Source organism: Humulus lupulus, chromosome 9 (genome assembly GCF_963169125.1).
Source record: "Humulus lupulus chromosome 9, drHumLupu1.1, whole genome shotgun sequence".
Taxonomy (NCBI): domain Eukaryota; kingdom Viridiplantae; phylum Streptophyta; class Magnoliopsida; order Rosales; family Cannabaceae; genus Humulus; species Humulus lupulus.
The window spans coordinates 55500623-55572711 of NC_084801.1; the positions used below are offsets into that span (position 1 = coordinate 55500623).

At 39.3% G+C, this 72089-nt stretch overlaps 2 protein-coding genes and 1 non-coding gene across 3 annotated transcripts; 1 reads left to right on the top strand and 2 right to left on the bottom strand.

The window, feature by feature from the left end:
* Positions 1–26554: 26554 nt before the first annotated feature.
* Positions 26555–28916, bottom strand: LOC133799733 (uncharacterized). The gene is made up of 6 exons (XM_062237734.1): positions 28782–28916; positions 28467–28692; positions 27950–28382; positions 27397–27627; positions 27276–27345; positions 26555–27124 (listed from the first exon to the last, which is right to left on the bottom strand). The coding sequence occupies exons 1-6, from the start codon at positions 28914–28916 to the stop codon at positions 26555–26557; spliced, it is 1665 nt and encodes a 554-aa protein (XP_062093718.1).
* A 15833-nt stretch (positions 28917–44749) lies between these two features.
* LOC133802909 (small nucleolar RNA R71) lies at positions 44750–44856 on the bottom strand. The gene has a single exon (XR_009877654.1). It is a non-coding gene; the product is annotated as a small nucleolar RNA R71 (small nucleolar RNA).
* Positions 44857–58104: 13248 nt separating this feature from the next.
* On the top strand, positions 58105–58712 carry LOC133799734 (cell division cycle protein 48 homolog). The gene is made up of 2 exons (XM_062237735.1): positions 58105–58266; positions 58506–58712. The coding sequence occupies exons 1-2, from the start codon at positions 58105–58107 to the stop codon at positions 58710–58712; spliced, it is 369 nt and encodes a 122-aa protein (XP_062093719.1).
* The last annotated feature ends 13377 nt before the right edge of the window (positions 58713–72089 follow it).

Genomic DNA, 72089 nt, shown 5'->3' on the forward strand with positions numbered 1-72089 from the left:
TATTATCAGTAATACCCTTGTAAGGCTTACTCAGAAAGGCCATTTTTTGTTTATTAAGCAATGAGAATTAAATCTTTTTTCATTATTGTGTATATTTGCGAATGTAATCTCAAGTAACCACAAAAGACCCTTTCCTAATTACTTGGGGGCATATGGTACCTTGACACAACCAGGTCGCCCTAAAGACTTAGAAGTTGATTCAAATCGATTGATCGATGTTTTTCTTAAAAAGCACGAGATATTGATAAAGGATTAACGTGAACTAAGTCGTATCCTGGATATAACCAGGTCGTCCTAAAACTTAGAAGTTAATTCAAATTGATTGATCGGTGTTTTTCTTAAAAAGCACAAGATATTAATCAAGAATTAACGCGAACTAAGTTTTCAAATTAACGTTCTGGATGTAACCAGGTCCTAAAACTTAGAAGTTTATTCAAATTGATTGATCGTTGTTTTTCTTAAAAAGCACGAGATATTGATAAAAATTAACGCCAACTAAGTTTTCAAATTAACGTCCTGGATGTAACCAAGTCCTAAAACTTAGAAGTTAATTCAAATTGATTGATTGGTGTTTTTCTTAAAAAGTACAAGATATTAATCAAGAATTAACGCAAACTAAGTTTTCAAATTAACGTCCTGGATGTAACCAGGTCCTAAAACTTAGAAGTTAATTCAAATTGATTGATCGTTGTTTTTCTTAAAAAGCACGAGATATTAATAAAAAATTAACGCAAACTAAGTTTTTAAAGTAATTTCCAGGATGCAACCAGGACTTATCTTAGAAGTTGGCTCAAGATTGATTATGTTTTTTCCTAGAAAAGCATAAAATGTCAATCGCAGCACCAATAAAGACTAAGACTATTACCAAAATGCATAAAGGCAAAATGATGCAAATCAATTAAAAGCAAAAAGTTGGCAAAGCCAATTGTCTCGAGGTTAGAAAACCTCATACAAAGTTACAAAAAATATATATATGTTGTTCAAAGGGTAGAAAGAAAAGAAGTCCTAGGCACCGCCAGGCTGCTCTGATGAGGTCACCTCCTCGCCCTCCTACTTGGTGGCTGCGGAGGTCTCCCCGATCTCGGAGGGCGCCTCTTGCTGAAGGCGAGCTTTGAACTTCTCCAGGAAGCTGTCCCATGCATCCGCCCCCATAAAGGAGAAGTCACCATCTGGGTTATAGACCCAACAATGGTACAGCATAGCCTCCATGGAGGAGCTAGCGGATGCCCTCTCCGTTGCCAGGGCGGCCTTGGCCTCCTCGGCCTCGGCCTTCACGGCGTCCAGTGCGGCCCTGGCCTCCTCGAGCTCAGTCCTCGTAGAGGCTAGAGCAGCCTTGGTAGCCTCAGCCTCCTGCAACTTAGGTTGAGATGCGTCCAGCTCGACCTGCGCAGTCGCCAGGGCATCCTTGGCATCCTGTTCTTGCTTTTGGGCAGTCTTAATGGCAGCCAAAGTTTTCTGGTGCTCGCCCCTCATATCCTCGAGCTGACCCCTAGATCGGGATATGCTCTGGTGGAGAGCCAAGGCACCCTACAAGAAGAGAAGATGATAAGGCAACTGCCTTAGAGAAAAAAAAACAAACATGTGATGCATAATGAGCATGGGATACAAATTGCAAGGCCAACTTACCGTGAGAGCCATCCCCAGTGAGGACTCCATCACGTTCTCCGGGCTCCTTGTCTCGATCGCCTGCAGGTCCCTCTCGGCGGCATTGTAGTAATGGTCCACGGTGTAGCTTGCCGTCTCGTAGACCGTTCCCCGAAAGATGTCGGGGATCTTCTACAGAGCCCGGGGTTCACCGGGACGCACACCTCGGGGGTTGTGGTTGACAAGGTCCCGGTGGGCACCTCTGTTTCCTGAGAAGGGTTGAGAACTCATGGGGGAGGAGGAGGCATCTTCATTGCAGGAGGGGGCGAAGGCACTTTCTCCTGAGCTAAAGTGTAACAAAATGAACTACATATTTATACCGCAAATTTCTCAAAAGTGAATTATATTGCCAATCGGGTGCTGTCATGTGTACCGCTTGACACGCTTAATGATTGAGCAACCAACATCCGCATATGTACAACGGCAGAGATTTTTGTGGCTAAAAAATTTACATAAGAGTTTAAGTGCAACAAAATGAACTACATAAAGACTAATGCTACAAATTTCTAAAAAAAAATTGAATTTATAACTCAACAAAAAGCAAAATTGGATATTTATACTGCCAATTACCTTTTATAATTTTAAGGGGCGTTCTTTAGTTTATGTGGGCCTTATTGTTCGTGGTATTCTTACTTTGGAGAATACAGAGGGCGGGTGGTGGTTCGTGTCCTCTTATTTCACTATCCGCAAATGGGGTGTCCCACACACCTTCTTTGACTGTTACTTCTTATGGAAATTACATTTGGGCTGAATCTTGGCTGCATTCTTTATGCTCTCGTGTAACAGTTTATTTGAACTAATGAAGTTTCATTTCCTTGGGGAAAAAAATGACTAGAAAACATCTAGATCGTGATGTGCGTCAATGTTGGCACTTATAATTAAAAGAACTAAAAGTTATGTGTTTTCCAAGAATATATCACAACTTTAAACACAGTGAAATTTTTATGAATAAATAAAACAAGAATTCGGCTGACAAATGTCACTGTGAAGGATAGAATATCATCTCTAACAATGGGTATTCCTTCCTTTTCTACCCAATTTATACTTTATACTGTAGCGTTATAATCATTATTTTGTATACATAAATAATAAATAAATATATATAAGGGACTGGTTCTATAGACACCAATTTTTAGACTAATTTACAACCATTAGATTAATTAAGATTCTATGGTCTAGATTGTTTGATTGATTTAATAACCTTTAGTAATTAATGAAAAATTATAATTCTATTTGTTTCCAAAAATAAAAATGGTAATTTGTATATTTAATAGCTTATCATATACATAAAAATATTTATAATTTATTTAGTAGCCTCCTATAAAAATCTAATATTTATTAAAAAGTCTATTTGTTATTTTGAATTTTAATAAAAAAATATCAATATATTATTAATAATAGTTTTTTCTATAATAAAAAATTAAATAATAAAATGTATATAACTTAAATGTTCATTTGAAATAAACTATCACTTTTTTTGAAAAAAAAATTATTACATATTTCTATTTATAGAACCTATTCTTAATTTTTACCATCCAATGAAATTATTTTTACGGTAACTAATAAAAAAACACAATTTATTTACAAGATCATTGAAAAAATATTAGTGTTCTCATATTTTATTTTTAAGAAAATTATGAAAGACTAGTAAAAAATAATATAATACTTTTAAATGTATCTCATAATTCATAAATCTCTCACAATAACAATAACGTATACCTAAAAAAATTCATTTTGTTCATTAATAATATAAAAAGATTTTATATTTTATAATAATAAAAAAAATATTATAATCCCTATATATTTTGTATTTTTTCTATTTTAAAATATTAATTAATTTTATATTATTGAATTTATTTTATAATCTTTTATCCCTCTATTTAAAATATATATTTATATATAAATATATATATTGCACTTTTAATTTTTTTTAGAAGCATCTTGAATTATATTTTTATGGTAAATTAAAATTAAATAATTTAAAATATATTTATTGATTCACTTGTTATTTTTTGTAATAAATACTATTAGATAGAGTATTAAATAATCAAGTAATGTAGACCATCAAATCTAAACTAATCTAATGAATGTAAATTAGTGAAAAAATTGATGTAGAAATTGGTGTCTATAGAACTTTTCCCTATATATAATAATGACTTTATATTTTCCAACAAAAAGAATAATGACTTTATATTTACATTACAAAATCTATTTAGATTTCAGCAAACAATATTAAAATATTAATCTCTAAATCTATTTCCTCATTTCTTTTATTAAACGGAATTAAATCCTTGTAATACCATGCCTATTATTATTAATTTTTTTAAAAAAATCCAGTACCATATGGAAAAGCACATAAAACTTCCAATTGTGATATAATAGATTGTCGCATCAATTTGCTATGTATACTACTTTCATTGCATATAAATTTGGAGCAAGGGACTAATAATTTAATATCACTGCAACTACCGAATGTGTCAGCATGAAGCGGAAAATTAATACAACAAAGAAACGAAAAAAGTTATATAAAAAAAAAATTGTGACAGTATATATATATATAGTGACTCGACCCAATTATGACGTAACATAAAACAATTATCATGACTTAGGTAGTTTATAGATTAAGATGGTTGTTATTTGGCATCTTAAGATGTCCAATAAAAAATAAGGTGACATTTTATGATTGGTTAGTGATATTCAATAATATTTATTAAATTTAAATGTGTGAGACTCGATATTAGATTGCACCAATAACGATATGTCACCTTCTTGTGGTGTTGGGTAGTGCCCCTTAGCAATTCTCATAGATTAAGGATGGTGCGAAAAAAAATGACTTAGCTAGTTTATAGATTAAGAGTGTTGTTATTTGGCGCCTTAAGATGCTCAATAACACATGATGTGACACATTATGGTTGGTTAGCGATATTTCACAATATTTATTAAATTCAAATGTGTGAGACTCGATATTGGATTGCACCAATAGCAGTACACTACCTTTTTGTGGTGTTGGGTGGTGCCCTTTAGCAATTCTCATAAATTAAGGGTGGTGCGAAGAAAATGTTCTTGTAATAAAAAAAATAATATGGCATAAAAGTGATCACACAATTAAAAGTGATGTGGTTTCCACTAAAAATTATCTATATAGTATGCATAAAGTGTGTGATTTAAGTGTGTGTCTAACATTACTCTAAAAAAATTGAGGAAAGGGTAGCATCTGGTCACAAACAAGTGGAGAAGAGAGTAAGAATTCAAAAATCCTGACAGAAACAATGTTTAATGGGAACAAGGCTAGTACAGAGGAAGCATACAAATTCATTCATAAATTGGATGAAATCACAAAAGATGCAGATGTCGCTATTAGGAAAATATATTGAGAGGGAAAACGAATATGATTCTCATTAATTAAGAAAGTATACAATATTGATATATATAAAAGCTCAGTAGCCAAAACTAATAAAACAGCAAAGCTAACAAAACCGTAACTAACCAAAGCTAACAACTCTAACTAACTCTTAACACCCCCTACAAATTGAGAATGTAGAGATTCTCTACTCTAAGTTTGTCTCTAAGGAACAAAAATCTTGTATTGGAGAGTGATTTAGTAAGAATGTCAGCTATTTGGTCTTGAGCAAGAATATGCTTGACAAAAGTTTCCTTGCGAGTGACCTTTTCACGCACAAAGTAAAGATTGAGCTCTATGTTCTTTGTACGAGCATGTTGCACTGGATTGGCTGACAGCAAAACAGTGATCAAGTTGTCACACTACAAAAGAGGAGTAGCAAGAGGCACTTGAAGTTCAGAAAGTAATGCACGAACCCAAGTTATCTTAGCTGTCAGCTAAACTCCTATATTCAGCCTCAGTGGTGGATCTGGAAATGGTAGGTTGCTTTTTTGATGACCATGAAATGAGATAATTGCGAAGAAAGACACATAATCAAGAGGTAGAACACCGATCATCGGGGTCTGATGCCCAATCTACATCACAAAATCCAACCAGAGAAGGAGAAGGACAATTGCGTAAATGAAGACCATGAGTTAAAGTACCTTTGAGATACCTTATAATCCATTTAACAGTACACCAATGAGCCTCTAAACGGTTGTGCATGAACTAAGAAACTCTATTGACAGCATATGAAATCTCTGATCATGTTATTGTTGCATATTGTAATGCTCCCACCAAGCTTCTATAATGCTTTGGATCTTTTACTAGGTCACTTCCATTGGCAGAAAGCTTTACTCCACCAACCATATGTGTGGGAATACTATTGGCAAACAACATTTTAGACTTGCAAATCAAATCAGTAATGTATTTAGTTTGAGAGAGATGAAGACCTTCTGATGTGTGAGCAACCTATATACCAAGGAAATAGTGGACATCACCAAGATCTTTTTAAGCAAACACTAAGCTTAAGTGAGAAATAAGCTGCTGAATCTCAGTGGTAGAGTTGTTTGTTATTAATATGTTGTTGACGGTGAAATCTCGTCAATGATATAAGGTTAGAAAACTGAGACTGTATTACAAGAGATATCTTAGAAGAAGATGGAGAAAACTTGAAAGAGTTAATATGCAGAACCCCAATGGAGTAAGATCGTATATTGCTTAATAGGCTCAGCATACAAGGAATTTTCCCACCCTTTTTCTGGAGGGATGATGATCTATTTATACTGGAACTCTAATGGCTCCTCATACATTGTGGTCCCGGGGGACAAGATTGTACATAGGCACACTGTCAGGGTAGTGGCACAGATCGTGGTGGAGCAGAAGGTTAGGGTGTTGGCCTGGTACATAATCAGAGGTATGCATGTAGTGCTTCCACTCTCTGTACAAATCCATACCTCCACTACTTGTAGGACACAGATGTCAGAATCATGCGTCAGAATCATGCCTTTGCCCTCTTTCAGGGTTGTACATCCCGTGCTTGTACATTTATCTCATGCCTAGTGGTCCCCCTTACCTAAATATCTTCTCTAGGTTTCTTTATATTTTAGTAAGTGTCGATCCATACTTCTTTTATCCCCGCCTTACCTCCAGGTACGAGGCCTGGAAATAGGCATGTACGAGGCTTGGGGATGGGTCTCACACGGCGAGACCCTTGGTGTCTAAGTGAGTATCCAGGCGTGACTTGGGCATTCATGAGACTCAGGGATGGGTCTCACAAGGCGAGACCCTTGGTGCCTAAGTGAGTACCCATGCGTGACCCGGGCATTCACGAGTCTCGGGGATGGGTTTCACAAGGCATGATGGGGTTGCATGAGGGCCACGAGATAGTGGTGGAACGAGGCTCCTTAGCATGGTCGTACCTTGCGAGACGCACACGGGCGTGGTGAGGTGTGTCTCGCTGTGCAAGGCATTGGCGCCAGCTAGGTCACGAGGCGCGCGGGCGAGGGCAGCCTCGCATAGCGAGGCCCTTGTGGCCTTGGCAGGCGCGCGGGGTGAAGAGCAGTCTCGCATAGTGAGGCCCTTGTGGCTTTGGCAGGCGCGCGCAGGTGAAGGGCAGCCTCGCATAGTGAGGCCCTTGTGGCCTTGGCAGGCGTGCGCAGGGGAAAGGCAGCCTCGCATAGTGAGACCCTTGTGGCCTTGGCAGGCGCGCACGGGTGAAGGACAGCCTCGCACAGCGAGGCCCTTGGGTAATTCTGGGCATTTTCGCTAAGGCCTCCTATGAGACATGGGTCTCACGTGGGGCAAGATATTGGGTTGCTTGGTTTTCCCGAGGCTAATGAGGGTAACCCTCAATTTTTCTCTTGAGTCTTGACTAGTCAATTTTTGGCATTCACATATGTCATACACATATACAAGAACAAACAATGTATGAGTTGATGAAATATGTATTAACAATGATTTATCAGCTCTAGACTCACAAAATGAAGTGAAACAAATGTTGCTTGAAGTCTCTAAAACTAGGCCCGAGGGACTTGCTTCAAGCCATAGAGGGCCTTAATCATGCAATTTGCAAACAAATTTGGGTGCTGTAACATCTTCTTAGCCAGGTGGTTGAGCCATATATACCTCTTCTTGTAGTTTTCCATTCAAAAAAACATTTTTCACATCTAATTGTTTAATAGACCAGGCATTAGAAAGAGCAATAGTAAAGGTAACTCTAATAGTAGTTGGTTGAACTACTAGACTAAAAGTCTCACTAAAATCAAACTCATAATATTGATTGAAACCCTTTCCAATTGTTGACCAACGTTTTGGTCAAAGACACTAAGTCAATTAATACAACATGAATAAATGAAATGAACTGAAATGAAGTAAACAACACACATAATTTTATAGTGGTTCGACCCCAAGAGTTGGTAATGACCTATGTTGACGGTGAGAACTCATCAACGAAGTTAAGTTAGAAAAAATCAAAGTATATAGCTTAAAAATGAAAAACTTCACGGATCTAATAAGAAACTTAGAAAATAGTTGCAGAAAGAAATGGAGAAAGAACTTGTATTTCTCTTGGTGTAAAGCTACAATGTTTTTTCAACCCCCTCCTATGATGAAGTGAGGTTCCTTTTATAGTGGGCTCTAATGGCCCCTGATACATTATGGTCACAGGGGACCAGATCGTATACAAGTACATTGTCAGGGGAGTGGTATCAGGCGTAGTGGTGTAGGCTCCTAGTACATGGTCAGAGTCCGTGGGAGCACCTCCACTTTAGTACTCGATTGTGCCTCCACTACTCGCCTAGTATGAGTGTCAGAGATTGGCTGGTAAGGACCACAACAGGTACCTCACTTGTACGACCACTACTTGTCTGGCGTGTGCCTTGTGTTCGTACTCTAATTCCTCTTGGTTTGTAAGTGTGCTCCGTACTGTTGGGGTTTTATGCCCTAATTAAAACCCAAATTCTTTGTAATCCCATTTTATTATCAATAAAAGAATAGAAATCATTTTTTGACATGGTTAATCACTTTGCTCACATGTTTTATTTTCATGACTATTTGTTTAATATAAACTTCTATTAAATCCCGAGCATATAGCTAATCTTATTTATAGTGACGTAATCACAGTGGAATATAAATATTATTATATGTTCAAAATAAGTTAGTCCTAAGATTAGTCAGTGCACCGGATTTACACTGACTTGCTAGTCTATGATATGATCTACTTACACATCACAGTATTATGTTCTTTCCAGAACATTAGCAAAGTAGATAAGGTCGGATGTATTTGTTACATCGGACAGGACCGATATTGACAGTTGATAAGATAAGTAAACATACCGTTATAATCTATTCTAGTCATATCATATAGTTGACCATAGGTCAATTCAATCTCAATTCTGAGTGGTTAGTATTCTAACTGATTGTATTATTTGAGTTCTTTGACTTGTTCGTTACCAGCTTACCCTGCGGACTAGCCCATACTAACATCTTGGGAACTAGATAGTATAATTGAGTGGGAGTGTTAATCATAGATATGAACATCTATAACTTCTGATGAAGAAGTGAAACGATGGTTTCCTTTTAGTTTGGTTCAAGGTGTTAAATGATAGAGATTTCATTTCAGTAATTAAATTAGTTTACTAAAATATCATTTGCAAGGAACTAAGTGTTTTAAGGATAAAATACAATGAGGGGTAAAACAATATTTTAGTCTGTTGACCACGTTTTTGGCCAACGATGTGTAGACATCAAAAACGATAAAAACCTTCAAGAGAAATGAACGACATAGACGATTTTTATAGTGGTTCAACTCCAATGTGTTGGTAATAGCCTAATCCACTTAGAGTTGTGATTATAGATCTGCACTCACGATCAAATGAACCTGAGTCAACTGAGTTTCTTCAGTGCAGATTACAAGAATACAAGAATTCTCTCAAATACAAGTACTCTCTCTCTCTAGAAAATAAGAATTCGAATCAAAAGTTCCCCCCTCCCGCCCCAAGTCCTCTTTATGATGCCATAAGCCTTGTATTTATAGGCTCAGGATCGTACAAATGATATCTCCCATAATCGAGATAAATTTATTATTCTCATTATTTTAAAATTACTATAATATTCAAAATATAACAATACATTAAATTTGTGGGATAAATTGAGAGATTCCCGCGTATGCCAAGACCGATTCTTGTTGAAGCCGTTTCTGGGAATCTTGACGTAGTCCTGCTCTATCTAGTCAATCCATATCACATTCAGTCTGGTCGGCCAAACCTTCACTGGGCAGACACACACTTAACTGGGCAGACATGCACTTGACAGGTCATGACTGGTCGGACATGGTCATGACTGGTCGGACATGGTCATGACTAGGCAGACAAGGTCATGCCTGGGTAGACAAGGTCATGCCTGGGCAGACAAGGTCATGCCTGGGCAAACAATCATATGACTGGTCGGAAAAGGTCATGCCTGGTCGGTCATGACACTTGACTGGCCAGTCAAAATTCTTCATTGGTCTACCGGGTCACTCCTAAGCTAGATCACTCTATCACAACTTTGAGGAGCCAATATATTTATTGACTATTAATGTGTCGTTTACGAACCATGCACTGCCACTTGTCACCTCTATTGCCACGTCATCGATCTCCAAATTTTTGGGATAACATTTGCCCCCCCAAGTTTATTATACGATTTTCTTGTATGATAAACTTTTCTTCTAGCAAAATGTTCTTGAGGTCATTCAATAGCTCCTACCCAGTCGATAGCTTTCACATGAACCCACGACTGAACTTGTCTTTAGATTTCTTCAAATTCTATTTTTTGATCTTGTAGCAGTATGTGTTTCAGATGAGAAATGGTGTTTGTGCTAGATGGAATTTAGGGCCTTGATTTTTTCGGCTTAGGGTTTATGGTGAGATTCGGGTATGAGACATGGAATATGGCTGTTTGGCCATTGTTTTTTTTTCTTTGTAAAAAGTATGGTCCGATCGGACCATACATTAGCCCCTTGGCCTCAAGATGCATCTGACCGGATGCTAGCTTTGGCTTGGACTAGGCCCCTCGGACAGCCTTGGACACACACCTCGGCACCATGGCTCCTCGGATGTGTGCTGCTTGGACGGACGAATGCTGCTTGGACATAGCCACTCGGACACAGCCTAAGGCTTAGCACCTCAGCCGTATGTACGAATGCCACTTTCTGCTCGGACACGGGCCTGGTTGCTCGGACACAACCCCACTCGATCGGGCGCAGCCCAATCCGCCTGGACACAGCCCCAATCCGCTCGGACACAGCCTTCTCCTCCTCGGATGTACACATGCCTTGGACACGTACGCTGGCTGGTCGGACACGCGTGCCTCCGCTCGGACACCAAAGGGCAGCTACTCAGACGCCTTGGCCAATCCGGTCGGACATCAAGGGGCAACTGCTCGGATGCCGCGCCTTAGGCACCAAAATTTTGGGCCTAGTTCCTCGGACACCCCGGCCAATCCGGCCGGACACCACTCACACTAGGCACCAAATTTTTGCCTTTTAATTTTTCCTTCATACATGTTTTTTCTAAGGGATAAAAAATATTTTTACTACCCAATAAAATAATTTCTGAGTAGTAACAAATATTTTTCCTTTACATTTATCGATTTATGTTTGTTTGATTCACTCCAGGGACTCATCAATGTTATTTATTCTAAACAACAGAGTTTCCTACTCGATCGGTGATACATGCTTAGCCGACCAGGGAAGTTGTATCTGCTCTTCCTAGCAGGAAAACTTTGCACCTGATCAGCTAAACTTGTACCTGGCTAGTAGTTTACTCTTTATTCTTGTATAGCTGGGCTGTTAGCATTTATACTTTACTTTTCTTTTCTAACTTAAAACATTCTAAGTCTCTTTTAGACTTAAAAAGTTTATAAGTTTTTTGTGAATAGTAAAGTCACTCTAGTGTATGCCTTATATTTTCGCATGAGTACTTAGCTTTCTAACTTAGAAATTATAGACATTTCATAAGTCCATACTAAGTATACTTTCTCACACTCTTATTGCTCTAATATTTTATGAGCATTATGTTTATTGTCACATGAATATCTGCTTCTAACTTGAAATTTTTAAAAAAAAAATTCCAAGTTACTTAAGCTTTGTCAAACAAGTTAGCTTAATGGCCTTTTTGGACTTCGAAAATTTACAAGTCAGCCTAAAAACAGATATATTAACTCGTGCTCTTATTTCCTGTGTTAAATTATATACCAGTATACCTCATGTGCCCCCCAGGTGATCGAGGGTTGGAAGATCCTTAGTCACTTGCTACTTGACCGAATCTGTTCGAGCAGTTAATTACTCGTGAAACACATAGAATATATGGAAAATATTCAAGCAGTTGAACACTGCTTGAACGTATCGACCAGTTGAACGCTGTCCGATTTTACCGACCAGTTGAACACTGCTCGGATAACTAACACACATGCATATTTGTAGCAAGAATCAACCACGATGCGCGTAGTCTCTTTTATTACTCGTAAATTAAAAAGGACAAAACATGTCTAATAACGAGTCTTAAACAACCAAAATTGTTCAAAAATAAAATGACTGGTTAGCAAATAACCACCTCATAAACCAAACTTAAATAACAAGTCAAATAACTCGAAATCAAGCTACTACTCTGAAAGCGGTATTTAGAAATAATATATCCTTCGATGCTCGCCACTCCAGTGGTTTATGATCCTAGCACTCCCGCTCAGCATACTTCTCCTTTGCTTCGCTGCCTTCCTCAGCCAAGTGTGGACCTCCACATATAGAGTCTAAGGTAAAGTCCACAGGTCCAGGCTGCAAGGGTAGAGATCTTTGTCGCTTGAAACCAGAATTGCTGCTACCTCCTTCTCCTTGGGGTGCCTCTCCCCGGTACTTCCTCAACTTGCCCAATCAGAGAAGAAATTCTATCTCGTCCTTGAGGTGATTGCATTCATTTGTGTCATGACCATAATCTTCATGGAAATGACAAAACTTATTCATATCTCTCTTCCTCATCTCTTTCTTGATGGGGGGAGGCTTCTTGTAGGGAAGCTCTTCATGACTAGCAAGATATATCTCTGCTCGGCTGGTTGAGAGAGTAGTGTAGTTAGTGAACTGAGGCTCATACTTGGTTGGCTTTTCATTTGAACTCAACTTTACTTTCTTTTCCTCATGGTGGTCAGACCCATTATTTCCACGTTTCCTTCCACCAGAGTCAATTGATCCGCCCGGATTGTTTATGCCATTCTCCTATTTCTCTATTGCATCATCCAATTTCATATACTTGTCCGTCCGGTCAAGAATTTTTGAAGTGTTGAAATTGGATTTCTATGTATACTGTCCCACAAAGGGCTCCGATAAGTTATCCCAGCAGATATGGCAACCATCTTCCCCTCGTCTCCTACAGCAGTTGCTCTATTGGTTTCTCTCATGAATCTCTGTATATAGTTCTTTAAAGACTCATCTTTTCCTTGTTTGATATCTGCCAAGTGGTTGGCATAAACTGGTGGAATCCGGGCAGTGCTGAATTGTCTACAAAACTCCTTCCTGAATGCTTCCCAAGAGGTAATGGAGTTTGGCTTAAACTTCCAATACCATTCCTGGGCAGTATCCGTCAATGTAGTCGGGAAAACTCTACACTGATAATCTTCACTTACACTGAGCAATTCCATCTGGTCCTCGAACTTCCCAATATGTCTGATGGGATCTGCCTTTTCTGTATATACTGGCAGAACCGGTGCTTTATATTTTGTCGGTGGCTGGGCTGCTCTAATCTGGGCACAAAATGGGCTGCCACTCCGGTGGTCTATCGCATCTATCTCGGAAGGTCGTTTTGACAAACTTTGCACTACAGCTGTTAGCATGTCAAGCTGGGCTTGGATGGCTGGCGCAATTGATAAGGTTCCAGGGTCTTGACCACCTGGTCGGGCATTACCATCTGGTGCGCCATCGTCAAGTATTTCTACTTGACTGGCAGGGAGGTCCAGATTTTGCCCTTCGACCGGGATGATCCTCCTCTTGTTGGTGATAACGTCCCTCAGATCCTTCCGGGAAGCATGCTCTCCTGCCCGATCAAACACCGTACTTTTCGATTTTTCAGAGGGCTTACTATGCGGGACTTGCTCTCTCCCACTACGTTGCTGGCCGGGGTGCAGTGGAGGCCTTTCGGTACGCCCCGGGCAGTCTTTTTCTCCTTGTTGGTCATTGCCCTCCTTTTCCTTTGATTGATCGATGTGATGACTATCAGCCTCATCACGACCGTGCCCATCTTTGAATTGTGAAGTCCTCTTCTCTCGAGGAGTCTTGGTCTGATCCTGCCTGGGTGGAGTCTTTTTACTGCCCGACCGGTGACTCCCTGATCTAGAAGTCTCTGATCGGTGGCTCCTGGAGGGGGTTATAGAGTGCTCCCTTTGCATCGAGGCAGTTCTGGATCGGTCTCCACCATCGTCCTGACCAGGGGGGTTCCTCCTGCTTCTGCCCGATCCTCGAGAATCGGCTCTGTCAGTGGTCCTTCGACCAGCGCTATTATTTCTTGCTCCCTGGGTGGCTGCTTGTGCTGCGGCTTGAGCATTGGCTTGGGCCAATTGGGTAGCCGCTTCTAGAGCAAGTGCTGCTTCACGATGTCTCCAGTTGACCTCCTCTTGTTGCTGTCTGAGCTCTTCGCTTCTGGCCTCCATATCGCGCCTTTGCTGCTCTAACGCGACTTTTTGCCTGGCCATCTCTTCAACGAACGCCTCCTGTCTGGTGTGGAATTGTGCCATCTTCTCCTGGAAGGCCCCCATGGCTTCCTGGAGTTCTTCAACTTCTGGAGTTACGTCCTCGAGCACGACTCTAGGCTCAGTTTCACGGTCTTGAAGGCTAGGACCTTCTGATCTGGCAGGCTCTTTAGAGGAGCCTGTCTTCTTGGAGGCTGCATAGTGTTCTTAGGCGCCATAATACTTCAGGGATCGTCTGTCTCTCTCTTTAGGCTCTCAATGAAAGCACCAAAATGTTGACTGCGTTTTTGGCCAACGACGTGTAGACGTCAAAAACGATAAAAACCTTCAAGAGAAATGAACGACATAGCCGATTTTTATAGTGGTTCAGCCCCAATGTGTTGGTAATAGCCTAATCTACTTAGAGTTGTGATTATAGATTTGCACTCAAGATAGAATGAACCTGAGTGAACTGAGTTTCTTCAGTGAAGATTACAAGAATACAAGAATTCTCTCAAATACAAACTCTCTCTCTCTAGAAAATAAGAATTCGAATCAAAAGTCCCCCCCCCAAGTCCTCTTTATGATGCCATAAGCCTTGTATTTATAGGCTTAGGATCGTACATATGATATCTCCCATAATCAGGATAAATTTATTATTCTCATTATTTTAAAATTACTATAATATTCAAAATATAACAATACACTAAATTTTTGGGATAAATTGAGAGATTCCCGCGTATGCCAAGACCGATTCTTGTTGAAGCCGTTTCTGGGAATCTTGACGTAGTCCTGCTCTATCTAGTCGATCCATATCACATTCAGTCTGGTCGGCCAAACCTTCACTGGGCATACACGCACTTAACTGGGCAGACATGCACTTGGCTGGGCAGACATGCACTTGACTGGGCAGACAAGTCATGACTGGTCGGACATGGTCATGACTGGTCGGACATGGTCATGACTGGGCAGACAAGGTCATGCCTGGGTAGACAAGGTTATGCCTGGGCAGACAATCATATGATTGGTCGGAAAAGGTCATGCCTGGTCGGTCATGACACTTGACTGGCCAGTCAAAATTCTTCATTGGTCTACCGGGTCACTCCTAAGCTAGATCACTCTATCACAACTCTGAGGAGCCAATATATTTATTGACTATTAATGTGTCGTTTACGGACCATGCACTGACACTTGTCACCTCTATTGCCACGTCATCGATCTCCAATTTTTGGGGATAACACAGTCGTATCTCATTGTAGACCGTCTATAGAGGATTGAGTGATAATTATGGATGTAACAATGGATAATTAATAGCGTATCTATATTTGTTATAGAGCGTTCTATGAATTCAAGAGTGCAATTCTAATTCTAGTAGAGTCACGAGGAATTAATAAGTTAGTAAATTTATTTGTTAGATTTATGATAACTTATTGGAGCTTGATTTCATAGGCCCATGGTCCCCATTGTACCTTGGATAAAATCATCTAGATAGTCTCAATTAATTTATTTAATTATCAATTAGAATGATCAAAGTTGACCAGGTCAATTTTGGATAGTTTCATAGAGTTGTGTAATTTTGAGAAGAAAAGAGAAATTATGGCAGATTTATTAATTAAGATAAATTGGTATCTAAATTAATAAATAAGTTTAAATCAATGTTCAAATTATAAATAATTAATTTGATAAAGAATTTAAATAATTATTTAATTAATTAAATCAATAGAAAATAATACAAGCCTTGATTTTAAGTCCAATGAGCTTATAATCAAATGGGAAATTTCACAGGCCTAAAGCCCATGATAATTTCAACCTAGGGCTTTGAAATGGCTAATATTTTATTGATTTTTTAATTAAATTAAATGGCCTAATTGAGTTTATAAAAGGAGTCCATAGAGAGAAGTCATAAGTGAAGATTTCTAAGACGACAAAGAAGTTTAATCTTTGGTTTTCTGATAGTTTTAGATTCTCTCTATATACAAGTCATTTTCTAAGTCTCTTCTTCTCTCTATATCTATCTCATGTGTTGAGAATTTCCCACACTAGTCTAGGTGATTCTAAGGATACATTGGAAGACTATGAAGAAAATAGAAGATCGGTTCAGTTTCTTGATAATACTCTGCGACAGAGAGGATACAAGAGTTAGAGAAACTGAAGGAATGACTCTTTCATTCCGATGCGTATACTGTAAGTATTCTTGTCTTGGTTTCTATTTGAATTCAATTTTAGAAACATGTTCTAGGTTATCTCATATTAATTTGTTTAATATTAGATCTACATGAAAATAAATAAAGATCATGTATAAGTTAATCCAAAAACTGGCCTCAGAGCCTTTGGTAATCTTTATTTTTATGAATGAACATATTTAAAATTGGATTATTTGATATGTTTGAATAATTGGATGGTTTTCATGTTTTTATGAAGCATATTGATTTTATGTGAATTTTAGCAATTTTTAGGTTATTTTGTTATGTTTTCTATGCTATTAATTTTTATATATGCTTTATTTTGTGTAAAACATGTTAAAAATTAATTATAAACTGGTTTTAGTTTGAAAAATTGCTCAAAAAATTTTTTGGAAACAATTTGGCCTGGCTCCCCATGCATGCGCGCACCAGCCACGGTGAACAGTACCCATGGGTACTATTCATCCAATTTTAAATTTTTTTTAAATTAAAGAAAATTAAAATTATGGATATTTATTATCTATAATCAAAGCCAAAAATATCATATTTTTTATGTATTTAATTTTTTTTTTTAAATAAGATATTTTTGTTAGTTGAGATTTAAATAATTAGATATTTTCTACAAATATTCAAATTCAAATTTAAAAATAGACTAACAACTTAATTTTAAATCTTTTAATATATTAAAATATTAGAATTATGATATCAGATATTTAAGATATTTTCATTTAAATTCTTGATTTTTTTTATTAAATCTTTATTTGAAAATATAAATATCTTTTTTATTCTATAGTTTTTAATATTTAAATTATTTGAAATTTGAATATTGTTAGTTAGATATTTTTATGGATATTTGAATTTGTTTAACTATTTTGAGATATTTTAGGGTTGTTATAACTATTTATATTTTATTTTTTTTAAATGGTTAAAATATTAGCTAATAGTTGTAACAACACAAGATATTTTTGAAAAATAGTTAAATATTGATTTTAAAATTTAAAATTGGTTACATTTTAAAAAATATCAATTTTTTTCAGCCAATTAATAATATTTTTTTTAATAAATGTGATTTAAATTTACTTTGGTTAATTGTTGATAAATCCTATTTAAATTAAATTAATATTTTTTTTATCAAATTAACATAAAACCAAGTTGATTGTTGATAAATGAAATTTATCAACAATTAACAATAGTTAATTTAAATTTCATTTAAATTGACTTCTTTTTGTAAAAAAAATAATTAATTTGAATTTTTTTTGATAAATTCTAGATAATTAATTGTGGTATTTTTGCAAATGAAATAAATTGTAGTGTTTTTGCATAAATTCATAGAATTACTCATATAGTAACATGATTAGGCCCATCCAATTATAACATGTCTGTTTGCACTATATGTGGTATTTTTGCAATTGGGATTAGATGCATATAGTGGTTCATATGTTTGTTAGATATATGGTTTTTGCCAAATAAAATATTCATAAAATGATAGGTTTTATTTGGGCCCATTAGAAAATGTAAAGTTTAAATTCCTCTCTTGTGGGTGATTCCACTTGTGAAGGCCCATTTGCTTTGCATGACTATAGTGGGCCTAATTAATTAATAACAATTAATAAAACGAATGTTTAAATTCATGCCTTTTGGACCTTGTATGGAAGATAGGGGGCCTTCGTAGTAGGAACGTCATACTGGACCTATCCCTCTTCCATACAAGCCCAATTGTTAATGCCTATTTACCTGAGTTGGACTTAATTGTATAGGTTCATTATATTAGTTGAACCTAAATATTGATTAGCAACAAATTAATTCTAAATTAATTGAATTTGTTTCAATGTGACACTTTGGAATTAGTAGGAAATTATAGGACTTTGGTTTTAAAAATTTTAATCTGTTTAATTTTTTTTTTGGAAAACCATAGTCATTAATTTTCTAAAATTAAATAATAAAAATACTATTTTTTATTTAATAATGAGCTTATTTTAAGATTTTTATCTCCACCGTTGGTTTAACATAGTCAATAGCTTAATGGGGCCTCGAGGTGCTTTGATTCGTCCCCCTACGGAAGGTGGTCATTAGCTATTTTGACAAGGTTAGATTTCGAAAGATAGATAGTTATAGGTCAAATTCTACTAAACTCACCCCTATGGTGACTATTAGGGCTAAATCTATGATTATTGAAACCGTGGGTCTAGCTCATAAAATAAGAGATTTTTTTTTTCTTATTTTGATCGAATAGTATATTGTTAATAGTGGTGTCCATTATTAAATGAGTTTACAACTCTATTTAACTAGTGGTATTTTTTACTCTCGCCAACCGGGACAAGGATATCATAGATTAGTTAAAAACCTAAAGAAATAGAGATATAATTGTTTTTGATATTTTTTCTCATATCTTACATATTTTGGTATATGTTGTGCTATTTCTTGAAATATGTGTGAATAGAAGTTTTATTGAGAAAATGTTATTGATTTCTATTTTATTGGTAATTTGTAGTTTTAAGTTAAGTAGTGTCTGTGTCTACTCCCATCCTTTCTCAACTTTCGATGGAGAAACTCACTGGAGAAAACTTCCTTAATTGGAAACAGAATATCAACATAGAGTTGATTGGTGACAACTCCGAGTTCATCATGATTGAGGAATCCCCAGAACAAGCATTGTGTCCGCACGTTCGTGATGGCACAGTAAATGCTCGTGATGGCACCGTAAATGATTTGATAGCACCGTGTCTGCACGTTCGTGATGGCACCGTAAATTCTCAGATGGCATCGTGTCTGCACGTTTATGCTCAACTCAACTATTGCCTGACGCAACTCATGAACGAGCTTCGGATTATTGAACCTGTCATGGGTGGACCTAGTAAAGGAGGTGAAAATAAGACTACTGATGTTGCTGCTGATCTAGCTAAGGTTGAAGCTCATCTAGCTTCGTCTTCGAAAACTGGAAACAAGAGGAAAGGTGGACAAATAAGCAACCCCAAGCCTGCAAAGGCTACAAAGACAAGTGCACAGATGCCTAAGGGGAAGAACAAGAAAAACAAGAAAGATAAAGATAAGTGCTTTCACTGCAAAGAGAATGGGCATTGGAAACGAGATTGCCCTAAGTTTCTAGCAGCCAAAAACAAAGCTTCTTGAATCGTGGGAGGAAGTGAACGAAGGAGGCTTAAAGCTTAGAGTTGGGAACGGAGCGTTCGTTGCGGTCCAAGCTAGAGGAAGAGCTCATCAGAAGTTCGGAAATAAATACTTAATTTTAAAAGATGTATTTTTTTATTCCGAAATTTAGTAGAAATTTAATTTTAGGTTTCATGTTGCAATTAGAACGATTTGTTATGACTTTCACAAGTTTTAATATATCTATTTCATTCAATGGATCACAATTGTGTATTGCATGTTTGGAAAATGGTCTTTATACTCTACGACCTAACGAACCCCTCGCTCTTAATAATGATTTATTCAAAGTAGCTAAACCTAGGACCAATAAACGACAAAAGACCGATAACGATAATATGACGTATTTATGCCACTTGAGACTAGGTCACATTGGCTATGATAGGATTTAAAGACTTACGAAGGACGAACCTTTGAGGGAACTCACATTAGGTGAATTACCTGCTTGTGAATCTTGTCTAGAAGGAAAACTGACCAAGCATCCATTCTCTGCAAAGGGTAATAGGGCCAAAGAATCACTTGGTCTTGTTCATTCAGATGTTTGTGGACCTTTGAATGTACAAGCCAGGGGTGGTTTTGAGTATTTCGTCACTTTCATTGGCGATTACTCTAGATACTCATGTCTTTACCTTGAAATCAGAAACATTTTCAAAGTTTCAGGAATTCCTAGCAATGGCTCAGAACCAATTAGGTAAAAGATTAAAGATCTTGCGATCTGATAGGGGTGGAGAATATTTGGATATGTAGTTCCAAGATCATTTAAATGAACTTGGGATTTTATCACAACTTACTACCTCAGGTACTCCGCAAAAAAATGGTGTAGCGGAACGCCGGAATAGAACTTTATTGGAAATGGTTAGATGCATGCTTAGTTACTCAACTCTACCAACTTCGTTCTGGGGACATGCAATTGAAACCGCGAACGAAATTCTCAATGTCGTGCCGTCTAAATCAATCCCCAAAACACCTTTAGAACGCTGGAATGGTCGTGAACCTAGTTTACGCCATTATAGAATATGGGGGTGTCCTGCTCACGTCCTGAGGAAGAATGAGGGAAAGCTAGAACTGCGAACTGAAGTTTGCATGTGTATTGGCTATCCTAAAGGTAGTCGGGGTGGACTTTTCTATAGTCATTCAGAAAAGAAAGTGTTTACTTCTAGAAATGCTACTTTTATGGAAAATGACTATGTCCAGAACTTTAAACCTCGCAGCAAAGTAGTTTTAGAGGAGATGGTTAAAGAATTGACTCCAACCAATGTTCCATCGTCATCAACACGAGTTGATGATGAAATTCCCACTCTTCACGTCCAACCGACGCAAGTCGATTTAAATGAAGAAAGTACCATTGTTCCTGAGCAAATAGTCACGGAGCCTCGTCGTAGTGGGAGGGTTTCTAGGAACCCAGTTCGCTATGGTTTGGATGGTGAAACCAATATGGTTGTTGGTGACACTAGTGATGATGATCCGTTGTCTTTCAAACAGGCAATGGCTAGCCCTGAAAAGGAACTATGGCTCGAAGCCATGAAACAGGAAATGGAGTCCATGTACTCAAATTTCGTCTGGGATCTTGTGGAAGCACCTAGTGACTTTAGGGCCATTGGGTGCAAGTGGATCTACAAGAAGAAACGAGGTTGTAACGACCCAAATTTGCTAATAAGGCTCAAGGGCCTTGATTAGCATGCCTGGAGGGCATAATGGGAAGTATGCGTGAATTTAATGATTAAGACGCATGATTATGATTTTAAGCATGTTACATGACTATTTGAGTATTTGAGATGCATGATTATGTGTACTATGGTATGTGATAATTCTAGCCCGTTGAGGGCATACGTGTGATAATTATGTGATGTGATTTGTACCACGTGGGTGTGGTGATATTAATGCGATGCACGTGCCGAGACGGTCCTAGAGAGCTAGTTAACTCAAAAGTCACAACGGGGTTTCATACCCGTCTCGGGAGGAGCCTAGGGGTATTTTGGGGATTTTGTAATTTAGTTCTTGTGAGATATTGGTAACCGGTGGTTTGGTAACTTGTGTAGCTGTTAGTAACCATAGAGAGTAACAAGATTGGTTAAAGGAAGTGGTAGAATTGTAAGGAAGTAGGAATGACAAAAAGGGCCTTGAGGTTTAGTTGGAATGGGAAATAGATGGAAGGGTAAAGTGGTCATTAGGCAAGGAATTGGATTACTTCAGCTGAAGGAAAGGGGGGTCACGTATAACACTTGGTGGGGAATTGATTTATGCTGAAATGTGAGGAAAAGATAGAAGAAAAGAGAAGAAGAGGAAAGCTGAAGTTGGGAGACCTAGGAGGGGAGCTTTGATGGTTCTGGGCAACTAAATTGAGCATAAATCAAGGTTACTCAGAGGTAAGGGTTTGTCTATAATTTGTGTAAGTTTCAAGTCTGATTTTTGGTTGATAAGTGTGAATTGAAACAAATTGGTGGCTGGTTTTGTATGAACTCAGAATTGGGTAATCAAAGGGGAAGGAGGTTTAAAGCTAGAGGTTGGACTCACCACTCAAGGTAAGGTTTCTGTGTGATTATTAGGCTTGTTTCTGTTAAGGTTTAGGGAGCTTGGAGTGTGGTTTGTGTTTGAGTTCAAGTTGTTCTTAATTTTTCTGGTTTGAGTTGTTAAGTATGAAATTCAAGAGTGAATTTTAGGATTGAAGGTGTGAGTGAGCTTGGGCATGATGTTTTTGAGTTGTTGTGAGGTTTATTAAGGGTTTAGAGTTGGTTTTGGAACTTAGGATGGAGTTTGGGGTGATTTGGAGAGGTTGGAGCTCGGGAAAATGCGAAGGAAAAACCCAGAATTCTGGGTTGCGAAGGCGTGCCGCGGCACGGGTTTTGTGTGCCGCGGCTTGGAGTCTCTGACTGTTGGGTGCCGCGGCACAAGGCCAATTTCAGGATGTCACTTTTGGAAATTTTTGGGCCTTCGCTCCGGGGGTTCGGGGGATGTATCCGGGGTATTGTTTTAAGGTCTTGGGGATTCCGAGAGTGTGGGATTGGTTCCGGGAAGTAGTTTTGGATTGGTTAGTGATAAAGGATGTTTCGTTTGTGTTGTGACTAGGTCTTTGGTGAGGCTCGGGAAAGAGGATCGTGCTCGCGGCTTTGGGGCATCGGAAGCTCGGGTTACAGGTAAGAAAGCTGCACCTGAGTATGTGGTTAGGTTGGGACTAAGTGTTCCCTATGTTTGTATGCATTATTATGTGAATGTGATTAACCATGTGGTCACGATGGGACTAAGAGTTCCCAATATTTGTATATCATGTCATGAGATGGTGTTATTACGCCATGGGACATGCGATTACCGGCCTAAGGGTGTCAGAATCATTATTTGCGCACTGGGGCGCGGCTCAGCCACTGGGAGCTGAGGCAGCTTATTTATCACTGAGCTCGGTTAAGCTGGCCGGAGTCAGTGAGTATTACACTGGGGGCGGCCCTATGGAGCCGAAGACAGTGTGTTAAATAGAGGGTGCGACTAAGGGCGCCAACCCTGAATGTTATTTGATGGATATGACAATCTATTAGTTATGAACGTGAATATTGTGCTATGAATATAGTTGATTGACTGTCTGGATGACAATTGTTATCACTACGTGGATAGGTGTTATGAACTGATGAATTTCTGATTATGCACTGTGGAATATTTGATTATAGATGTTAATCTTGCTATGTTATTATGCTTTCTTGCTGGGCCCTGGCTCACGGGTGCTACGTGGTGCAGGTAAAGGCAAGGGTAGGCTGAATCAACCATGAGTTGGAGAGCTCTGGGGGCGAGGTGTACATTGTCAGCTGCTCGGCCGCCACGGTCGACAAATTGTACAGGACGGAAACCTAAAATGTATATTTTTCCATTAGAGTGGCTTGAACTATTTGTAACTTCTAGAATTTGTTGTAACTAAGACATCTAAACCCTGTTTCGAGTCTCCATGTACTAAATCGTCATTTTTAATGAAAATAGCCTGTTTGTAACCAAAATCTTTTTATTCCTACTCTGATAATGGTATAGAGCTTACACTTTGTCTGAATGACTTGATTAGCAAGTCTTGCACTATTTTAAACACACAGTGTAACGGTCTTGGTTATCCAGGGCGTTACAGAGGTGTTGATGGAAATATCGAGACTTATAAAGCTCGATTAGTGGCAAAGGGTTACACCCAAAGAGAAGGCGTGGACTGTGAGGAAACTTTTAGTCCTATAGACATGCTCAAATCCATTCGCATCCTCCTATCCATAGCAGCCGCTCTCGACTATGAGATTTGGAAAATGGACGTCATGACAACTTTTCTTAATGGAAAGCTTGACGAAGTCATTTATATAGATCGGCCAGAAGGATTTAAAGTATCTGGACAAGAAGGAAAAGTTTGCAAGTTGAATAGGTCTATCTATGGACTTAAGCAAGCTTCTCGTTTCTAGAATCTTAGGTTTGATGAAATAATCAAAACCTATGGCTTTGAACAAAATATTGATGAGCTCTATGTTTACCAACTGAAGGCAAATCAAATAGTGGTATTCCTGGTTCTTTATGTAGATGATATCTTACTCATTGGAAATAATGTTAAGAAATTATCAGATGTGAAGAATTGGCTGAGCACTCAATTCCAGATGAAGGATTTGGGTGAAGCAAGTTATGTTCTAGGTATCCAGATCTTTAGGGATAGAAAGAACAGACTCTTAGCTCTATCTCAAGCAACTTACATAGATAAAGTGCTTGAACATTTCTCAATGACAAATTCCAAGAAAGGGCGTCTATCCGTCCCGCCATGGAATTCATCTTTCAAAGAAGCAGTCTCCCCAGACTTCTGAATAGGAAGATGCAATGAGAAAAGCTCCTTACGCATCTACAGTTGGAAGTCTGATGTATGTCATGTTGTGTACTAGACTAGATATCTGCTATGCAGTGGGAGTAGTGAGCAAGTATCAGTCAAACCCAGGACCTGAACATTGGATAACAATTAAGCATATCCTGAAGTATTTGAGACGGACTAGGGATTATATGTTAGTCTACAAGGGTGGTGTTCTGAACCCTGTAGGCTACACCGATTCAGATTTTCAGACTGATGTTGATGACAAGAATTCTACTTCTGGAATGGTGTTTGCTCTTGGGGGTGGAGCTGTGATATGGAGAAGCATAAAGCAGTTTGCAATCTCAGATTCCACCATGGAGGCTGAGTACATAGCCGCGTCATAAGCAGCTAAGGAAATAGTGTGGCTAAAGAAGTTCTATTCGGATCTTGGTGTTATTCCAGAAATGGATAAACCGCTTGTGTTGTTTTGTGACAATACAAGAGCGATAGCCAACTCGAAAGAACCTCAAAGTCACAAGAGGAGTAAGCATATAGAAAGAAAGTATCACATTATTCGAGAATATGTGGCTAGGGGAGATGTGAAGGTTATGAAGATTGCAACTGAAGACAATCTTGCAGATCCGTTTACAAAGCATATCAAGGAAATGGGATTAGTAGAATTAAGGCATTAGTTTCAATTAGTGCAAGTGGGAGTTTGTTGGGGTTTTAAGCCCTAATTAAAACCCAAATTCTTTGTAATCTCATTTTATTATCAATAAAAGAATAGAAATCATTTTTTGACATGGTTAATCACTTTGCTCACATATTTTATTTTCATGATTATTTGTTTAATATAAACTTCTATTAAATCCCGAGCATATAGCTAATCTTATTTATAGTGACGTAATCACAGTGGAATATAAATATGATTATATGCTCAAAATAAGTTAGTCCTAAGATTAGTCAATGCACCAGATTTACATTGACTTGCTAGTCTACGATATGATCTACTTACACATCACAGTGTTATGTTATTTCCAGAACATTAGCAAAGTAGATAAGATCAGATGTATTTGTTACATCAGACAGGACCGATATTGACAGTTGATAAGATAAGTAAACATACCGTTATTATCTATTCTAGTCATATCATATAGTTGACCATAGGTCAATTCAATCTCAGTTCTAAGTGGTTAGTATTCTAACTGATTGCATTATTTGAGTTCTTTGACTTGTTCGTTACCAGCTTACCCTACGGACTAGCCCATACTTACATCTTGGGAACTCGGTAGTATAATTGAGTGGGAGTGTTAATCATAGATATGAACATCTATAGCTTCTGATGAAGAAGTGAAACGATGGTTTCCTTTTAGTTTGATTCAAGGTGTTAAATGATAGAGATCTCATTTCAGTAATTAAATTAGTTTACTGAAATATAATTTACAAGGAACTAAGGTGGCGTTTGGTTGGAGGTAATGAAAACAATGGAATAGGAATAGAATGGAATAAGAAAGGTAATGCGATTATGTTGTTTGGTTAGAATAATGGAATCAATGATTGAATACCTATTCTTATGTTTGGTTGACTATGGAATGGAATTGAATAAATTTATTTTGGACAAAAATACCCAAAGTGCTTAAAATATGATTAATAAATTAAAATAAACATACTATATATATATATATATAGATTTACCAACAATGATGTTACTTTTTTTTTCATATTCTTTTTTGACAAAATAAAATTTAATAATCCTACTTTTTTTAAGCATAATAATTCCACTTTTGAACACTACAAAATATTAAAATTATCAATAAGAATTTATTTTTGTGAAGTATTTTTTTAATGTCAAATGCAATTTACTTTAATTATCACTAAACACTATTTTATATTTTTTAAAAATAAAACAATATAATAACATAAAAATGTTAAACTAAACATTATAACAGATTTATATTCTAATAATCAAAAGAGTTTTTGATTACTGAGATCAAACTTTGTCCATGCACATGAAATATCACTAGAAATAGTATAAGTATTCATGTCCAATTACTCAGACCTATGCTCAAAGACAATCTAGTTTGCAAAATTATGAGCATAAAACATTACATCATATCCAAAAGATTATAATTTGTATACTACTAAATGTCAAAGGCAATATAAATTGTCCTGCAAATTGTAGTGGAGCAAAGTGGACTAAACATGATCTTAGAGAGAGCCATCAAGAAGAAGTGTCACCCATTCATCCTTCTCATTATCTGGGACACTGAAAAAGTAAGAAACCAGAGCATTATCTTGCATAATCATGCGAGCTACCTTATGACGTTGAGCTGTGGTAAGTGTAGTGGTCCTTTCTAACTCTTTCCCAAGTTGCATATGCTTTTCATTCATGTCTTCACCAATAGCTTTACTCAAATGAATAGAAGCTTTTTGAATTTCTCTTGCGATAATACAAGCTGATTGTGTGAGTGCATCTGAAAGTTCTTCATGATTTACAGTTTTCCTTTTCTTCTTTGAAGACCCATCTGATTGAGTGTGAGATTGAGCACCTCTTGTTGCATCTGAAACAGACATAGATGGCACTTCATCCACATTGTTAGCATAGTTGAAATTATCTTCTCCAAGAGTAGTGTTTTCTTCTTCAGTTTGAAGTTCTTCAACAACATCTGCTGCAGTCTCTGCATTTTTTCCAGTTGCACGATCCTTGCCAAAAACCATACATAAGTCATCATACCAAGGGAATGACTTGATCTTGAAGGGGGTTGCTTCTTTGTGACTCTGCATTTATACAAAATAAAAAAATCAGATACAAATAAATAAGCAAACCATCCTTGTTATGGATCCATCAACATCATAAGCAAACAATCATTCTTATGGATCCATTAACATCATAAGCAAAATGGCAGACCAAATACTATTATTTGAGTACCTGCAAATATGCTTCCCACACTGACTTTTCTACAGTAACAGTTTTTCTGTCGTTGTCCCACCCAAATCCGCTACAAAATGGTCCAGTCAACATTTCATGAACCACTTGAAAATGAGTCTACAAAGTCCTCATTCTAGACTCAATGTGTGGCTTAGCTTGTATATCACATGCAGGCATCCGCTCCTTTAATTTCATCTCAAGAGCTCTAAGATGACCTGGCCTGAAATTTCCTTCAGCTTTAAACTTCCCTTCATTATTCAGTTCCATAAGTGCTTCAACCAAGTGTTTGTCTTCATCTTCGCTCCAAAATCTTTTATTTTGTCCTGGACCTCTTCCTTTTGAAGTCTCCATGCTGAAATAAGGTATCAAAATACTGTAAAACTAAAAACTAAAGCTGAAATATTGTAGTTGAATGAAAAAGAAACAAACAGCCAGCAATAAAGAAATAAAAGTGAATGGATATACACACCAATAACAAAACATAAATTTAAAGATAAATTTTCCATTTCAAAGCAAGTGATATAAGTTTTTGGGGTGGTCAATTACACAAACAGTCAAATGAATTGGCATAGCCAAGTGAAACCAAATTTAGAAACCTAGACAATCATTGTGCATTTAATCTAAGAAATAAAAAAAACTAGCTTGCTCTCCTATGTTCTCTCCATTCGTTATACATCTCAAGTGCTAAATGATTTCTAAATGTTGTCCACCCTTTAGAAGCTTCAATACTTCTTATGGATCCATCAGCATCCATGCTATCTTCTTCGTCTCCACTATCACTCTCATTCTCTGGATGCATATCACTATTATCAGTAGGCATTTCTCTCCTAATAAAATTGTGAAGCAAACAACATGCTAAAATGATTCGGTTTTGAGTCTTTATTGGATAGAATGATGGACTCCTAAGAATTGCCCATCGATTCTTAATTGCACCAAAACATCTCTCAATGACATTCCTAGCAGATGAGTGCTTCATATTAAAAAACTCTTGTGGATTTTTGGGAGAATTCCCATCTTCCCATTGGTTTAGGTGATAGCGTTGGCCTCGATATGGAGCAAGAAATCCCTTACACTTAGTATATCCACCATCTACAAGGTAATAATGACCTAAAATAAAATAAAGATAAGGATTAAGTTGTCTCCTAAATGACTTATCCAAAAAAAATGTATAATCTAAAACACAAAGCATACCATTTGGAACACATAAACCATTTGTTCTACGTATGGCATCACGTAAAACTCTACCATCTGCTGCAGAGCCTTCCCATCCAGGTAACACATATATGAATTGCATGTCTTGGGAGCATACACCTAAGACATTTGTAGCTATTTCACCTTTTCGAGTACGATATTTTGGTTTATCAGCCATAGGTACTCTCACTCTAATATGAGTTCCATCTAGTGCCCCTAAGAAATTCTACCACATAATAAACAAATTTTTTTTATTAGTATTTCAAACAAATAAAAATTTGTAGTGATTTTTAATTCATGTAATATATAATATACCTTGAACCATTTCCACCTTTCATCTGTTGAGTTTTCAACAACTGGTTCAGGTCTTTTCAATAACGCTCCATGTAGTTGAATGATTGAATGTAACACATTGTGAAAAAACTTGCTAATAGTCTCACCAGATCTCATAAATCGAAATCTAATGACTATTTTTCACATGATGAGCAATTACATGTAAAAACATGGCCACTTGCTCATCTACTTGCAAATATTTAGATACTTTTAACCAACCCCTAGTTTCAAGCATTATGCATAAATTGCTAAATGCTTTCCTATTCATCCTAAGTTGATCAAAACAAATGACATCACTCTCATAAGCTATTTGATGCACAATTTGCCTATTGACAAAAACATCAAGTATGTATAATTGTCTTCCCAAAGAGCTTGATTCAATACCATGTACAATAATTTTTTCCTATAATTTGAAAAACCACTGCACTACATGCAACACATTCATCCAAAGCTAATAAAGAGCCATGATCTTCTTTTTTCTCAAAATTTGTCTCTTACTGACAGTTAAACGAACCATTATCCTACAATGAATATAATCAAGCAAATAAAATTTTTAATCCAACAATCAATTATTCACGTAGAAGATTATAAACAACAGGCACAACTTAGACAAAGAAATAAGAATAGTGCTAACTCTAAGATTTAGAGCTATTTTTATATCTTTAAACCTAATTTTCAAACTAAAACAAAAGAGTAATGAGTTGTAATTAGTGAAATTGTGTCCATTTAGTGTATCTGTGTAGCAAGGGACTGTGTGTTTGTATTGTCATATTTTTTTAGTGATCTATGTAGTTTAGTGTTTGTGTTAAACAGGAAAGGAGGCTGGAATAGGTGATCGGGAACTTTGGATCAAGAAGGGGAACAAATCTGGAAATAGCATGTTGCTGTTCTATCAATGCTGTAGCAACCACAACGTAGCAATCGGCAGGGACCAGTGAAGAAACGTGACAAATTCCAGCTGGACTTAATGAAGAATAAGTGACGCCTAGGTGGCGAGAATGTTGTACAATGAGTCAGCTGGATGGTGTGGCAAAGGACAAGAGGGCACAATTGACTTTGACTTACTAATTAGGGTAAACCAAGTACCCTAAAAAGGAGGCAGCCGAAATAGAAGGACACTCTCATTATTGAAGAATTCTGCATTTTCACTAAGAAAAGTACAGAGAGAAAAGAAAAAGAAGAGAGAAGAAGGAAGTACTAAACAGAGGAGAAGAGGAAGGCAGACACCTAAGGGAAACCTGAGCTCACCACTCATCTCTCTAATCTCTCTCTCTCTCATTTTGTATTAAATTCTTATCTAGTTTTCTGATTATACTCAATGGAACTTTTCTGTACTGGATTTGTGTTTATAATTTCAGCTATGAACTAATATCCTAAGGGTTTGGGTGGTTATGAACCCTATATTATGAAGTAATGTTTTGATGCATGGTTGTGGTAATTATGACGTTGTTCAAGTAAGTGTTGTTAATGTTAACTGATTGTTGTTTACTGGCCATAAGTAACAATTATTTAGCTAGATCTGATTTTGGAAGAAATTAGGCTAGTCGATCCCACTTAATTGATGCAAGAGAAGTACCTTTTTAGGTAAATCTTAGTGGTAAAATAGGGATGTTTTTCTGCCTTGTATAACATGAGATTTGGTGTTTAAATGACAGTATGCAACCTGATTTAATACAGGAATGTGTTGAGTTGAGTTGTAAACGTTATCAGTAAGTTTTGGAAAGAACTACTGGATCTTTGTGAAATCTGTTAACTCTGATGCAATTGCTAAACCATTGCTGAGCCATTGCTGTAACAACTGGAACGAACAGAGGGGAATTAACCACCCAGACCTATTTTTCTCGTATCTGAAATCTACACAGAATTCCTTCATTTTGATCTCTGAATTTTAGTTTAATTAAATTGCTTATTTACATTTATTTTCAGAATTAATCACTCAAATTTTCTCTTGATTTGGTCACTGAATTGTAAACTGTTTTTGGTTGATATTTCATTTATTTAGTTTAAAAGTCCCTGTGGAGACGAACTTTGATACTCTATCACTGTATTACTTGTTGTCGATTGTGTATACTTGCGCATATTTTAATCGTTAGAAAATTCACAACAAATAGATTACTATATATATATATAAAGAAGCATCCGCACTGTTAAGAAATAAGCATCCAGAAAAATACCATATACAAACTCCACAAGTGTTAATTATTGGAATTATTGATGTCAAATTCCATGTTCATATACAAACTCAAACCAACCCAAAAAATCTCATAAAAATATCAAAACTCATAATCATTATCATTCATCTCAATGACCTACACATAATTTCTCAATGACCCACAAGCACAATTAATGATAAATAAAAATCTGAATAACTGATTACTCTAAACAAAATAATTGTCTTGACAAAATTATCAAAGTGAAAGCTATAGGGCCAATAAATCACAGAAATCTTTAATTAAATACATGTTTTCTCTCTCTCTTTCCATGTAGTGTATATATATGTGTGTGGATACATGTACGGGTTATAAATGAGTTTTGTTCTTATTAAGCTATATTTCAATGTAATAAACAACCTTACCCTTTGATAACTTCTGTTAAGCTATATACATGTACACAAAATGTGTTGACTAACTAAACTATAAACAAAACTTAGCTGAAGTTGATTCATTCAATTAAATATGAATAATTAATAAATTATGACTTAATCTACATGCAGATTCAAGCTTTGTTCCTCCTCTGATATATTCTCTTCTGGTGTTGTATGGGGAACAATTTAAATTTTAAGCAATGCATGCTTGCTTATAGTTCATTGCTGCTGCTTTCAGCAACACTAGTTTCAAGCATTTGAACTAGCCCTTTTCCCCTCCCACACACCCAACCACTTGAGCTAGCCCCAAGTAACAGTTGCATATTCAATATTACCTTTCTTCTATTTTATTTTATTTTGGGTAAGCAAAAAAGAAAAATGAATCCTGTATTACCACACTTTGTGTACAACTCGACATTAGTACTGTACAACATATCAAGCCTAGGGACCTATGAAAAATCTTCAAACTGCTTGGGTTTGTCCTATGAAAAGACAAAGAAAATGTGTAATGGGATAAATTTAGAAGTGTTAATTGATGCTATGATTAACTCAGAGCACATTTAATCAAGAAAACGAGTTATGCCCATATATAATCATTAATATCAAATGCTTTTTCCATTAGAATGGAAAATACATGGCTCAAAACGCCACTCCAGGAAAATTACATGTTTAAGTCTTAAACTCATGATATAGATTCGATCCATTTTGTTTTACACGAAAAAAAAAGAAAAAAAAAAATCTAAAATATGCAAATAGGCATTCCATCAAACATTTGGTGCTCTTACTGAATTCATAGAAAGAGAGATAGAGAGAGAGTACCTCTGCAACAGATTAAAAAAGCAGGAGGAAGAAGAGAAGAGTGTCTCTGACACGGACCTCCGACTAGGACGAGCAGCTACCTTCGACTGGGTGTGTTGCTTGCTGAGAGTGAGAATGAGAGATGGCTGTGTCAGATTGCTTGTGGTTTTCAGAGGTTGAGCAAGAGGAGAGTGAGATATCAAAATAAATAAAGCAAATAAGTAATATATAAATAAATTGCAGGCATGAGAAACCCTAACAATATATGTAGTTACGGATACAAGGGGAGCCGTACCTGAGGAACTCAGTCGGTGACAAAGGAGCGAGTTGGAGAAGAAGACGAAGACTCAGATGGAGAGATATGATGATAAGCAGTGGAATGGAATTATAATTCCACTGACTCAAAATTGGAAAAGTTATTTCGTTAGTTTGGGGGAATAAGCATTACAATGGAATTCTTTTCCAAACTTGTTATTTCCAACCAAACAAAAGAATTCGGCCCATTAACATTCCATTCCTTTCCTTTCTGGCCCAGTACCATCAACCAAACGGGCCCTAAGTGTTTTAAGGATAAAATACAATGAGGGGTAAAACGGTATTTTAGTCCTATCTCATTGTAGACCGTCTATAAAGGATTGAGTGACAATTATGGCTGTAACAATGGATAATTAATAGCGTATCTATATTTGTTATAGAGTGTTCTATGAACTCAAGAGTGCAATTTTGAGCTATAATGGAGTCATGGGGAATTAATAAGTTACTAAATTTATTTGTTAGATTTATGATAACTTATTTAGGCCTGGCAATTCGTGTTATCGTGTCATAATCGTGTTGACACGATTATGATACGACACGATTAGAGTAAACCCGTACACGACACAATTATTATTCGTGTAAAAAATCCAAACCCGTACACGACACGATTATCTTAGCAGGTCACACGACACGACACGACACGACACGATAACACGTTTAATAAATTTGTTATTTGACACAAATCTAAAACTGACACGATTAATACACAATTAAATGTGTAATGACACGACACAAAATTGACACGACACAAAATTGACACGATTAACATAATATAAATAAATTAAAATGTTTATATCATCTTAAACGTGTCTTAAGCGTGTCATTTTCGGGTTAAGCATGTTGACTCGAAAATGACACGTTTAATAAACGTGTTAAACGTGTCGACACGATTATGACATGAAAATTAAATGTGTCACCCAAACCCATTTATTTTGTGTCGTTTTTGAGTCGTGTCATCGTGTCGTATCGAAAATTGCCAATCCTAAACTTATTGGAGCTTGATTTCATAGGCCCATGGTCCCCATTGTACCTTGGATAAAATCATCTAGATAGTCTCAATTAATTTATTTAATTATCAATTAGAATGATCAAAGTTGACCAGGTCAATTTTGGATAGTTTCACAGAGTTGTGTAATTTTGAGAAGAAAAGAGAAATTATGGCAGATTTATTAATTAAGATAAATTGGTATCTAAATTAATAAATAAGTTTAAATCAAGGTTCAAATTATAAATAATTAATTTGATAAAGGATTTAAATAATTATTTAATTAATTAAATCAATAGAAAATAATACAGGCCTTGATTTTAAGTCCAATGGGCTTATAATCAAATGGGAAATTTCACGGGCCTAAAGCCCATGACAGTTTTGACCTAGGGCTTTGAAATGGATATTATTTTATTGATTTTTTTATTAAATTAAATGGCCTAAATTAGTCTTTAAAATGAGTGCTTAGAGAGAAGTCATAAGTGAAGATTTCTGAGACGACAGAGAAGTTTAATCACTGGTTTTCTGATAGTTTTATATTCTCTCTAAACACAAGTCCTTTTCTAAGCCTCTTTGTTATTTTCTCTTCTTCTCTCTATATCTATCTCATGTGTTGAGAATTTCCCACACTAGTCTAGGTGATTCTAAGGATACATTGGAAGACTGTGAAGAAAATAGAAGATCGGTTCATTTTATTGATAATACTTTTTCATTCCGCTGCGTATACTGTAAGTATTCTTGTCTTGGTTTCTCTTTGAATTCAATTTTAGAAACATGTTCTAGGTTTCTCATATTAATTTTTTTAATATTAGATCTACATGAAAATAAATAAAGATCATGTATAAGTTTATCCAAGATGTTCCTCTTCTGACTTCAGATCGAATCGCTTTGAGGCTTTCCCTCCCTATCCTTCCTTTAATGCGTGTTAAAGAAGTCCTCGACATTACATCCTGTGAGACCCACAGGAGGAGAGCTGCCCCGTTGGTGGCGCTTATCTTAGGGAGAGAGATAAGGCCTCTTCAACGAGGCCTGCTTTGTATGTGAGAAGACTTGACACCCATGCGTGAGTTGACTGTCTCACTTTGTAAGACCAATGCCCCGCGGTCCCCATGCACAGGGCGCAGACGCGTGGGGCAGTGAGACACAAGCTTGGGTGAGGTGTGTCCTGCTGCGCGAGATCCTTCATGCGATAGTAGCCTAGATGCGTGAGGGGGACCACGAGACCCGCGCGGATGGTGCGCGAGGCATGGCCACCACGAGACCCTCGGCGCGGCTGGTGCATGAGGCGAGGCCGCGAGACCCTCGGTGTGGCTGGTGTGTGAGGCGAGGCTGCGAGACCCTTCGCGTGGCTGGTACGTGAGACGTGGCCATCACGAGACTCTCGGCGTGATTTGTGCACGAGGCGAGGCTGCAAGACCCTCGGCATGGCTGGTGCGCGAGGCGAGGCCACAAGACCCTCAGCATGGCTGGTGCGCGAGGTGAGGCCACCACGAGACTCTTGGCGTGACTGGTGCACGAGGCGAGGACCCTCGGCACAGCTGGTACGTGAGGTGAGATCGCGAGACCCTCGGCGTGGCTGGTGCGCGAGGCTAGGGCATAAGGGCCTCGCGAGACGACGGTGGTGCGAGGCTCCTTGGGGTGCCTTGGGGGCTGGGAGACGCTTGTCTCCTTGCGGCAGTGACCCAGGTGTGCGAGGCTAGGGCATAAGTGCCTCGCGAGACAATGGTGATGCGAGGCGCCTCACGGAGGCACGGGCATGATGGCGTCATGGAGGCATAGGTGCATGAGGGCCTCACGTGGCACATCTCTTGGGCTCGGGAGGCGCGAGATGGGGGTCCCGTGTGGCACACTTGATGGGTACGCATGGCACCAGGTATGTACTTAGGTGTTTATGGGACCTTAGCATGTGATTTGGATCTTTGACAAGTATGGAACTTTGAGCATCCACACTTGCCCCCCAGTCTAGGAGAGGAGCTTTAGGTGCCCTGGTAGACTCTTCTCTTTGGTTCTTATAAGTAGGCCTTCAAAGCATAGGTGGTGTTAGTGACGATCCTTGTTTTTACTTGAGATTGAATGTGAGTCTATCATTTGGATTCGCGGATCGTAATGTAGGTGTTTGGCCCCATTTTTTTACCATAGATCAAGCATCGGATTCGATGGCTAAGATGAGCCCATGATTCTTATAAATAGGCATTCATGTCTAGCCTATCATTCACACTTTATCTCCTTAGCTTAGTGGTTTTGGAATCCTTACTCCTTTCAAGAGGTAAGGGGTTCGATTCCTCACCACCTCACTTTTGTTATCCTTTTCTTTTATCATTTGTGTTCATTTATTTTATGCCCATATTCATGTAGGTACTTGGGGACTAAAACACCATTTTCCTTTGTTTTTACAGACGCGTATTTTCGACCATTTGCTTCTCTTCGACCACGATGGTACTGTTGACCCTCGGCCTCCTTTAGACCACGATAGCGCTCGATTTTACTTACTTGAGCTATACTTTCTTTCCCTCTTATGCTCACTGGGTCTGAATTAGCACCACTCGGGATGGGTTTCCTTGGTCGGAGCTCGTTGTGAATTAATCCACTTACATGCCCTCGTTTATACCCCGTAGTTGGTCATTTAGAGCGCTTGTGCCTAGAGGTTTTGAGCCCATTCCTTTGTGTTTTGTAGCAATCCTCTCATTTACACTTGCACCCTAATTACCTATGAGACGAGGTCCCATGGCATGTGAGGGATCATCTGGTGCTCCTCCGGGGGTCGAGTTTGTAGACTTATCTTCAGACTTGAAGTCCCTCAAAAACAACCCTTACCAAGACTATGACACTTTGAGGCAGGCCCGTATACGTTATCTTGAGCATATGGACGAACTTAGACGTAAAATCTGGGTGGTGGAGAGCGAAATAGACTTAGTTCTAAGGGGCAATGGATTTTCTTTCCCCCTTGACCTTAGCGACCACATAGCGAACCTTAGGGTGACCCTTTTAGATCTGCAGATGGAGTTGGAGTTCATGGAGGGAAATCTCCCGTCGAAACCCCTGCCCCATTTTCCCCTTATGATTGTCATGGGGTCATCTCGGGTTCCCCTCAACCCTTGTTTTTGGTCCACCCTTGCTTAGCGCTCTCACACTCAGTGCCTTGGTGGAAGACCCTTGCTAGGAAGAAAAAATGGAGGGTAAAGTGCCCTGTTTCTACCTCACTCTTTTCTTTTGGTTTTGTAGACATGGCAAAGAGAGTACGGCGACAGGTGGCTCCCGAGGCACAAGATTCCATTCCTTTACTAGCGTCCTCCATTGTGTCCAACGTGTCGGAGAATTGACTGTTGGAGCTATCTATGAAACACCTCATTGGCAAGGAATACCAGTTGATTGTTCCTTCCAATACCTGTCGGACCGATAATCCCCCTCAAGGGTGCGTGGCCATGAGCGAGCATATCCTAAAAGCGGGTGGGACCATACCTCTGTACCCATTTTTTGTCGCGATACTTAACCATTTTGACCTTGCTCCGCTCCAACTAGTGCCAAACAACTGGCTGACCTTAAGTTGCCTATACATGGCATTCATCGAGCTCAACCAGCACACTCCTACGGCTCGGGAGGTGCACTTTATGTACAACCTTATGCCAACCCCAAAATCCAAAGGCTTTTTTTTTGTAGAACAGGTTTCCCTCATAGAGGGTTCTATTTTAAACCTAGGGTCCTGGAAGCATGACTTATTCTTCATGAAAGGTCCCCTCTACATACGCGAACGCTTTTGCTTGTCCCCAAGTAAGTGCTTCAAGCTTGTCATCATTTTGCTTTGAATTGGTTATTATAGAATTTATGCTCATATTTGCAATTTTGTTGACTGTGCAGAGGAGTTTGGTGACTCTGACATTCCCCAATCGGAGGCATCGCCAGTGGACAAAGTCCTCGATCCCGACCCCATCCTGAAAATGGCCGCTCGCCTTTTCACTGTGGCAAACCTGAACCGCTACAACTTATCTGCAGTTTTGGATCCTGATGTGTTGTGGTACATTTCCGAGTGAAGGAAGAAGGCACCTCTAGTTGAGCATCACTTTGACGGAGGTGATGCAGAGTGGGTGCCCGATGAGGTTTCCCCAGAACATAGGCGACCTCGCGCGATCATCTTTGTCTCCCAGGGGGTGCCCTCCTTTGGCTCCTATGGACCATGACATGGCCTCTCACTCCCACAGTCAACAGGCCATGGTGAGGGGCTTCGTCTGTCCCTTTTCCGAGGACTACGATGCTCTCCCTTATGCTTCCCTCAATCCTGGTTCATCGGGGGCTCATTTTTTTGATATTCCTGCACCCCCTCCTCCTTCGGTTAGTGGGTCATCTGTCCCTACCCAGCTAGGTGCCCCTCATTCGGAGGGGGCACCTTGGGTGGGTTGTATGGAAATCGCTTATGGGCAACGGTATACCCAGGTCGCTGAGGGGCTTCCTGAGACTGATTGGAGAAGTCTTGGGAATTTCGCCATGTTGGAGCTTGGGGAGACTCTTGTATACTCTGCCACTTGGGTGAGTTCATGCATCTTACATTATCCTTACCCCCCCCCCCCCCTTTTATCACCATTATTGTTATTTTTCTTGTGCAGACTTATACCGTGGCCCAACAATTTGCCGACTCAGCGTAGGACCTCTCCTTGTCGAATGTCAAAAGAGACCGTCTAACAGTCAAGGTTCAGGGGCTCGAGAGGGAACTTACTAACACCAAGCTTAAGCTTGAGAAGGCCATGGTGAAGGCCTCTTCATCATCAAAAAAGAAGAAGAGGGTGAAAGCCAAGGCCGTGATGCTGCAGGAAAAGGTTGCTCGCCTAGAGGCCGATCTTAGTGGAGCAGAAGCAAAAATCGCTACATTCCAGGAGAAGGTCACTTCCTTAGAGGAGAATTTGGCTAATATCGAGTATAAATCCATAGAGCGCGCCCTCTACGGAGTATGGAGGCAAAATCCTAACTTCGATTTCTCCTCCTTTGGTGAGCATGTCGTTGCTAGGGTGGCTGAGTGGAATGCCTGCGGCAGGAGGCCCTGAGATTCTACTTCTGCGATCTCATCTTTTAATTCAATTTTGACTGTATGCTTATTTGAGATTTTAATTTTAATTTTTTTTTCTTTTGTTCAAACTTTTATTAGTCCTGTGACATTATCGCGACTCCTTTTTTCTGTATATATATGTGATTATTTGCTTTTGATCCTCTATGTTTGAGGTCCTTTTGAGCTCGCAAAATGGGGTTTGATAGGTTCTCTTTTTTACATATACTTTTTTATTTATCAGGCTTGAGGTCCTTTGGAGCCCATACGAAGGGGTTCGATAGGTCTCTCTTTGGTGCTTCTTGATTGTATCTATAAGGATATGTTGACCCTTTGGGTTCTAGTTATCCTTTTATGAATTTTAGCGTGCGCTTATTATTCCTTGCGAGAAGCATCCTTCTCGTCATTATTCATAGTACTATTTTTCCAAGGGTCTCTTTTAGGACCCTTTTTGGCTAGACGACTTGGTAGCCGCTCTAGGCTTATTGGTGGGCGCTCTTCCTGAGGCATTTCCTCTGGTGGAAGCATCTGCCTTTACTAGGAGGCCTTTTTTTCTCTTTTTTTTTAGGACCTTTTGACTTCCCTGATGTTCATAAGGGTAGCTAATCCTTGTAAACTCAAGCGATGTCTTGCCAGGTCTTCTTTTTTATTTGTAAGGGGTCTTTTTTAGGATATAAGGGGTCCTTTTAGGATCCTCTTCTTTGTTATATACTCTTCCCACCAAGTGGTTGGCGAGATTTATCTCGGTAGGCACTTTGATCATTCCATTCACGTATTTTCATAATCATTTTTCTTAAACAAGAACTTTTACTACATGTTCATCTAATGTCACATCATATTCATTGGAAACAGGTGAAGTACTTGAAAACTTAATGTGACTTCGTTCTTACTGCAAATTAAGGAATCCAAGTTAAACTTATAGATATTACATTTAACTTGCACGTTAGACAGAACAATAACATTTGTGCCCCAACATGGAGGTCTTACTGATAATATTTCTTTAGATGTTCTGTGTTCCATGCTCTAGGTACCATGGTATCATCCAAGCGTTCAAGCTTGTAGGTGTTAGGGGGCACAACCTGGGAAACTTGGTAGGGCCCTTCCCAGTTTTCCCCTAACACACCCGCGCTTGGATCTCAAGTGTTGGGCAGGACTTTCCGCAACACAAGGTCTCCAACTATGAATGCCCTCTCTCACACCCTTGAATTATAGTATCTTGCAGCTTGTTGCTGATATGTTTCCAGCCTTAGTTGTGCCCTTTCTCTCCTACCTTCCAACAGGTCCAAATTCCTGGTTAATGCTGTGATATTAGCCTGATCATCATATGCTTGTGTGCGGATGGAGTTAATCTTCATTTCTATTGGAAGGATAGCCTCGTAGCCGTAGGCTAAGGAAAAAGGCGTCTCTCTAGTGGTGGAACGAGGTGTGGTCCTGTAGGCCCAAAGCACATTGGGAAGTTCTTCGACCCAGGCCCCTTTCAACTTTTCCAACTTTGTTTTCAAGTTCCTTTTTAGGATCTTGTTGATGGCCTCCACTTGTCCATTGGCTTGTGGGTGTACTACAGCGGAGAAACTCCTTTTGATTCTCTTTTCCCTGCAATATTCCTCAAATATTCCTCCTTCAAATTGTGTCCCATTGTTGGAGATTATCTTGTAGGGTACTCCAAACCTGCAGACGATAAATTTGTTGACGATGGTGGTGATTTGCTTAGCCGTTATGTTGACTAGAGGCTCTGCTTCCACCCATTTAGTCAAATAATTGACTGCTACCACCGCGTATTTTGCTCCTCTTCTTCATGCTGGCAATGCTCCAATCAATTCAATCCCCCACACAACGAAGGGCCACAGACTAGTCATGCTCACTAGCTCATTTGGTGACTGTCTGAGGTAATTTGCATGCCTTTGGCACTTGTCACACCTTTTCGCGAAATTGCTCGCGTCCTTCGCCATGGTAGGCCAATAATACCCTTGGTGGATGGCCTTTTTTTCCATGGACTGCCCCACAACATTATTTCCACATTCCCCTTCGTGTATCTCTTGCAGAATTTTTAAAGCCTCGCCCTTATCTACGCACCGTAGGAGCGGGGTAGAGAAGCCTCTCTTATATAAGACTCTATCTACTAGGGTGTATTGGGCAGCTTTGTAAGTCAACTTACGGGCATCTTTTTTGTCCAAAGACAAGGTCCCGTCATTTAGGTACCTCACGATGGGTGCAAACCTTGACTCCTCAGGGCTATTGACCATATGGATCTTTTCTTCTGATATGCTCAGCTTGGAGAGGTATTCGACAGGGATGGACTCAAGCGTGTCTTCATCTCGAGTAGAGGCGAGTTTCATGAGAGCATCGACATTTGTGTTTTGCTCCCTTGGGATCTGTTCTATGGTGTATTTTTTTGAACTGATCCAAATACCCCTTCACCATGGCAAGATATGCAGCCATTTTTGGGCCTCTAGCTTGATATTCACCCTTCACTTGAAACACTACCAGCTGTGAATCACAATAGACATGCAAATGAGTTACCTTTAACTCCTTAGCTAGCTGCAGGCCAGCCAACAGTGCCTCGTATTCTGCTTCGTTGTTGGAAGCTTCGAATCTAAATCTTAGGGAACAATACATCTTGTGCCCCTCAGGTCCCGTCATCACTATGCCAGCATCGGCTTCTCCTTCGTTAGATGCCCTGTCTACATGGAGGCTCCATTCTTCAGGCTGTTTTTCCCCTTCACCCGCCAGTTCATTCTCTTCTACTTCTCCCTCCTCACGGGGTCGATGTGAAAACTCGATTATAAAGTCTGCAAGTACCTGCCCATTGATTGAGGTCCTCGAGGTGTAAGTGATGTCAAATGGACTTAATTCAATCGACCACTTTAACAACCTTCCCGAAGTTTCCGATTTGTGCAAGACTTGACGCAAAAGGGTGTCGGTGAGCACCTCGATATCATGAGCATGAAAATAGGGCCTCAACTTTCGAGAAGTCACTATCAAGGCATATGCCAACTTTTATATTTCTGGGTACCGGGTTTCTGCCTCTACCAACTGCTTGCTCACATAGTACACAGGCTGCTGATGCTTATTTTCTCATTTGACCAAGGCGGCACTTATAGCATGCTCTGATACAACTAAATACAAGTACAATTTTTCCCTTTTTTCTGGCTTGGCCAAAAGGGGTGGTTTTCCAAGGTGTTCCTTTAGCTTAGTGAAGGCTTCCTGACAATCATCATCCCTAGTGAACTTTTTGCTCCCTTTTAGGATGTTGAAGAAAAGGACGCATTTGTCAGTGGATCTGGAGATGAACCTATTAATGGCTGCTACTCTCCCTGTTAAGCACTGCACCTCCTTCTTACTTCGTAGTGAGCTCATTTCCAGCAATGCCTTGATTTTTTCAGGGTTGGCCTCGATACCTCGAGAATTCACCATAAAACCCAGGAACTTCCCCGATGAGACTTCGAAGGTGCACTTGAGTGGTTTTAGCTTCATTCTGAATTTTCAAAGGGTGTTGAACATTTCACTGAGGTCGTTTATGAGCTCTTCTGCCTTCTTTGCCTTTACTAGCATATTGTCCATGTATACTTCCATATTCCTCCCTATTTGATTTGCAAACATTCTGTTCACCAGCCTTTGATAAGTAGCATCGACGTTCTTTAGCCCAAAAGGCATCACTTTGTAGCAATAAAGCCCCTTGTTTGTTATAAATGAAGTATGATCTTCATCGGCCGGGTTCATGGGTATTTGGTTGTACCCGAAATATGCATCCATGAAGCTAAGTAGCTCGTGACCCACCGTGGCATCTACTATCTGGTCTATCCTAGGAAGCGGGAAGCAATCCTTAGGGCAGGCTTTATTGAGTTTAGTAAAGTCCACACAAGTCCTCCACTTTCCATTGGGCTTTGGGACTAAAACTGGGTTTGATACCCATATTGGGTAGAATGCTTATCGGATAAACCCATTTGCCTTCAACTTGTCAACCTCTTCTTTTAAGGCCGCATATCTTTCTGGGTTAGTGCTCTCCTTTTCTGCCTCACAGGCCTTGCTTTTGGATCGATGTTTAAGTGATGACACATGGTTGACGGGTCTATTCCTACCATGTCCTCGTGACTCCAAGAGAATACGTCGAGGTTGGCTTTCAAAAATTCTACCAGCTTCTCTTTCACGATACTTGGAAGGTTTCTTCGTACCTTCAACTTTCTCAACGGCTCATTCATGACCGTGACTTCTGATGAGTCTATTTTTAGCATAGTTTTAACATGTGTTTAAGGTAAGTTTGAGTCATTTTGGTGGAGTGTTATGCGGTATTATGCTTGTTTTGGTATGTTTGTAGGAAATAGGAGAAGGAAACGTAAAGTTTGGGAAATGACTGGAAAATCAGCTTAAATTGGGAAATTTATGCTAAAAGTTGACAAGAAGAAAGTTGAAGATTCATTTGCGGAGATAATTGTTTGTTTTGGAGTTTGGGAACATGTTTTTGGGAAAATTCGAGGGGCTGCGGCACTTGAATGAAGAGCTGCAGCACAAGGAAAAAGCAGAGAAGGCCAGTTTTCTGGAGTTTTTAAGGGCCACGGCGCATGTGGGAAGGGCCGCGGCGCTCGCTGAAAACAAAGAGCAGGCTACGCAATTCCAAAGAGGAGCGCCGTGGCGCTTGAATGCCAGGGCCGTGGCGCGTGTGTTCGTACGTGGCCTGCAGAAGGGAAAAATTGTTAGATATTCTAGGGTTTCTTTTTAAATGCGTTTTTAAGAGTTAATTAAGAGATTCATTCATTATTGGAGGCGTGGAGAAGTTATTAGAGATTTGGGAGAACATTGAAGACCTAGAGTTTGATTTCTTAATTTCTTCTGTATTCTTTTATCTGGAGTTTATGTTTATATTTAATTTGATTGATTCCATTATGTTTGCTTTGAACTAATCTTGTTATTAGGGTATTAGTGGATTCTTCTTGAAACTTTTGATTTCTTAATGAAATTTTCCTGAATTTCTTTCTTCCGCTGTGGATTACTTACCTTATGCTTAATGCTTGTGAATGCTTGATCATCATTTACATGTTTACATGATTTTAACCTATGCTATGAAAAGAGAAGGCTAATTATGCTATAGGTAAATAATCACAATTTTATATTAGACGAAAGAACTTCTATGAATTGTGTAGTTTAGGGATTATGTGTTTAAAGCATGCAATATATTGATTTACCACAAAGATGTAGGAAATAATATATTGTAGAGAATTATAGATCCTAGCAAGACTATAATATATAATTGTAATCTGGTATCACAATAGAATTAAGAAATATTGAAAATTGGTTAGAAATCATAAGTGGATGATTGATGAAACTAAAGCCCTAACTTTTACATCCATTGAATTAAATCAAATTTCATCTCTGCATTTCTTTAAGTGCTTAATAGTTTTCTTAATTTTTAGTAATAATTATTTTATTTACAAATCTGAAATTATTATTTAAATCAATTAGAATTAGAGGTTAATTATTGGTAATTAATAGCAGTCTTCGTGGGATCGACACTTTACTTATTATATATTACTTGATTGGATCGCGTATACTTGCGTGTTAATTTTTAGAGAACAAGTTTTTGGTGCTGTTGCCGAGGACTGTTTTTATTAATATCAATAAGTTAATTTTTGTTCTAATTTGATTTGTTTTTTTTAACATTTATTCGGATCAAGGTTCTTTTGTGTTTCAGGACTTGTTGGTATATGCGAAGCAATAGACAAAAACAGATTATACCAATAGATCGGGAAATTGAAAGAACGTGCAGACAGAACTGGAAAATAAAAAGGAAATTGGAATTTACCATGGCTGACAATTTGGGAAATGGTGCTAATAATGGTCAAGGGGCTGCAGAAATTCCAAGGGAGCAAGGAGCACGAACATTAAGAGATTATGTACTTCCTACTGTTACAGGAGTGCATTCATGTATTAGACCTCCAACCATTGTTGCCAACAATTTTGAGATTAAGCTAGCCATCCTTCAGATGGTTCAGTCAACGTATCAGTTTGGAGGTATGCCAACGGAGGACCCCAATTTACACATAGCTAATTTTCTGGAGTTATGTGCAACGTTCAAGATGAATGGGGTGAGTGATGATGCTATAAGATTGAGGCTATTTCCATTTTCACTGAGGGATAGGGTGAAAAGTTGGCTGATATCCTTACAAGCGAATTCTATCACTACATGGGAGGAGTTAGCTCAGAAATTCCTTGCCAAGTTCTTTCCTCCAGCGAAGGCTGCAAAGTTAAGGGGTGAGATTAATAATTTTTATCAGTTGGATGGAGAGTCATTGTATGATTCTTGGGAGCGCTTTAAGGAGTTGTTAAGGAAGTGTCCACACCATAGAATAGAAAATTGGATGTTGGTGCATAATTTTTATAATGGGTTGAATGGGATGCTAGAACAATTATAGATGTTGCAGTGGGAGGTGCATTTATGAGTAAAAGTGCTAATGAGGCATATGAGCTATTAGAGGAGATGGCGATGAATAATTATCAATGGCCAACTGAAAGGGGACAACCAAAGAAGGTGGCTGGAATGATGGAATTGGATGCTATCACCATGCTTACAGCTCAAGTAGCAGCCTTGACGAAGCAATTACAAAAGACTACACTCCCATCTCAAGCTATGCAAGTTCAAAACCTTTGTGAAGTGTGTGGTACAACCCATCAACCAAACCAATGCCCTACTATAGATATGAATAACATGCCCTGCTATAGATATGAATAACATGCCCATGGAAGAAGTACAAGCTATAGGAAATTACCGAAGACAACCCAATTCCATGACCTACATCCCAGCTTGGAAGAACCATCCAAATTTTTCCTGGTCTAACAATCAAAACACCATACAACCTTATCCTCCACCTCAGCCACCATATCAACCTACCCAAAATAGGCCACCTTATCCACAGCAATATGCACACCAAAATCCTCCACCTGGCTATTATCAACCACAAAATAGACCACCTAACCAAATGCCAATGAAACCAGCCAAAACCCAACCTGATGTACTTAACCAATTCATGACTGAAACCAGGGCGTCCATAAGGAGTTTGGAGACTCAAATAGGGCAATTGGCTACTTTAATGTCGAATAGAGCTCAAGGAAATTTGCCTAGCACTACAGAAGTTAATCCTAAAGAGCAGTGTAATGCAATATCCTTGAGGAGAGGGACTAAGTATGTGGGGCCTACAGTAGAAAACAAGGGCAAGAAGAGTGAGGATCGATATGTCACTAGTCCAGCACAAGAGGAGGTTACTGCAGATTTTCTAAAGAAGGAGAAGTCTAATGAAGAAAAGGTTACTGAAGACCTTAACAAGAAAGAAGTGGTACCACCAGTGAGCATTGACCACCATGTTAGAATTCCATATCCACAACGGCTTCGCAATCATAAATTGGATAAGCAGTTTGCAAAGTTTTTAGAGGTGTTTAAGAAGCTACATATTAATATACCGTTTGCAGAAGCATTAGAGCATATGCCTAGCTATGTGAAGTTCATGAAGGAAATTTTGTCAAAGAAAAAGAAGCTAGAGGATTATGAGACGGTTGCATTAACTGAAGAGTGCAGCGCAATACTATAGAAGAAACTACCTCCAAAGCTTAAAGATCCTAGCAGTTTCAATTTCCCATGTTCTATAGGGAGTTTAGTAGAAACAAAGGCATTATGTGATTTAGGGGCTAGTGTGAATTTGATGCCTCTATCAATCTTTCAAAAGCTGAATTTGGGAGAAGCTCGGCCAACTACAGTGTCTTTGCAGATGGCAGATAGGACAGTTAATCATCCTCATGGAGTTATTGAGGATGTATTGGTAAAAGTGGGTAAATTTATCTTTCCTGCAGACTTTATTATTTTAGATATGGAGGAAGATGAAAATATTCCAATAATACTTGGAAGGTCATTCTTAGCGACTGGTAGGGCATTAATTGATGTACAAAAAGGTGAACTAAAGCTGCGAGTGCAAAAAGAGGAAGTTATATTTAACGTTTTTGCAGCAATAGAAATTCTAACGTGTTGTAGAGTTGAAGTGGTGAACCAAGAAGAGAACAAGTTGGAAGGCTCTAAGACAAGCTCCATAGTGAAAACCAGAATGAGGAAGGGGCGAAATCGATTAAAAAAGTACTTTAGTGAAATAATTCGAATGTTATATGAGCGGGGCAAAGTACCACCAATTTCTAATCACAAGAAACGAGGGCCAACTCATGGCACTATGGCTCTCAAGGACGTGAGGGGAGGAGTTGGAACCAATTTGATCTGAAGATAAAGCAGCGTCCGGCTAAATGACGTTAACGACAGCGCAGTTGAGAGGCATCTCATTATTTTTAATTTTCATTTCAGTTAATTTGTAAAAAGTATGAACAATTTTAGTTTTTATTTTTTTTAATTGTGGTAGGACATATTATTTTCTTTTAGTTTTTGTTTTTTTTAGTATTTTTGAATGTAATAGAACCGTGGAAATCGTGAAAACTATTAAAAAAAATAAAAATGATGAAAATCTTGAAGTCTGAAGAGAGGGCTGCGGCACATGGAACAAGAGCTGCGGCCCTTGACAAAAAAAAAACAGAGAAGGTGGCTCGAGATGTAGCAAGCGCCACGGCACATATGGGAAGGGCTGCGGTGCCTGAAAATGACCCAGAAAAAAAATTTGGGATGCGTCGCAGCGCTTGAAGGAGCGCGCCGTGGCGCGTGTGGGATACGAGACTTAAAGGGGGTTTCCCTCTTTCATTTCAACCATTCTCTTCATTTTGAAAAATTCCAAAACAAATTTCTCTCTATTAACCCAGAAATTTTCTCTTAAACTCCCTCTTACATCTTGAATCCACATATAAATTCCCCCAAATATTTCTTTTTCCTTCCCATTTCCTCTTTTGTTATTGAAATCCCTAATTCCCAAAAATTCTTCAAACCCTTATTTTTCAAATTCTATCAATTGGAGTGGTGATTTTATGATTACTTGGTGCAATTGAAGGGTTCAAGAGGAATTTTTTATTGTCAAGTAAGTGGTTTCTCCAAATATTCATATTTTTTTGGTAATTTCTTTATATAGAAGACATTGTGAAGGGATTTTTGATTGAAGATTATAGTGGGGATAGTGAAGTATTGTAGTGAATTGGTTTGCATTTTTTGAAAAGCCATTTGGAATTTGGGGAATATTGAAAAAAAAGGGGAGGTACTGTCAAATTTATCGTAGAATAGTATGGGGCCTAAAAGAAATCCTTCTAGGGCATCATCCTCTAGGAACACCAATAGGCCATCTTCTTCTAAGGAACCTGAACAACCCCCAGATTATGATGTTACGAAATTTGTAAGTAAGGTCGCTTTTGAGCGATACACAAGGATACGTAAGAGGAAGGTGATAAGTGAGCGGGGGTTTGAGTATACTGACACACCCTGTGAAATCTCGACTTATGAAGATATTCGGGGAGAAATTCAAAGAAAGGGTTGGGCCATGTTTGCTGCAGAGGATGTCAGTCATGCAAATTTTTCGGTGGTTTTAGAATTTTATGCAAATTATGTGGAGATAAGAAATACAGAAGTATTTGTTAGAGGTGTCCAAGTTCTGGTTGGTATAGACACTATTGCTGCACTGTACGATATGCCAACGTATGAACGAGAGGAGGATCAATATCATCAATGGACTCATGGGGATGATATTAATTGGGTAGAGGTGGCTGGAACTTTAAGTATACCAGGAGCCCAGTTTACTGTTGTTGGTAGTGTTCCGAAATATCTTTGGCGCTATCAATTGAATCATGTGGCGTGGGCTTGGGTGCACTTTGTGAGTGCAAGGCTAATGCCGACTACTCATATGTTGGATATCAACAAGGAGAGGTTGTTGTTGGTATATGCCATTATGACTGGAATGACTATTGATGTAGGTCGAGTCATTAGGAAGAGTATGAAAGATATTAGTATGTTAACCACTACGAGAGGATTAGGTCATGGCTCATTAATCACAGATTTATGCCGTACATATGGAGTTGTTATGTTTGGAAGTGATGTCATTCAGAAGCCTATGTCGGCGATTTCTAAAAATATGGTGCTTGGTTATGAACCACCTTCCTTAGAAGCACCACCACCTCGATAGCGTGCCACTGATAAATGGTCCTGACTTCATCTTGCCTCCCTGACATATTTGTCTCGCCCCTTCCTTGATTCGCCTTCGAATCCTGGCCCTCCGAAGATGGTCCTGACTTCCCCTTGTACCTCTAGGGCTGCTTCTCGTGCCCTTGGCAAGGATGCTCCTTATTTCGGTCTCTGGTTCTCTTTGCAGACGTATCTGCCCAAATGTCCCCTTCGTATAAGCTCTTCGATTTCTATTTTCAAATGGGTGCATTATGTGGTGGTGTGGCCGATATATTTATGATACTGGTAGTATTTACTGGGGTCTCTTTTTTATCGGTCTTTTTTCATTGGCGGGGGCCTCCTGAAAGGGACTTGGTTTTCATTCGTGACAAATATATGTTCCCTAGCGTGGGTGAGGTCAGTATCAAAGGTGTAGGGACCTTGCCTGCGCTCATCAGTGCCCTGGAGCTTCCGAGGCCGATCATACTAGATCGACTCCCAAAAAAATTTCTCCACCTTATTCCTATTGACCCTTTCCAGCCTTAGTCAAACAAATAGGGGTAGGGCGCAGTTCTTAAACATATCTTGTCCCTTCATAGACCCTCTTCTTCTTTGTACCGCTTTGGCCTTCCCAGATTAAGGGTTTTGGTGGGGACCAGTCTTTTCCGGCCTTAAGGTTCTCATGACCATCCTCTACACAAATGTATTTCTGTGCTCGCTCGTAGAAATTGTCCAAATCTGTGACCTCCCTCTTGAGCATGTTATCCCATAACTTACTTCCCGGGCGTACTCCGGCTGTGATGGCCATTTTTAGCTCTCTACGGGTCAAGCTCCCTACCTTGGCTGACTTCATATTGAACTTGTGGATGCAGCTCTTTAGACTCTCATTTTCTCCTTGTTTCACGTTAGTGAGGCCGGTGCCTGGCATTGTGTAATCACGCACGGCGTGATGTTGCTGGAGAAATTCATCAGAAAATTGTTTCCAAGACCTGATGGACCCTGGTCGAAGTCTTTTGAACCATTTGTACGCAGGTCCTTTCAATGTGACAACAAAGCAATGGCATCTGGCCCCACTACTAATCCCCATTAACTTCATCAGATCGTTAAATGAGTCCAGATGGTACTTTGGATCCGTATTTCCTTCATATGGGGTCATATGAGGTTCCTTGAAGTTGGCTGGGAGCCAGATGGCTTGGATTTCCTTAGTCAAGGGTGATTCATGGTCTAATTCATCATCGACGGTTTGTCCCCCAGATGCGGTGATTATCTTGCTCTGGAGGCTCCTCATTTTTTAGTCGAGGTCTTGTATCCTCTTGTTCAAGGAGTCTCTCAATGTGGATGGGTTGGCATTTCCCTTTCCTTTGTCGTCCTGGGGCGCCATAGGAGGTGTAGTCCTTTTATTCGCTCTTTTCTTGTTGAGCTCTTCCCGCAAGTCTAAGGGTGTTTTCTTTGAAGTGACTTCGACTTCGTTACGAGGGTCAGCGTTGTTCTTCTACTCTGGCCTGTGGGGCTACTTCGGTGGTCCGGGATGTTTGCGCTGCTTTGTCCGAGGGGTATTATTGGTGGAGAGTCAAGTCTTCCCATCATCCACTGGGACTGTGGTTTCTGCCCCCTGTTGACCTCTCTTTTCGCCTAAGGAGAGATATGTTTGATTTCCCTTGTAGCAGGCCATTCAACACCTCTTGCATGTTCTCTAAGGTGGTTTCTAGCCTTTGGTTCTTACGGTGCAGTTTGCATATCTCCTCTTCGTAAAATCAAGATCTAGAACTCAAGCTCACGGAATGGACTCGGGGATGCTTTTCAGGCCTACGCGTCGATGGGCCCAGATCTTGTCGGCTGAATTTCGGCACCTGCGGCGGCCTTGGGGGTGGGAACTCGCCGGCATCTCTCGCAGGGGCGACTGCTGACCTTGGATGATTCTCATGTGGTGGGACGACCGGGGATGATGCCTCCCTTTCATCTTCATGAACCCTGGGCTCCTCTGGGGCATCCACATTTTCGGTGGAGGAGGATTCTTCATGGAGGCTTTAGCTGACCTCCACCTCTCGTGGCTCTCTCAATCGTTTAGAATGTCTTGGCATTTTTTCCTGTCGGACGATGCCAAACTGTTGACGGTGAGAACTCGTCAACGAAGTTAAGTTGGAAAAAATCAAAGTATATAGCTTAAAAATGAAAAACTTTAGAGATCTAATAAGAAACTTAGAAAATAGTTGCAGAAAGAAATGGAGAAAGAACTTGTATTTCTCTTGGTGTAAAGCTACAATGTTTTTTCAACACCCTCCTATGATGAAGTGAGGTTCCTTTTATAGTGGGCTCTAATGGCCCTTGGTACATTATGGTCACAGGGGACCAGATCGTATACAAGTACATTGTCAGGGGAGTGGTATCAGGCGTAGTGGTGTCGGCTCCTAGTAAATGGTCAGAGTCCCTGGGAGCACCTCCACTTTAGTACTTGATTAAGCCTCCACTACTCACCTAGTATGAGTGTCAGAGATTGGCTGGTGAGGACCAAAACAGGTACCTCACTTGTACGACCACTACTTATCTGGCATGGGCCTTGTGTCCGTACTCTAATTCCTCTTGGTTTTTAAGTGCGCTCCGTACCTCTTCTGACTTCCCATTGAATCGATGTGAGGCTTTCCTTCCTTATCATTCCTTTAATGCATGTTAAAGAAGTCCTCGAATTTACATCCTGTGAGACCCACAGGAAGAGAGGTGCCCCGTTGGTGGCACTTATCTCAGGGAGAGAGATAAGGCATCTTCAACGAGGCCTGCTTCGTATGTGAGAAGACTTGACACCCATGCGTGAGTTGATGGTCTCACTTTGCAAGACCAATGCCCCGCGATCCCTATGCGCAGGGTGCAGACGCATGGGTCAGCGAGACACAAGCCTGGCCGAGGTGTGTCCTGCTGCAAGAGACCCTTCATGCGGTAGTAGCCTAGATGCGTGAGGGGGGCCGCGAAACCCGTGTGGCTGGTGCGCGAGGCAAGGCCACCACGAGACCCTCGGCGTAGCTAGTTCATGAGGAGAGGCTGCGAGACCCTTCACATGGCTGGTGTGTAAGGCGAGGCTGCGAGACCCTCGCTATGGCTATTTCAAGAGGCAAGGCCACCACGAGACTCTCGACGTGACTGGTGCGCGAGGCAAGGGCGTGAGACCCTCGGCGTTGCTAGTGCGCGAGGCGAGGCCACCACGAGACTCTCAGCGTGACTGATGCGCGAGGTGAGGCCACGAGACCCTCGGCGTGGTTGGTGTGCGAGGTGAGGCCGCGAGGCCTTCAGCGTGGCTGGTGCTCGAGGCAAGGTCGCAAGACCCTCGGCGTGGCTGGTGTGCGAGGCGAGGCCACAATAACTCTCGGCATGACTGGTGCGCGAGGCGAGGCTGTGAGACCCTTGGCGTGGCTGGTGTGCGAGGCGAGGCCGCGAGTCCCACGGCGTGGCTAGTGCGTGAGGCAAGGCCGTGAGATCCTCGGCGTGGCTGGTGCGTGAGGCGAAGCCACCACGAGACCCTCGGTGCAACTGCTGCGTGAGGCGAGGCCGCGAGACCCTCGGCGCAGCTGGTGTGCGAGGCGAGGGCATAAGTGCCTCGCGAGACAACGGTGGTGCGAGGAGACTTGGGGGCTGCGAGATGCTTGTCTCCTTGTGGCAGTGACCCAGGTGTGTGAGGCGAGGGCATAAGGGCCTTGTGAGACGATGGTGGTGCGAGGCGCCTCACGGAGGCATGGGCGTGATGGCCTCGCGGAAGTGTAGGCGCAGAGGGCCTCGCGTGGCACACCTCTTGGGCTCGCGAGGCGTGGGACGGGGGTCCCTTGTGGCACAACTGCTGGGTACGCAAGGCACTAGGTATGTACTTAGGCGTTTATGGGACCTTAGCACGTGATTTGGATCTTTGACAAGTATGGAACTTTGAGCATCCACAACCTACATCCACTTGCACTTTTTATTAATCAAAGAAGTCTCAAATCAAAGATCAAGAAGAAACAGGGTTCAACTGAGTTTCTTAAGCCTGAGAGAAAATACAATTCTGTAGGGTTTTGTTTGCAAAGTGCGCACTACTTCAGCTTAGAGATAATGACTAAGAGAGATCTGTTAGGAACGGTTTCTAGTGTGCAGCGAAAATTGCAATAATGATATACAACAAAAAATTTCATATAAACAATCTTTATATGAGGAACCTTTAATTTGCAGTATGTTAATCAATATATAATATGAATATGAAAAATAATACGAAACTATTTACCTCTTGTAGTCTATCATGAATCCTTGAATCTTTTCGTATGTATTTCGATTTTCCTATCCTTGCTTGAGTATTCACACCAAGATCTTCCAAGACGTTCTCTACACCTTAAGATGTGAGTGGGCACGTAGAGAACAAGGATCAATTTTGTGAATCAAAAGTATTCTCATCACATGAGACTTTTGATTATAGGCTAGAGAGAAAAGGTTTTTCTTTTTGTGAAAAAGATGATAGTTTGTCTTCTCTTCTCAATATGAAACTTTTTCTTAAGACTTGTTCTTTCTATTTTCTATCAAATGGAATATATAGACATTATTACCATAATAATAATAATAAAGAAAAATCAATCGTCTTTTATAATAATAATGATAATAGACAAAATTCTAACCTTCCATTTTAAAACCATTTAAAATGTTTAATTTATTAATTAAAAAAATGAAAAACCAATATCTGATAACATTAGATGTGCCACACGCATAAAGTAGTCCAAGCCCTATGCGTGTGGCCCATCCTTGAAAAATGGGATCTTGATTTTTTATGTGTTTTTATTTTTAATTAATTAATAATTAGATATTCAAATAGTGTATCATCTTTTTAAGAAAAAGATAACAAGTTAAATTTCAAAATTCAAAATTCAAAATTTGAATTTCCACCATCATCTTATTATTAATTAAATGAATATAATAATCAAAACCAATTTTGATTATCCATATTTATTTATTCACACTTAAATAAAATAATTGATTAAAATCGATTTCTTTTATTTCTACACAATTTTGAAATTGCACAAATGCAATAATAAATTGTGCAACTTTAATTATCACATAACTACACATTCATCCCGAAGAATAAATATTCTCTCAAATAGCTCATTCACAATTTAACCCTTGTATCAACTCTTACCTTGATTAGTGTTGATAGAACTGCACCGGGGACCTATGGACCAATAATTCCAAGCTCCAATAAATAAAAGATTATTAACCAAAACTCTTTGATTCAATAATCATATTTATTAATCTTATGATTATTCAACTATAAATATGAGACTGAACTCTTAAGAATTAAAGACATATATTTACTCAGTACTTTATTGTAACCATAAAATGTCCATCGATATAATCATTACATACAAATTAATCCTCTATTGATGATTCATAATTAAATGGGAATAAAATTACTTTTTTACCCTTTTAATTATATCTTGATTGCTAATGTACCATTGACTTTACTAGTGAAGGTTAATTCACAATATGATTATGAATTTGACGCCAATAACCTTTTTAGTTACAAAAGCCAACTTAATAGGCAGCCATCATTGAATCTATAAGAAGGTGTACATTCCATATTTGTTAAGCTATGGCCCCAGCCATATACATCATTGAGTCCCCAAAACAATAGTTCTTAGCCTGATCATTCTAACAAACCGTAACACATGAATCAAAGGATGAAATGACACATATAGGAGTTCATAGTTACTTCAGGATTATGATCAATTTTTATTTGATCACCAGTTGATGTGTTTTATAGTACTACGAAATGGTATTTAAACAAGTATTATTAAATCACATCTGGTCCAATTCTACATACTCTTAGCATGCAAAGTACCTCCACTAAAGTGCCCTACTACACTACTAACCCGAATCTAGGTCACATGTATTCATAATACTAGTGGACCGTACTAACAGTAATTAATCTAAAGATTCCATAACTTTATTTTACTCCGAACTATTTAATTTCATTATCTCAATCTCGATCCTCTCATATCAATATGAGATTGAGACCACATAAATGAGCTTGGGAATTTTATGATATTTACTTAATATTATTTGCAATAATATAGTACATAAGCTACATATATACAATAATTTAATTAATTTATATATTTCATTAAAACCATTGTCTACTACAATTACTTTTAGGGCACAATTCTCAACAATCTACCACTTGCCCTAAAGAAAATGAGGCATTTCTCTTAACCCCATGCTTCTTACATGACCCTTAAAAGATTTAATAGACAAAGTCTTTGTGAACAGATCTGCAAGATTATCTTCGGAGGCAATCTTCAAAAAAGCAACACCTCCTCTGTTGGCTATCTCTTGGATCAAGTGATATTTCCTCTCGATGTGCTTTCCCCTCTTGTGACTTCTGGTGTAACGCCCCAACTCCAGGGACCGCTACAGTGCACATTGCAAATAGTGCTAAACTCGCTAATCGAGTCATTTGACCAAAAACGTGTAACTAAGTATGATTAGCGGTTTAGGGATTAAAAATTTTGGTTAAGATATAACGTTTCACTAGAATGTTTACTGTATACATTGGGATCCCAAAAATATAATTTCAGAGTCTATTACAAGAAAATATTTACAACAGGCTGTTCTAAGCGGCAAAACAGGGTTTAACCCTAGTTCCTCTTTCAAACCTCGCCCAAGTATTGGTCGAGCAGCTGCATATGTACACGTCACCACCTAAGCTCTTCAAGTCAAGGATGGTCCAGCTTCCTTTTGTCTTTACCTGCACCACAAAGCACCTGTGAGCCGAAGCCCAGCAAGAAAACTCATATGCTCATGAACAGTCATATCATGATATCAACTCATATCTGGCATGCCTAGCAAACATAGCATTATTCAAGCATGCAAATGAATTCAAACAACGCTGGGGTATCCAGGATAAGAAATCCTGCCCTTCTGATTGGATGACTATCAAGTCAATCCTAATCAGATGAGTGTCTCAACACTTGAGGTTCTGGGAAACCATGCTGAGTGACCAACAAGCAAGTCACTAGGGGCTCAGCACCCAAATCCATGCATATGATGATCAAAATGATAATACAGAGCTCATAGCTCTGATCAAATGAGTGAATATCACTTGCGGTTCTGGTAAACCATACTGAGTGACTGCCAAACAAGTCACTAGGGCCTCAGTGCCCATAGCCGTGTAACGACACCGTTACCTGGGCTTTCCTGCAATGGCTCTTATCAGATGAGTGACTGACAAGCACGTCACTGTGGGGTCGGTGCCCATAACCATGTAACCTAACAGTCATGGGGCTCGCTGGCCCTGGCTCTAAATGACTAGCCTTTGGCTAGACAAGCGCTTTTTAATATTCATCGAACTTGAGGTCGGTCCTGCATTAATGCTCATTTGAGTCATTCAATGCAGATGTCGATTAGATCTAATCTTTGTTGGCTTGCGTGAAACACGCTAAGGCCGTCCTGACTAATGAGTCAGCGCAATGTGACCAGTGCCCAGTACCACTGCCGAACCTGACTAATGAGTCACAGCTTCACAGTTGATACTAACACCTTTGCCAATTCTGACTAATGAGTCAGTACCATGCACAAGTAAGCATTGCTACCAAACATATATCATATGTCAAACATCCAAAGATGGGCATTCAACATGCTTACTTAACAATTGCGAGCATAATAATGATCATGCACAAACACAGAGACTCAAGCTCTGACCAATCCCATATTCATCATTCATGGCATGCCCTAATCACATGTTTCTCGTGCATCACATGCATCACACTTAATCATCCAGCATGCCTCAGTAATAATCATATGCAAATGAGCAAGATTGCTAAGCATTCATTATGCTATCAATGTTTACATTTAAACATCCAACATGTATCAAACATAACCATCTATGTCACATATGGGGTGCAGTTTTCTTACCTTCGGTCCAAGCACAGGTTACCAACAAATGAGCCACAAGCACGATCCTGATTCCAAGCCTCTAGTGATAACCTAGTCACAACCACAAATGGTGATCCAATGAGTTCAAGTTCTAAAACCAATCCTTGAACTAAAACTTAGCCTCCAAGACATCAATCCTCACTAATCCGGGTAGTAGGAATGATCCTGAGGCCTAAAACCGTGTTCCCAGGGTCAAAACACGCAAACGGGCTCGAAAGCTTGCCTGAGCTGTGGCCCTGTAACCTTGAGCCACGGCCCCCAGCACAACTTAAAGCAAGCGTCGCGGCGCCCAACACCAAGGGCCGCGGCGCCCAGCAAGAATAGAACAGGGCACCTGCTTCATCGAGCGAGGGCCGCGGCCCAACTTTGAGGCAGCCATTTTCCTTCGTTTTTAACCTTTTAAAACCTCCCAAAAACATGTCTAAACATTCCCAAATCATCAAATCAAAGTTCCCAAACTCCCCAATGGTCCAAAACCACCAAAACCTAAAGCTCAAACGAACTAAAAACTCAACGATTCACAAAATCGAATTCAAGCTTAAAAACTTAAACTTGAATTACCTCTGATTGAGTTGTTTCCAACTAAATCCTCCGGCTAATAAGCTTCTAATTCTCCTTAGGATTGCTATGCCTCGATCCTCACTTGATTCCGAGTCCTAGAACTCAAGTTATCTTTCAAAACGCGATCGGGAAACGAAAAGGGAACTTTTAGGGAGAGAGAACGTACAGAACGTTCTTTTTATTTTCTTAAAAGGTTGCTTCAAGCTTAAGTAGCTTCCAATAAAACCTAATGCTCGAGGTCCCGAAAACACCCCCGGGGACATAATAGTCAAAACTTCCAGAATATCCCCCTGATCTTACTAACTCCCAATTTATCACCAAATATTAATTCTTATTACCCAATAACCCGGTAATACTCTAAATACCCCTTGACTTACTCCAAGTCAAGCTTAAATCCCGTTGTGACTTTCCCACTAGCTTACCTCCTAGGATTGTCTTGTGATGGGTAACCCTGGCATAACCAAATAATAACAAAGCACCACGCCCATTTCACATATATGCCAAAAATGCCCGAAATTGCCAAAATATGAAAATTGCCCAATTAATCACAAATGGGTTCACATGCATATTTAATACACCTAAACATGCATATTATCATTAAATAGCATAATAAAGCAATTATGGCCCTCCCGGCCTCCTAATCAAGGTCCTAAACCTTATTAGGAAATTTGGGGCATTACAACTATCCCCTCCTTACAGAAATTTCGTCCTCGAAATTTATCTGAACCGCCCGGAATAAGAATTCTGCACAACTGATTCCAGTTTCCCAGGTCGTTCTCTCGACCTCACTGTTTCTGCAACATACCTTAAATCAAGGTGTACTTTGTTCCTCAGAACCTTATTCTTTCTGTTACAATCCAAACTGGCTATTTCTTATAGGATAACTTAACTTTAGTTCCCAGATTCTCATAACTCAACTCATGAGTTCTTTCAACCCATGTCCACTGCATCAGTTCTAAAAATTGATGCAGACCACTGTAGAAGACGCCGGATAGACGAGGCTGACCGCAAATCAGAGTTCCTTTGGCCATTGGGATGCTTAAAGACTTGATGTTCGCCGAAGACTTGGGATGCTACAATCCAGCTTTGAGAAGGTTTGGTAGGTTTGACAGGGAGATAGATACTGGGGTTCTAGATGAAATTGGTCGCCTTGAAGTTCTGCGTATACATACCAAGAATATGAATTTTTCTGATGATGTAAGTTGAACATTGTCTTTTATTTTCTTCCTGCATTCCTCTCTCTCTCTTAAACTTATACAAATGCTATTGTAACGAACCAGACATCAAACAATATCTACATGGATACATAATATAGTGTCTTTATAAATATGAATATTATATATATATAAATATATATTCAACCTGTTGTGGCCTGCCTGTTTTGGTCTTTTCCTTTTTTTTTTTTTTTGTTGATTGCCAAAAAATGTTTGCAACAGGTTGATTTGGAAAGAATCTCAGAAGATACTCATGGATATGTTGGAGCTGACTTTGTTGTTCTTTGCACTGAAGCTGCACTGCAATGTATTACAGAGAAGATGTACATGATTGACTTGGAAGATGAAACTATTGATACTGAGATACTATATTCCACAAAACTATTGATGGTCGCCGGTGGGCGAGAGAGGGTATCGGCAGGGAGATGAGGGAACACAGAGAAAATGATTTTATTATTATTATTTAAAATTAAATTTTAAATCATTTTTAATCTTTTATGTTATTTTTACTTAATTTTTTAATCTTTAAATGAAATTTTAGATAAAAAATAAACTATAAATAATGTGGAACAATCATGTACCGCCACGTAAGAACTTCTTTGTCGCTTAACAGAAAATTTAAAGTCAGGTACCTAAGTTGTCAAAAAAATATTAATATTTATGCCATCAAAAAATCTTAGTATGTTGGCTTCTAATTCCTCTATATAGCATTATATTTCAAAAGACCCAAGATTTCTCCAATCATAACAAATTCATTATAAATTTCCTTGTTTCGTGCTCTTGATGCAGTGATGATCTCATCAAGGTAGAGGTAGCTCGACTTATCAGAGTATGCTGGCTAGACAAATGGAAATTTTCATACAAGAAAGCTCTTGCCTGCAACTTTGTATGAAGTAGCATTTGTTGTAATGATGGATGATTCAGCTTATGGTTGGCCTCGCCCAATGAATGTTGCACAAGTCTCCTAGATGGAAGTAAGAAAGAACACAAAGAAGATATGTCAAAATTGTCAAGAAATCAATGGACTAAGATCACAACAGGTAAGTTTAGAACATCACCTGATAATTTCGGACATATTCAATTCTCCATGTTAAATAATGATTCAGTGTGGAAGAGTGAGCTGATCATCAGGGGTGTTTTAATTCAACCTAGATAGGATATTGTGTTGACATCCTATTCTTTCTGAAACAAAATGTTACAAGAGAATATTTGTATTTTTGTATCAATATGATGAGAAATTCATGTAATAGCCTGAAAGAACACTACATTTATCCAAATACAATACTTTGATTAGAATTTTTATTTCATTTCGACGATTTATATACTTAATATAATGTATTATAATACATAATGCATATTTATTACATATATAAATTTTGAATTTGCAAAATTTTACAAAATGAAGACACAAATCAAATAAGTTTGACCTCTCCCATTAATTATTAGAATTTTTTTTCGTTATTTGCATTTTGGAAACAGATAACTTATCTTATATTGTATTGAATTTGAATGTGTCTTATAACCTGAAAGAATTCGGGGATGGGTCGTTCATGCTCAAAAGATAGGAGAATTAAGGATGCCTACCAGAAAGACTAATCCAATCCATAATGATGTACCGAAAAATACAACATTTTTATTACCCGACCAACCATCAGGAGAAACAAATACAATGTGAACACTAATTAGTAAGATTGATGAAGTATCAATTAATGCCAAAACAACCAGTTGGAAAGCAATAGTCATGTTTCTAATCCTCAAATTCACTAATAAAAGAATTATATACCATTTGATCTCTTTATCAGCCAAAACATTGTCCAAAAAAAAAATGCATCAAGGACATCTTTTTACTTGAAAAAAGGGAACGATAGATCATGCATCTATATATACATATAGCTAGATCTATAGATTCATAATCGATATATTTCTATAATATATACAAATAGTAATGGTATCAACTTTATTGCTATGTCTTATTCGATGGAAAAATAAATAAAATGAAATTATCTTTCGGAGAGATGGCTGAGTGGTTGATAGCTCCGGTCTTGAAAATCAGTATAGTCCAAAACAAAGGACTATTGAGGGTTTGAATCTCTCTCTCTCTCATTTTTCTTGGTAAGTAGATTAGTTTCGTTATTTTATTACCGACTCGCCCCAACTTACTAACTTACTTAATATGTAGGGTAGAATCAAATTAAGTCCTACTTCAAGCATTGGATCTCCTTTCTCAATTAAGAGGAGTCATGGAAAGAACAAGTTCTAAATCATGATCAATTCCTTTTTCAAATCTCGTTACAGCTGCACGAGCCCTTCCCACGTGCCATAAATGACCTACGAATAGGATGAACCCTAGAACAAAATGAGAAGTAGCTAACTAACATCTCGGAGAGACATAATTGACTGCATTGATCTTGGTAGCTACGCTACCCACAAAATTTAAAGAACCTAAAGGAGCATGAGCCATATATTCTGCAGAATGTCGTTCTTGCCAAGGTTGTATGTCTTTTTTCAGCCTACTTAAGTCCAAAACGTTGGGACCCTTTAGAAGTTCTAACCAGGGAGCTCGTAGATCCCAAAAACGCGTAGTTTCCCTTCCAAAAACAACTTCCCATGTCGGTGAATGCATTAGATATTTACCTAAATCGGTAGGTCCTTAAGCAGATCCCACGTTAGCCCCAAGACGTTGGTCTCTAACTATAAAAGTAAATGGTTGAGCTTGAGAAGCTTCTGGACCAGCGGGTCCGTAAAGCTCACTAGGATAAGCTGTATTATTGAACCAGACAAAGCAAAATCAATAAACAAAAACTACTAAAGCACCTAAACATAAGACAAGTAAGCCTCTCCAAACCATACAAGTGCACGACGAGCCCATCCAAAGGGTTTGGTTAAGATATGCCAGATTCCATCAAGTATACAAATGGATAACCATACATGTCCTCCAATTATATCTTCCAAATCATCCACACTAAAAATCCATCCCTCTCCACCAAAAGGAGATTTGAGTAAATAACCAATTACAATACTTGGATTAGAATATTCCAATGAAAATAATATAAAGAATCAAGTTTTGAATACAAGCAAATGAGATTAAAAAAAAAAAAAAGCTAAATAACTTAAAGTTCTTTCTTTGGCCTAATTATTGATTAGAAATAAAAGAGAAACAAAGATTGACTTTATTTTTCCTGTTGTGGTGTATATATGAAGACAAAAAGGTGCACCCATAGATTTTTTTCCATTCCATTATGCCTGATGATACTAATTTAATGACATATCAATATTTTTATAAATAAAAATGATAAAAAATCTTATTTTATTGGTTTTATTTAAAATTTTATATATAATTTTTTGTCTTTTATGAGTGCAAAAATCGTCTCTTTGTATACTTATTCGAATCCAATTTTAAATGGATATAATTTTTAACAATATTAAGATTATTGTGTATGACAAATAAAAAAGTGAGTATCATTATTATTGATCAATAAAAAAAATCTAGCAATAAAAATGGGTCTAGTGGGGAGAAAAGAGGAGAATATTTCATTTTATGGTAAAAAAAAATGATTTATCTCGATTATTTCTCATTAAGAAAAAGAAGAAAACAAGGGGTCTAATGTATTTCAAATACTAAGCCTCACAAATAGGATATGAAAACTTTCTTCACATTTGGAATTGCACAGAAAATACTATTTATCTCATAGAGGCCTCCATAAAATTTTGGGAAAACGCCAAAGGATGATTTCTTATTTGTCAAAGAAAAATAGAATACGCTATAAATAATTAATTAATCAGTTAGACATTCAGGAATAAAAAAAGCGTTAATTGGAAGAGGTATATAGAATTATTTGATTTATTAGAGCTTGAATTTGAATGAACAATTTTTTTCTCTCAGTAATTCATGAAAGAATGATTCGAGGAAAAACCTATGAATATACCAGCTACAAGAAAAGACCTCATGATAGTAAATATAGACCCCCAACACCCATCAATGCACGAGATTCTTCGACTCATCGTTACTCTCAATGGTGAAGATATTATTGATTGTGGACCAATATTAGGCTATTTACGCCAAGGAATGGAAAAAATTGCTGAAAATCGAATAATTATACAATATCTCTCTTATGTAACGCATTGGGGTTATTTAGCTACTATGTTCATGGAAACAATAACCATAAATGGACCAGAGTTATTGGGAAATATCCAAGTACCTAAAAGAGCTAGCTATATTATATCAATTATGTTGGATTTGAGTCGTATAACTTCTTTCTTGTTATGGCTCGGTCCTTTTATGGCAGATATTGGGGCACAAACTCATTTTTTTTTCTATATTTTCAAAGAAAGATAATTAGTATATGATCTTTTTGAAGCTGCCATCGGTATGAGAATGATGCATAATTATTTTTGCATCGAAGGAGTAGCGACTAATTTACCTCATGGCTGGATAGATGAATTTTTATATTTTGCAATTATTTTTTAACAGGAGTTACTGAATATCAAAATCTTATTACACGAAATCCTATTTTTTTAGAACAAGTTGAAGGAGTAGGCATTATTGGGAGATAGGACGTAATAAATTGTGGTTTATCAGGCCCAATGCTGCGAGCTTCTGGAATACAATGGGATCTTCGTAAAGTTGATCATTATGAATGTCACGACGAATTTGATTGGGAAGTACAATGACAAAAGGAAGGTGATTTGTTAGCTCGGTATCTAGTCTGAATTGGTGAAATGATAGAATCCATAAAAATTATTCAACATGCTTTAAAAGGAATTCCAGGAGGGCCATATGAGAATTTAGAAATTTGAGACGTTGATGGAGAAATGAATCCCATAATGGAATTCAAGGCAAAGCCTATGGGTATTTTATTGAATTTTGCGTGTGTGATATATGTTCTTTCTATTTCTCCAAGCATAGCTCTTAGCATTACAATGCCTATTGTATCAACTTGGCCTCTCATAAGTACAACCAGAATAAAGTGTCCATAATAAAGACGCTTACTGTCTGCTCTTGATTCAGCACATTTCCATTGTAGTGGCCGAGTAGATACTATTACTTTCTCTTGACCCATAGTGATATTATTTGATCAAATCATTGAATTATTTATTTCTTTTGAAATATCTTCAATGTTTATTTTTACACATGCCTTTTTTTAGGGGGCCTACAACCATTATGTGGCATAGGGGGTTACATCTCGTATGAAACTTAATAGTATACCACTTCTACGAATAGCCCTTAATGTTGCATCAGTCAACATCTTTAAAAAAATTTACGAATGGAGGCTCTGATTTTCATTATTTAAATGAACCTAGAGTATAATGTAGGAGGTGCTTCAGAAATTAAACCTTCATGAACCTTTTTTGTTCTTTCACTTGAAGGATTAACTAATGCGGGAAGTGCATTATTAAAAAACTATCCTTTCTCTATTTCTTTTTTTTTTCACAAATATGAAATAAGAAAGTTTTGTATATAATTTGGATATCATAAAAGAAAGATTACCATATATAGCATAAAATTTATCCACCAATTCCTTCTAGTCGAGCCTCTCTGCCTGTCATTATACCCCGTGAAGTAGAAATAATTACAATCCCCATCCAGCCTAAAATTCTAGGGTTTTGTTGATAGTTAGAATAGATTCGTAGACCAGGTCTTTTGATACGTTTTAAATTTAAAACAATTTTAGATGGCCCTTTCCTATTCCTTCTATGTCGTAGGGTTAAAACCAAAAAGCTTTTGTTGTTCTCCTGATGTTTCTTCATATTTTAAATGACCTTCTCGTAAAAGGATTTTAACAATATTTTCTAAGTAATGGCGAAGAGGACCGAAACATGCCACTGAAAAACTCTACTGAGACAAAGATGGGCTATCAAGAACGTAGAGGAGGTAGGATGGGCAGTTGGTCAGATCTAGTATGGATCGTAAATGGGCGGTAGTTAGAGTCGGGGGCTCTCTTAGGGTTCCCTCATCTGGGATCCCTTGGGAAGAGGATCAAGTTGGCCCTTGCAAACAACTTTATGCACTATCTCCCTTCAACCCTTTGAGAAAAATGCGGCAATAGGAAGGAAAATCCTTGGACCAACCCCATCGTCTCGACCCCGGAGGAACTACGAGATCACCCCAAGGATTCCTTTGACATCCAGGGGTCGCGGACCGACCATAGAACCCAGTTCACTAAGAGGAACGATTTAGCTGTCTGCTTGCAAGTTGGGCTGTAAGGGTTGGAGAAGGGCAATCACTCATTCTTAAAACCAGCATTCTTAAGACCAAATAATCGGGTGGAAACGGGGGGGAAACCTCTCCGTTCCTGGTTCTCTTGTAGCTAGATCCTTTGAAACCATAAGAATCCTTAGTTAGAATGAGATTCCAACTCAGCACCTTTTGATATTTTAAGAAGAGTTACTCTTTGGAGAGCACAATACGATGAAAGTTGTAAGCTGTGTTCGAGGGGGAGCTATTGTTTATCATTGGCCTCTATGGTAGAATTAGTCGGGGGCCTAAGAGGCAGTGGTTTACCCTGTGGCGGATGTCAGCGGTTCGAGTTGCTTATCTCCAACTCATGAACTTAGCCGATACAAAGCTATATGATGGTACCCTATATTTGTGATTCGATAGTTCGATCCATGCTATATTTATCATTTATGGACGTTGATAAGAAAAGATCCTTCCATTTAGTAGTACTTTAGGGGATGGCATAACCTTAAAGTTAAAGGCAAGGTTCAAATGAGGAAAAGCTTATAATGGATACCTAGGCACCCAGAGACGAGGAAGAGCATAATAAGCGACGGAATGCTTTGGGGAGTTGAAAATAAGCGGAGATCCGGAGATTCCCGAATAGGTCAAACTTTTAAACTGCTGCTGTGTAACGCCCTACTACCTTAGAGTCGTTACTACGTGAGATTAAAATGTGCAATTAACTCGCTAAACGAGGTTTTTAGAACAAAAGTGTGATTAAACAGAAATCAAGGCTGTAATCTTTTAAAAGTGCTCTATTTCATTAAAAATTCCAAGAGTTTAACATTTGGGATCCCAAAATAAAGTTTATAAAGTATTTACAACTCAAAATAGGTTTATAGATGACTAATTATCGAAAACGTAGCTTAATACAGCCATTTCCCAAAAATGCCCCCAACCAAAGCAGTCGGGCAAGCCAAACATGTAAGCGCCGCCCCACGCTCTCCGTACTCATGGCTAGTTGATCTTTTCCTTGCCCTTAACTGCAACACAGAGCACCCGTGAGCCGAAGCCTAGCAAGAAAACTCACACAACACATAACATATGCATATTATATAACCAGCATGTCAGACAAACCACAGATAAAACAGACAGTCCATCAGACTAAGCAAATACGACCATGCCATCCTAGAAGCGTTACCAACGCCTGGGATCTCGGTTCTCACCGTAAGGATATCCCATGTATCCGTTGGGATCTCACCCTAACTATAAGCACTCCACGTGCTAAGTGTTATTCCCGGCCTCACTGCCGTTCTCGGCCCTTCGCCGTTCCCGACTCCTTTGCCATTCATTCTACTATAACCACATATAGCATTCTCAAACAACAATCAGACATAATATAATTCATTTAAAGCTACACCCTAATAATAATACAATCTAGGGCCGTGCCCTTCATCAACACTATGGGCCCATGCCCTGCTCTACGGGTGTTACAGCTTTCTTACTTGTATCCCGAGTTTTCTGATGCACCAAGGTCACAAGCATGGTCCTCTATCCCGAGCCTCTCCGAAATCCTAGTCACAACACATATAAAACCATTTTAATACTAACCAATCCCAAAACCACTTCCCGGGACCAATCCCGTACTCTCGGGACCTCTAATTCCCTAAAACAATGTAACAGAAACATCCCCCGAGCCACCAGGAAAAAGCCCTAAAAATGCAAAATTTGACTGTCTAAAAAATAGCCTAGAAGCATTTCCCTAATCCTGATGCAAGCCTGCGCCGCGGCACCAAAGAAAAGGGATGCAGCGCCCCTACGCGAACCCAGATTTCTGGCTTTTCCCCTGCATTTTTCCCGAGCCAAAACAACTCCAATTCAACCCAAACGAGTACCTAAGCCCCAAAATCAATTTAAAGCCCCAAATGAACCCTTTAACAACCTATAAACATCAAAAACTGACTCAATTACACAATCACACTCAAGATCCATTCTTGAGTTTCAAATTTCAGAAGTTCAAACCATGGCTTCTAAAACATAATCCAAAGCTTAAGAACTGCAAACCATACTTCTAAAATCTTAAACCACACTAGGTATGAAATTTAAACATGCTAAGGATCCATACCTCAATCAAAACTCAGCTTGAACTCTTCTCAATTCCAGCTTCAAGCCTCTTTCCTTTTGATTAACCTAACTGAATTTCCAAGTAAAACCAGCCATATTTCCTTTAGGTTCCCACACTTAATCTCTATAAATTCAAGCTTAATCTCAACAAAAACAGAGAACAAATTCTTACCTTTGATAAATCGTTGCTCAAATTCGAATTTGGTTGCCTCAAACTCCCTTAATTCTCTCCTAGGTTTCAAGAATTCAGTTTTCCTCTTCTTCCCTTTTCTTCTAGCTTTTTCCTCAAATTTCAGCATAAACCCAATTGTGACTAAGTGTAAAACGTGAATCCTTTTTCCCTCAGCTGAACCTTATCTACTCTTTGCCTAATGACCACTTTACCCTTCTATCTATTTCCCTTTCTAACTAAACCCCAAGGCCCTTTTTGTCATTTCATCTCTATTACTATTCTACCATTTTCCCATCACAACTTGTTACTCTCAGCAGTTACTAATGGTTACTCAAGTTACTCAATCACCAACAACCATTAACCATTAATTCTCAACTCAACTTACGAAATTCCCAAAGTACCCCTAGGCTCCTCCCGAGTCGGGTATAAAATCCCGTTGTGACTTTTAAGTTAACTAGATCCCTAGGACCATCTCGGCATGTGCATCACATTAATATCACCACACCCACGTGGTACAAAGCACATAATACAAATATCACATTTATGCCCTCAGCGGGCTAAAATTACTAATTTACCCCTAACATACAAACGGGGCCCACATGCATATTTATACCACCTAAACATGCATTATAATCACATACTCATTTAAATTCATATATTATCATGTTAGTTCACATATTGCCCTCCAGGCACACTAATGCAGGTCCTAAACCTTATTAGCAATTTGGGGTGTTACAATTATCCCCTCACAAGAATTTCGTCCTCAAAATTACCTGAATAACTCCGGATGCTGCTCCTGCATATCAGACTCAAGTTCCCACGTCACCTCTTCAACCTTGTTGTTCCTCCACAGCACTTTAACCAAGGCGATGGTCTTACTCCGCAAGACTTTGTCCTTCCTATCAAGGATCTGAACAGGCTTCTCCTCGTATGACAAATCCTGATCCAACTCCAAGTTCTCATAGCTCAACACAGGAGTAGTATCCGATACATATTTCTGGAGCATGGACACGTGAAACACATCATGAACCCCTGATAGAGCTAGAGGCATCGCTAATCTGTAAGCTACCTCTCCAACCTGTTCCAGAACCTCTAAGGGGCCAACAAACCTAGGACTCAGCTTGCCCCGAACACCGAATCGTTTCACTCCTCTCAGGAGTGAAACCCTGAGGAATACATGATCGCCGACCTGAAACTCTACACTCCTGCATCTCAGATCTGAATAACTCTTCTGGCGACTATGGGAGGCGAGCATACGCGCTTTAATCTTCTCAATTTCCTCATTGGTCCTTTGTAGCATCTCTAGACCTAGATATTTTCTCTCACCTGTCTCATCCCAGTGTATCGGTGATCTGCACTTTCTCCCATACATCATTTCATACGGAGCCACTGCGGTAGTCGCCTGGTAACTATTATTGTACGAGAACTCAATCAAAGGGAGATATCTGCTCCAAGATCCCCCAAAATCTAACACACAGGCTCGTAACATGTCCTCCAGTATCTGAATCATCCTCTCAGACTGCCCATCCGTCTGAGGATGATAAGCGGTACTCAATCGTAGCTGTGTGCCCATTGCCTTCTGCAGGCTCTCCCAAAACTTGGAGGTGAAGGTGGGGTCTCTGTCGGATACTATCGACCTCAGAGCCCCATGAAGTCGAACAATTTCCTTTACATATAGCTCAGCATACTGTTCCACGGTATAAGTTGTTCTCACAGGTAAAAAGTGGGCGGACTTAGTATACCTGTCCACAATCACCCATACTGAGTCATGCTAACCCACGGTCTTCGGAAATCCAACCACGAAGTCCATGGTAATATCCTTCCATTTCCACTCGAGAATCCCTAGAGGCTGCAATAACCCTGCTGGTCTCTGATGTTCAGCCTTGATCTGCTGACAAGTCAAGCACCTAGCCACATAGTCCACCACATCCCTCTTCATGCTTGACCACCAGTACAAAACTTTCAAGTCTTGGTACATCTTCATAGTACCTGGATGCAAAGAGTAGGGAGTGGTATGAGACTCATCCAGAATCTCTCGCCGAATATCTGAATCAATTGGTACACAAATCTTTTCCTTGTACTTCAATAAGCCCATCTCTTAGATAGAGAAGTCCCTAATCGTTCCAGCTATAACATTCTCCCTACGTTCAACTAACTGGGGATCCCTTCCCTGTGCTTCCTTAATCCTCTCTAGGAGCATTGACTGAAGAGATATATTGGCTAACCTACCAACCACCAACTCTATTCCTGCTCTGGTCATCTCCTCGACTAGTCTGTCTGATACCTGCCTCGAACTATACAACTGACCTGGGCCCTTCCGGCTCAATGTATCAGCCACTACATTAGCCTTCCCAGGATGGTATAAAATGTCACAATTGTAATCCTTTACCAATTCCAGCCACCATCTTTGACGCATGTTCAGATCTTTCTGAGTAAAGAAATACTTTAAACTCTTGTGATCAGTGTATATCTCTCACTTTTCACCATACAGGTAATGTCTCCAAACCTTAAGTGTGAATACCACTGCAGCCAACTTCAGATCATGCGTGGGATATCTCTACTCGTACTCCTTTAACTGCCTTGATGCAAAAGCTATTACCTTCCCAGCTTGCATCAACACACATCCCAAACCCTGTCTAGAAGCGTCACAGTAAACCACGAACTTCTCATTGTCTATCGGCAGGCTCAACACTGGTGCAGTAATCAATCGCCGCTTCAATTCCTTGAAGTTATTCTCACATCGATCTGTCCACACATGCTTGGTCTTCTTTCTTGTCAACTCTGTCAACGGTGTAGCAATTCTGGAGAACCCCTCTACAAATCGCCGGTAGTACCTGCCAATCCAAGAAAACTTCTGATCTCAGGAACGCTGCTCGATCTAGGCCAATCCCTCACTGCCTCTATCTTACTTGGGTCAACCAGTATCCCCTCCTTACTAACGATATGGCCTAGAAATGTAACTTGCGGTAACCAGAACTCGCACTTGCTAAACTTAGCATATAACTTATGCTCCCTCAATTGCTGCAATACCAGGCGCAGATGATGCTCATGCTCTGTCTCTGACTGGGAGTATACCAGTATATCATCGATAAACATAATCACAAACTTATCCAGGTAGTCCTTGAAAATTCTATTCATCATATCCATGAAAGCTGCTGGGGCATTGGTTAATCCAAAGGACATAACCAGAAATTCATAATGCCCATACCTTGTCCAAAAAGCAGTCTTTGGTATGTCCTTCCCCTTAATCCTCAACTGATGATAGCCTGACCGGAGATTAATCTTCAAAAACACCTCCCCTGTAGCTGATCAAATAAACCATCAATCCTCGGCAGTGGATACTTATTCTTAATGGTCAGCTTATTCAACTCTCTGTAATCAATGCACATCCTAAGTGACCCATCCTTCTTCTTAACAAATAGCACTGGAGCACCCCATGGTGAGAAACTCGGTCTAATGAACCCCAAATCCAGTAGCTCCTGTAACTGAATCTTCAATTCCTTTAACTCTGTCGAAGCCATTCTATAGGGTGCCCTAGAAACTGGCTCCAGCCCCGATGCCAATTCTATGACGAACTCAATCTCTCGCTGTGGCGGCAATCCTGGCAGGTCTGCTGGAAACAAGTCTGGGAACTCACAGACCAATCTAGTCTCATTCGGTCCCACCGAAGCAACTCTAGAGGTATCTACAACACTTGCGAGGAATCCTATGCAACCTTCCTGCATCAGTTCTCTAGCCTTCAGTGCTGAGATCATAGGCACTCGCGGTCCATTCACTATCCCCACAAATACAAAAGGTACCTCGCCTTCTGGTTCAAAAGTCACCATACGCCGCTTGCAGTCAATTGTTGCTCCATACCTTGTTAACCAATCCATCCCTAATATCATATCAAAGTCATCCATGTCTAATTCAACTAGATAAAAAAAAAATTCTCTACCATCTATCTCTACTGGTAATGCTCTAACCCATCTCCTAGAGACTACCAGCTCTCCTGTTGGTAACAAAGTATGAAAACCCCTAGCATATACAATACTAGGTCTACAAAGCTGGTCTATCACCCTAGCAGATACAAATGAGTGGGTAGCCCCTGAATCAATCAATGCAGTATACAAAGAACCAGCGCTAGAGATCTGACATGTCACAACTGAGGGACTAGCCTCCGCCTCAGTCTGAGTCAAAGCGAATACCCTGGCAGGAGCGAGACTGTCTCCCTGCTTTGGCTCCTCTTTCTTAGCTTGTGGGCAGTCTTTCTTCAGATGGTTGGCACTCCCACAAATAAACACATGCCCTAATCCGGCACTCACCATGATGTCGTCGTCTGCACCGAGGACACACTGGGAAACTCCTCGAGTTGTCACCTTCGCCCTGACGGCCACCAATAGAACCTCGTACCCTCCTATCAGAAGTAGGAGGAACAAATGAATCTGGAACCCTTCTTTTCTGCTCACTACCGCCACTGCCCCGACTAGACCCAACAAAAGGAGGCACCGTCCTCCTGGCATTGCGCCTAACAACACTGTCCTTCCATATCTGATCCTCAGCCCTCTCTGCAGTAAGGGCCTTATCCACTACTTGAGCATAAGTAGTAGTCTCTGGAATTAACATAATATTCACATCACGGGCGATCATCACATTCAACCCCCGTATGAATCTATCTCTCCTGGCCACATCCGTCGGCACTAGGTCTGGCGCAAACTTCGCCAGTCTGTCAAATCTCAGAGCGTACTCAGTAACTGACAACCTATTTTGAGTCAGGTTGATAAACTCATCAACCTTCGCAGCTTGAACTGCTATGCTGTAGTATTTCTCATTAATGATACTCTTAAATTCTTCCCAAGTCATAGTTGTAATATTCCCTCGCTGACTCACTACATCCCACCAGATGCGGGCATCCTCCCTAAGCATGTAGCTAGCACAACCTACCCTTTCATTTCCTTCAACCTTCATGAAATCTAGGATCAAGGAAATCATATTCATCCACTGCTCGGCCCGCAGTGGGTCTGATCCACCCTCAAAGGTAGGAGGTTGTTCCCACCTATTCTCAACCACAGGCTGAACCGGCACTGGCACTACATTCTGCTGAATTGGTAACCCTGTGACCTGTGAAGGGGCCTGTTGCCTCATCTGACAGAGTTCTTCCTCTGTTCTCTGCAACCTAGCCTCCATCTCGACTAATATCTGTTGCCAGTTCTGTGGGGCAGGTGGAGGGTCCTGACCCTGATTGTCATCCTCGGCTCTGCTGCCGCGGAGTCTAGATGATTGCCAAGGCATTACAACTATATGCCTGCAATCAGTGACACCGCTCATTAGACACGATAACAAAATCCAGTCCCACCTCCCATTCTCAACA

What these genes read in the sequence shown, in the direction of transcription:
- LOC133799734 (XM_062237735.1), top strand. Translation starts at nt 58,105, where the DNA reads ATGCTTAAAGACTTGATGTTCGCCGAAGACTTGGGATGCTACAATCCA. An exon ending in ATATGAATTTTTCTGATGAT is followed by an intron (nt 58,267 to 58,505) that starts GTAAGTTGAACA and finishes TGTTTGCAACAG; the next exon opens with GTTGATTTGGAAAGAATCTC.
- LOC133799733 (XM_062237734.1), bottom strand. Translation starts at nt 28,916, where the DNA reads ATGAGATCTGGTGAGACTATTAGCAAGTTTTTTCACAATGTGTTACAT. An exon ending in GAGTCTAGAATGAGGACTTT is followed by an intron (nt 27,346 to 27,396) that starts GTAGACTCATTT and finishes ACCATTTTGTAG; the next exon opens with CGGATTTGGGTGGGACAACG. An exon ending in TGTGGGAAGCATATTTGCAG is followed by an intron (nt 27,125 to 27,275) that starts GTACTCAAATAA and finishes GTATAAATGCAG; the next exon opens with AGTCACAAAGAAGCAACCCC.